At 33.0% G+C, this 55,657-nt stretch overlaps 1 protein-coding gene across 6 annotated transcripts; it reads right to left on the minus strand.

Annotated features, from left to right (window-relative positions):
- Positions 1-1,046: 1,046 nt before the first annotated feature.
- Positions 1,047-44,918, minus strand: LOC143255378 (UTP--glucose-1-phosphate uridylyltransferase-like). Of its 6 annotated transcripts, none has more exons than XM_076510979.1 (14): positions 44,432-44,599; positions 42,347-42,475; positions 36,053-36,160; positions 30,933-31,115; positions 30,709-30,842; positions 30,453-30,521; positions 28,497-28,630; positions 15,949-16,037; positions 14,243-14,311; positions 12,938-12,969; positions 11,022-11,118; positions 10,454-10,699; positions 8,984-9,088; positions 1,047-1,209 (listed from the first exon to the last, which is right to left on the minus strand). In XM_076510979.1, exons 1-14 carry the CDS (start codon positions 44,456-44,458, stop codon positions 1,117-1,119), a joined length of 1,515 nt encoding a protein of 504 aa, XP_076367094.1. In that variant the 5' UTR covers positions 44,459-44,599; the 3' UTR covers positions 1,047-1,116. The 6 variants fall into 6 exon arrangements, with proteins under 6 accessions (XP_076367094.1, XP_076367074.1, XP_076367066.1 ...); XM_076510959.1 differs by lacking the exon at positions 44,432-44,599 and adding an exon at positions 44,154-44,292; XM_076510951.1 differs by lacking the exons at positions 1,047-1,209; positions 44,432-44,599 and adding exons at positions 3,414-5,137; positions 44,859-44,918.
- Between the last annotated feature and the right edge of the window lie 10,739 nt (positions 44,919-55,657).

The following is a 55,657-nucleotide window of genomic DNA, read 5'->3' on the forward strand; positions in this document are numbered from 1 at the left end:
ACAAAACGAGAACGTTCACAGTAGATTTTAATAGGGGTGTGGACTGAGCGACAGGTGAGGGTAAAATGTTTTGGGAAAGCTTGGCGTGGGCCGAAAGTGGTCGAAGGGTCGTTCGGGAACCGAATTTATGTTCGACAACCGAGACATTTTTTCTCAAACAATATGTTCGAAAACCGAATTGTTCGAGAAGGGAGTCATTCAAGAACACACACACATCATAATTTCACATATTTTCTTGTTTGCCACGACCATATATATTTAGTTGCAATATCTATTTGTTAAAATTGTAAGTTATAAAAACATTTTGTAAATGTAAAACGATGTAGAGGGCAGTGCCAAAATAGATACAAACAAGAACATTGAAAGTCGTGTAGAGATTATCTATATATAGCTGTATAATTTCAATGTATTAAATTTTAATATTACACTGCATACGAGTATAAAATGGTTGTAAGGTCAGTCAATTTGAGATTTTTCACTCAACTTGATTTCATTGCACGCCAGTCCTGGGCTCTTATTTACAGTACATTGATGCCTTCTTTAAAATTACCATGAATTATGATAAAAACGGCATATCAACAATCAGTAATATAAAACTTCCAATTGCAATAATATTATACTCAAGTATGTGTTTTATAATGGAACATTAAATTTTAATAGTGAAAGTTACGTAGGGACGATCTATGTATTACTTATCATTCCAATGTTTGTTCTTGTTTGCATTCTTTAGTGAACTGCCATCTCTACACTATTTTACAAGTTCTTGTTTGTTTTGCGACGCGTTTCCCCATGATTGAAAGATAGTGTATTTTATGAAAGTGTGTAACAAAGTTCAACATTGTGATTATTTTCTCCTACCGTTCCTACTTAATATAAATGTTAGTTCCCTAAAGAAAGCGTATGCATAGCGTACAAAGCACTATACATTCTACATGTTACAGTCATCACTCATTGGCTGGTAATACTAGTTTACCCGGTATTTAAGCTTTTAAAAGAAAAATCATATGTTTGTTCGAAAGATAACTCCAGGGGGTTATGAAACATCGTTTACACAAGTATTACTATTTAATTACTACTCATTATTACGGCTAAGTGTTAAAGTAGTTGTAGAGTTAGTTATCTGGACTGGAACAAGAAGAAGAAATATGAACAACTTGGTAGAGTGGCCACTTTCTGGTTTTGGCATCTCAGCGATGGTTTCTTGCCATGCTGGGTAGAGAAGAAAATGAAAGTGAGTGGTAATCATCTTTTAAAGTAAAGAATATTTGTCATTGTTAATTATTTTAGCGTGCACATTTGCATTATGCTTACAGAGTACCTTGACCATCCCTACATATATAATGCAATGATTTTATTTTAATCTATTACTTTTTTAGTAATGTAATTGCAACAACAAAGAATTTGTCAAACCTGAATGGTAGCATGACACATCTTTACAAATATAAGGTTAAGATGAAACGTGTATCCCACCGTTTCTTAGTAATACCACCTGACCAAAGCTGGAAGTAAACAATGAAAGAACTTTTTTTTTTTTTTTTTTTTAGTAGCCAAGCTCAAAGTTACACGATTGGCTATACATACACGAGTATCGAAAATCGGTTTTAGCGTTTTAAGTCTTCAGACTTATCGTTGAGCCATTGGGAGGTGAGCCTCAACCTAATTCATAGTTTCTTAATATTTGACTAATATAAACATTCCCAGGACAGAAAGCAGCATCAGACTTAAAAATAATTTATTTAAGCTCTGTAAGTAACAAAACAATTCACTATTTATTTTATTAGAGATGGTGCTGTGTTTCATAACTGCATAAGCAGCGTGTATGCCAGTAACAAGAGTGAGCTGGTAAGCATAAACTTTATACGAAAAGAAGCACGTTATACCGCGACTTAGCTGTGACAACTAAGCCAGGGACATGTGTGCTGGACTATGTAGATGTAGGGTAAGTGATAACAATAAACACATTTTATAACTTATTCTTATTCCGAAAGAAACTACTGAATTAAAACACTCGTTTTGATTATATTTTACTTTAACGTTTTTTGTTTTTTACAATTTCTCCTTCATATACCTTATTACTAACAAAACTTCTCACGAACTTACAAAACAAAGATAAAACTGTGATTACAAATAGTATTGGGTTGTCCAGGAATAAATGTTTCTGAACTGCGAAGTTTGGAAGAGTGTTGTAAAACATGCTTTAATCAAAGCAAGCACCATTTGCTTCAAAATACTTTTGCCAACGTGGAACGATGCTGTTTATGCTCCTGCTGTAGTAATCAGAGTTTCTTTTGTCAATGAGCTCTGAAAGCTTCTTCTGAAGCTGCTCGGTTTTGAAAGCATTTATTGTTCAAAAAGTTGTCAAAGTGCTTGAAAAATAATCTGTAGAGGAAAGGCCTGGGGTAAGGTGGATGAGGCAGAACCTCGATTCCCAATTCATTCAATTTTTGGAGCGTCATCCTTGACAGGTCTCATAACGATGATTTTGTTGATCTTCAGTCAGCTCATGCAGAATCCAACTTTTTCGTCTTTCCAACCGCACTCGTATGATTTGTTTTTTGTTGTTTTTTTAATCTCGTGCAAAGCTACTCAAGGGCTATCTGCACTAACCCACCTTAATTTAGCAGTGTAAAACTAGAGGGAACTTGGGCTACTCTTTTTTTACTAACGAATAGTGGGATGATTGACCATCACATTATAACGCCCCCACGGCTGAAAGGGCAGGCATGTTTGGAGCACCGGGATTCAAAGGTCATTTATTCATTAACCATTTATTGTTACATTTTAACACTTAAATGACAATAACGTTTTGTTATTAACATATTTGGACTTAGATGTTAACATTTTAAATCACAATATCTTGGTATATAATCAGATTTAAAACAATCTTATACAAGCGGTTTATAGGCATTTGACATTTGAGCTAGCTTTTACACCAAATAAGATTAATTACTATTGATTTCCAGAAAACACGTTATAAAGTGCCATACACAATGTAAACTAATCTTTTTCTTGTAGTTTTTCTATGAGGACTAATGGAGGTAATATGCTCTACATTTCTCCAAAAGCTGGTATTGTTGGACAGTTATTTTGTAACTGGATTGGAAGAGAAGTAAGCAACAAAATGGTCATATTATACAGTGAGATCTGCTGCAAAAAACATTCAAACACGAGTTTCAAAATGATGCAAAACTTGTACTGTGTATTAGGGAATTTTCTTAATTGTAAATGAATGCCTACTAAATGTTTCGACGGAATCATTAATATTCACGTGTTCATAAGTTATTTAATGAAAACTTTTATTGTAACTTAAAGTCTAAATAAACCACGTTTTCAATAATTCAGGACTAATGTACGTCTTAATATAAAATTTGAGGTATGACAATACACGCAAAATAAATCATTACACAAGAGCAGCAAAAGCACCAGCTAGTTTTTAATAAAGTTCTAGAAATTCACAAATAAAATTCCAGTTTGTTCAGGTTTACAGCAAAATGTTTGGTCTTATATCCAAATACATGCAATTCATAATTATCTTAAGTATTAATGGCTATCCTGTGTCATTTTTATATGAACACTTTTCCTAGTTATGATCAAATGTAAAAAAGATATGAAATTATGAAAAGTTGAACATTTTCAATATAAATTTGCACTGCTATGGTATTAAGTTCATGTATATCTCTATACACCCAAGTTTATGCTTTGGATTCTTATGCTCAAATGTTTGCTCATGAAATTGTATTAATTTTCTAAGAGCAAGAAGCTACCCTGTATTACTCTGAGAAATGATTATATTTTATGGTCTTAAACTACAAGTATCTAATTTATACAGTTTTGTTTTATCCACTCAGTTTCAAGATCATGGCACCAAACTTAATGCAATATACTGACTAGATCTTAATTGTACGTATTTAAAGAAGTTTTAGTTCAAGCAAATTGCCTCAAAACATTTATAATAACCTTATTATCTGATTTTAAAGTATTCTTACAAATTAGTTCTTGAAATCAAAGCAATCCATAAGAAAGATCAAATACAGAAAACTTGCTCATTAATACTTTACTGCAATTTATAGTATTGTGATTCCTAACCTATTTGTGACAGAAGCTTTACCAGTATAATACAGAAATTGAATGTGATAAAAGAAACTGGCAGAATTCTATTTAAATATTTATGGTGAAAGTATTTTATTACTTAAAAAATCTCAAAGGTTTAATTTTTTTAAAAATCAAATATGTTGAAACTTTCAGCACAATTTACAAAATTTAGGAAAATGAGAAGTAAAATTAACTGTTAAAGCAGATGTTTCAAAATTTGTGTGGAATCTCCTGTTATGAAATATTTCTCAATAATTCTACATTATTTTAAAACTAATAATGTCAGATTCATTGTAAAAAGCTGACTACCAATCACAAAAATAGTTGATCAATTACTCTGCAGCATTACTGATTATTCAACCTATTCCACATTAATATTTCAAAATGCAAATTTTGTTCTTGCTTTTCATTTCAATATTAGGTTATTCAAATTTTTTTTTCAGTTGAAACACCAACTAAAACTGATTGTGGCATAATATTAAGTAGTTGACTCAAATATTATCTTAGAATTTTGAAAATGGCTAACAGTATTATAGAAAGAAACACACAATTAACTGATGTTTCAAATTCACTTTGAATTCTGAAGATATTCAAGTTAACTCAACTTGCATATCAGTTACTTTTGTATGCAACTTTCAAGTTTCATTTTAGCTAATTATAAAGTATTTTTGTGTATATTTTTTAATACTGGAAACAAAACATAAATCGCTATTAAAATTATTTCTTGTTGTGTAACAGAAAATATTACAAATTACTTCAGTTATCATTAAAAGTAAGAGAGTAAATATTTAAGTAAAAATTACCAAGTACATAATTTATATTAAATTTAGAAAGTTTAACCTATTAAACCAACAAATATCTCAGATATTAGGTAACCAGCAAGTTAAACAATCATATCTGGCTGGTTTTTATAGTTTAAAGCTGCTTTTCTTTTTGTCTAATGATCCAAGATTCGAAGGTTACCAGACACTATTTTGTTTTCTAGCACAGCACCAGGAGGTATATCAATTCTGTCCCCATGGTTGGCAATGATGATAACAGTTCCCTTATCAAAAATGTTACTGTTATTATCAAAAGGCACAAGTATCCGACTTAATCTGACATTGACAAATAATATTAATTTACTTCAAGCCAGAAACATTACAATTACATCTAGCATTAACAATGATTTTAAATCATAACAGATTTTAAACATTTTTTGATGTATTTATGCATCAAAATTGCTTGTGTCTATCTTTGTAGGTTATATTGTTCCTGATAGTATAAATTAACAAATAAATTAAAAAAAAAATCACCACTATTGCAATTACTCATTAAATAGTGCTGGGATTCCATGTGCTTTTTCAAGAAAATTAGTAATCCACCCAATTGTTTTCTTAGTTCTTTAAACAAGTGTTGTAATATTCAAAAGTAAAATTACTAAACGCAATGCAATATGTGGACCCCACCAGATGCAAATGGTACAAAAGTAATTTAGTAATTTGATATTTAAACTGTACAATATTTATAGAAGAATTAAATTAAATTTAAATATCAATTTGCTATTTTATTAAAATAAAGGACTAAATTAACAATAACAGAAAAATAACAATAATAAAGCTAGCAAATATATCTGAATATAACACAGTCTAAAAACAAGACTACAGCATAAAACAACTGCAAATAAGTAAAAAAGTGATGAACAGTAAATTTTAAAAGAAATTGTGCAGTTAAACAAACAAAATATTCTGGTTACAGAACACTATAAAAAGGTACAATTTCACAAAAAAAATAACTACACTGGAGATATCTGAGCTCTCTAATCATGATATCTATCAAACAAGTGGGAAACTAGTTATGATTGGATTATATGATGTTTCACATATAGAATTATATAATGAAATAATGTGTGAGTAGTAAATGAGCACCAATTAAAAACACATTATTACTGAATGTAATATAGTTACTGAAATAAAAAAAAAAGACTTATTTTTAGTAAAATAATACTTTGATGATTTAATAACATATTTCAAGAACTGGTTTATTAATAAATTAAAAACTAACCAAACCAGTTAGTTCAACCCTTTTGCTATGGACTCTGTATAAGCTAAATATTTACACTATAACTTATGATACAGCATATGTATCTTTTCAAACTTTGGTAGACTTTTAGTAAAGATTACAGGTAGTTTGTGTACACACAAAAAAAACAACAACAAAAAACACAGAACCTTTGATGAAATACTTTTACTGAAGATATGTTTGTGAAAATAGTCTTTCATTATTAGTTTGAGTGCAAAGTGATTTCATGTTATGATTAAAAACCTATTCTTTGCCCCAAAAATCTCATTATTTGCATAATCTCCAGAATCTCCCAAGCACATTTCAAATGTTTGTTTTCAGTAAAATTTTAATTTTATTTTCTAGATTAACTATGTGGGATCTGTCATTTTACCTATTCCAAAATCATAAAAAAAAGAAAAAAAGGAAATAGATATATAATTATTGCATGTTATAGCACAAAAATACAAATTTTTATTCTAAGTAGCTTCTCTCTGTGTGTACATGTGCCTGTGTGTGCGTGTGCACGTGCATGCATATAATTACTATTTAGAAGTCAATTAAAGTTATTTTTCTTAGAATATACAAAAATAAATCAAGTAAAGCAAAGAATTCTTTTCTTGATATGACTTTTGCACTCTCTTGCTGCTGGACATAGGTTGTTAAGCCTTTTAAATTTTCACACATGCAGAATAAAAACACTTAGGTTTGTTTACACACACACAGAGTTGAATAACCAAAAGATCATAAATAATTATTGTAATACTATAGAATTCCATCATAACTTAAGCTTAGTAACGAAGATGTATTTAGACTTTAAAAAATATGAAACTTCAAGCAGACTAAAGACAGAACCTATTTTCTTGAAATTTTGGATTGAAAGAACAGTTGCCTTTTTGCAGATTATATGGCTAAGAAAACCTATTCTGGGGGACATTCTAAGCTGTTGATTGGTTACCCATATGCCATATACTGTAAGAATATAAGGGACTGTTTCAAAAAATGGAAAAGTTAAATAAGGCCACTGAATTTGATATAAGCCATATTTCAGCAAAATAAAAAGATACAAGGTTATTTAATTTTCTAGCTTGTCAATATTAGTTATTTGAGTTCCTAATTTGTACAATATTACAGACTCAGTATTTTGACATCACAAACATCATTCAACACATCAAAAAAAAAAAAAAGATCAATATCCTTCGCATGTAAAATTTTAAAAGGCTTAACAACTTATGTCCAGCAGCAACCAAGTTCAAGGGTCGTAGTTAGAAGAGAATTGTTTGCTCTACCTTTTTATTTATTGTTGTATATTTTAAGAAAAACAAGTTTCATAACTTATTTATAATAAGTGATAGTCTGTATACAACTAATCTTAAATAATTAAAATGCAACTGTATAATACAAAATACTAGTCTGCTAAAACAGGAAAGACTAAAGCTCAGTTTCATACTACTGGATGCGTAACAAGTCCACGTGAATTATGTCAATGCAAGTTATGTAATGTTAGCTAGGTACATCTGGAAGGTAAATATAGTAGAAAATAAATATATATATATAAAATATATAATGTTATGAGACTTAAGCTACTTAAACATTTGCATTTTTGTTATAATATGCAGTCATTCTAACGTGTTTGTGTGTTTGCTTTCTTGTAGCAGAGCCACATCAGGCTATCTGCTGAGCCCACCAAGGGGAATAGACCCACTGATTTTAGCATTGAAAATCCATAGACATACTACTGTACTAGCAGAGGGGCCATTCTAACATGAAAAACAAGCAATTTATATCTATTTCCTCTTTTTTTTTTTATATATATATATGATGGTTACATGGTTGGTGAATTTACATCCCACTTAGGGTACAGGAAACAAAATATGGTCTTACTGAAAACAAACATTAGAAATGTATTTAACAGTGTCAGAAATAACACTCAAATAATATTTGAGATTTTTCTGGCAAAGAATAGTTTTTTTAATCATAACATGAAATCATTTTGCACTCAGACTATTAACAAAACAAATCCCATATTTAACAAACAAATCTTTAGCAAAAATATTTCATTAAAAAATCTGATTTTTTATTTTCAGCTTTACCTGTCATATTTCTAGAATACATTATTTGAAGTTTAAAATTTTTTTTATTCAGTTGGTTTTGCTTAAAATTTCAGTAACTGAGTTTTTGACTTGCTCTATAAGAACAAAATTTTCTTTGAAAATATGATATTCATCTCTTTCAATTAATGTACTAGAAACCACATTAATTTTCAGGAAAAAATGTACATGAAAATTTATCTCAAATGAATGTAAACTTTTTTTTTTATTTAGACTATGAAGAAAAGTTATCTTTAGTTATCTATTTCACATATTGCCAAGTCAGAAATCACATGGTGAAAAGAAACAAAAAAACTGAACTATTCATAATTTGTGTCTTCTGTTTAACTTTATCTTGCAACTTGAACTAAATAATCATGTTTTAGTGGTGGTGGTTGATAATTATATTGCATTTCCTTGTATTACATAGCTGGATAATATTGTACTATTTCTCTCAATTTTTGTTATGTTATGTAAATAATAATTATAAAATCTTTATTAGAGATAGCAGATGGGTGTACTTATTGCATTTCAATATACTCCATAACAGAGAATATCAGGCAAAAAAAACACAATGAGAGTCAAAACTTGGGACAATTTTGGTTTAGGCATGTAGACTTTAACCCTTATACAGTTGATGTTTTTGGTCATTTTTTGAAGAAACTTAGTAAGTATTCAGGTATTTTGCAACAAGTAAAATTTCCCTTCACTACTACTATTTTATTGCATAATTTCAAATTTTACATGATATTTATACATACCTTTAGGGATACTCCTTTTCCAAAAGTCACATCTCCAGACACTGTGAGGTGATCCAATTCTAGCATGTCTGGTATGCTGGCAAATCTACGCAAGAATTCTCGTACCTTACAAGGACAAAATTTATTTTAATATCTTGCATTTGTAACACAGTAATTTTGTTTGAATAATGATACACCACAACTAGTTTTTCTAAGTTAATCTGTAGTGTTTTAGCTTATGCTAAAAACAGTTGCACTCATCTTCTGAAATTGCTATATGAAAACTGTACTTCATACAATATAAATATAATTTTTAAGAGTATGATGTGTGGTGTTACTGCAGTGTTATGTTTCACTGGTTTTTATAATAAGTTGTACAGATTGAGTATTATCCCAAGAAATGTTTCAGTATATTTTTAAAACTTTAAAAACAAAGGCTATATGTTAACTGCTTGGGTCTAGACCCACAAGCAACATAAGCAGTATAGCCATTCAAATAAAAGAAGCACTGGCTGATTATGGCTTACCCTAAAAATAGCACTTTGCACATCTTAATTGGAACAAAACATGGAATGTGTCAAGTGTGGGGCCAGAAAATTCATAATCATGGGCATGTTTTTTTTGTGTTTTTTTTAACAGAAGTGGTGAAAGGATGATTTTAAGATTGTTATGATGTTTGCTGACCAAGTCACTCACTGAAACCACTCGTACAACAATTTATAAAAACCACCATAAGTAATCTTGGAATCCAGCAAGTTAAAAAAACAAACACACAAACTAGACTGAAAAAAATGACAGTTACCTAAAATCAAGAAGTAATATCCCAATTCCACTTATTATAAGACAACTTGGCAGCACTATTTTGAAATAGAAAAATAAGACAGAACATGGAACTGAAAACTTTGAAAAGGTGTTATTAAGGATGAAAAAAAATTCAAATAAGAATAATAGAAGTTGTTTCAAAATGCATTTCTTTCTAGTAAATAATACTGTGTACTTAAAATTGTTGGTTGACATGAATATTAAGCAGAAATTAGTTTAGTTAACATGGAACTTGAGTTAAAAACTTCATAAACCTTATTAATTTAAGTAATCAATTTTGTTTGAATATGATAGGATGCAACTTAATTTTAGTTATTTATCATGCATGACACCCATATAATTTAAAAAATATATTTTTGAAAATCTTAGTATCTTGCATAATGAAAGATTAAAATTGCTATTAAACAACACCAGGATACATAGAAAACACAGAGTAAAAATATTTTTACATGAATTAACTATTGTAATTTTCAGATTTTTATTAAGTTGTACCTCGCAATATAAATGTTTGTATTTTTTTTTTTTTTTGTGTGTGAAAATGATCAACTAGAAATTTCTTATGTGATTATACCAATAATAATTTGAAAGTTGATAATAGTTAGATATACATTAACCCATATAGGAGAATTTCTGTACTTTTATTCTAACTGAAAGAATACAAGCACCAACCTTAGCAAAATGATTATCTCCAAGTTTAACAAGAGGCACAGTAGGAAAAGCTCTACGAGGGCTCATCATCAATGTTCCATTCTTCATAAGATACAAGTTGCTCATGACAGCTAACAAGTCTGACGTTTTTTTCACAGGAAGGAAACGCTGACGAGGTACATTGATTCCCATAACATTTGTAAAGTCCTTCATAGCTGCACCTGCAGCCGTTTCCAGTTGAATAACATTCAGCCCAGAGTCCAAGTGCTAAGTTAGTACAATCATTAAGATAACATAGTAACATGTTAGTTTCTATATTAATCAAATCAAAATTTGTTGGTGCAGAGACTTAAAATTATAAACCCAAAGGTTAGAAATTAATAATGTTGTTGTTGTGTTACCCAAAGTCTGAATTATTATGATGTATTTCAAAATAAATTAATTTTAATGCCTTTACCTAGACATAGTTTTGAAATTGTACATTATTTATTGTTACACAGTTCCATCAAGTATATCATAAGATATATGTTAGGGGGAGTTACACTACAATACAAGCACATAAATAAATTGTTAGCATTACATTTTTTACCTTGTCATTCACAATAACTTCCATATCTAGCCCACCTTCTTCCACTAGATTTTGAATACTCTGTAACCTCATCCATAGGTTATTAGTGTTGAAAATCCTAAAATACATATAAAACTAATACATGAACTTGAAGTTATCTAATAAAAAAAAAAAATAAAATAAAAAACCACATAGAGTGAAGGATAACAAAGGGCTGCAACCAAAATTTAGAGGTTAAAAGAATCTTTTTTATTTTGAACTAGGAATATCAACAAGAATGTTCAGGCAGAGTATGCAGAGGACAATGTTTTAAAAAGTTGCCTGCCTTTCATTTTCAGGTCCAGAAGACATCTTTTCATTGAAGCAAAATCTTTGACTAGTCAAATGTGAAGAATATGAGGAAGAAATGCACTCAAAATTTACATTTTCTGTTATTGGTACTTTTATATTATACACTGGTGATGTTATACTTGGTTTTTAAATAGCTGGTACCAAGTACATACTCAACTGATTATACTAGTAGTTTATAATATTCAATTGTCATGATTTATTTACATCAGAAATATAGATCTGATATGCTCATGAATAGAAGATTTTAGTAATGGTGAAAGAAATTATACACAAAGATGTTAAAGATTTGTGGTATGAACATACCATGCATTTTAAACTTTTTTTAAATTAACTATAAGTATATGCAGTTTCCACACAAGGTGGCCAAGAAAGTCATTATGCTGATTTCATACCAGCTGTTTTTGTTCTTTTATCATTCTATAGAGAAAATGCCTGTTCTGCAAATGAGCATTGCAGCTGCAAGAATTTAAATAGCAGTATCTTTCAACAGTAGGTCAAGTGATACACCTTGAGGTACAACTGTCTTATGTTTGAATGAGAGTGACCAGTCATACAAGTGATGTCAGTTGCTCTAGGTAAACAACATTATCTGTCAACTGAAATAGGTTTAGACAACCTGATAAACAATTTCAAAGAAGTTAGAGAACTTAAAATTCAGCTTCATTAAAAGTGAAAGTCCAGTACATGCTGTATTTGTGTCTTATTTAATAAAAATTATTTGCTATGTTTATATTGTGTCCTGTCCTTATTTTGTTCAATAACTCAGTTATTCAGAGATATTTAGTTACCTGTAATATATATCTTGCCAAATCTCCTGATAAAAATTCAAAACCCTAAAAACCAACTAAACTTCTGTGCATTTTTTGGCCAGATGACAAAAAGAACTCTTTGTACTAAACACTTATCTTGCAGTAAAAATTTATAATACAGTATTTCAAATACAGTACTATTCATTCACTTTTCCTGCTGGAACTTCACAGAGATAGTTGATATGAAATTATTTAATTTTCCTACTGAGAAACCTAAATAGATGCAAGTTAAAAATGAAGAAAAAAAATTAACACTTTCATGAGAATGTTTCTTACATTATTCTTCAGTCCAATAACTATTATTCTTTCTTTTAATACAGATATAAAATTTCACCCAATTTTTCAAACTGTTCCAGTTACAGAGTAGTACACTGGGTTTCTTAATGTCTTACTAAATTCATGCTGTTAATGAAATAAGTATTTCCATGTGATACAGAAAAATATACATAATATGCATTTCTTTCAATATTGCACTTCTAACTGGCCTTTTGGATGCTTTTCATATCAAGTATTAAATTATAAACACTAATTTAAAACCTCATTAAACAAAAACTCAAACACGTATCATATGTAGTTTACAAACAAAACCTAGACCCATAGCTAGAATCTGAAGAATGAATTTCTACAAAATTCTGAATGAGAAATGTATTTCAAAACAAATTTTAGTAAGTTTAAATTTTACCAAAAACAAACTGATTAACTCCAATAATATTTTGTTTTATCAACACAAATTTACAACAAAATTTTGATCTCATAAGAACAAAAGAAAGAGCTTACTTGAATTTCTTGACACTCTTGAATTCATCTACCTACAACATTTTAATGTACTCCACATTAACATTGTGCACCCTTAAAATTAATCATTTTAACTATCATTACACAACATATAATTCTTTACCTTCTATATTTCTAGTTTTGTAACTTACTTTCTTGAAAAGTTTCAAAAAGTAAATGCTCAAGGTTTTTTTATGCATCTTAAAACAGATTATTATATGAAATTAATGGATAAATTATTTTAAATTGCAATAGCAATCAATAAAACCTTAATGACATAAAATGTAAAAATTGTTTTAGAGCAAGGCCACAATGGGCTAACTGTGTCCCCTTGTAGGCAATCAAACCTGGTATTGTAGCACTGAGTCTGTAAACTTACTGCTGTCCCACCAGGGAAAAAAAAAAAATGCATACTAATAATTATGACAAAAACAAAATAAAAAAGCAAGCATCAGAAGGGTGTGTAGAATAATGTAAGCCCTGTATTTCCTTTAATATATTTAAGTTTGCTTATTGACTTGCCCCTTTTCAGAGCTTTTACATATTTCTTAAATTTCTGAAACAAGTTTGGACTAATGATATTTAGAGAGAACTAATTTGGCACTTAAGTCAATAGAGTTTGATGCTTTTATTTACCAAAGACCTGTGTTGTCTTGGACACTATCACAAGACTTGATATTTTCAGTAATAAAATAAAAAATAGGAGTGACCACTTTCAGAAATATTACATAAACAGCATTAAAAATAAAATTTAATAATGTTTATTTTCTAATTTACAGTTTCGTTAACAGTTTAAAATGTACTTTAAAAGGTGTTAATGTACAATTACATTTGTGTTTTTAACTTAGCCAGGCATTAGTTAATTTTCTGGAAAGTTTTGACCATTGTGTTTGCAAGAACTACAAAATATTGTTTTGTAGAAATTTAAATTAGCTAGAAAATGAATGTATTTTTTAAACAGTTAGCTAATCTAGTTTGAGATATTATTTAATAATAATAATAATAATAATAATAATGGTGCAAATGAAGTGCTTCCTTCTTTTATATGTATGAAAAATGATTTAGAAAATGATTTCTAAACAAAAGACATTTCACTGCTGTCTGCTGTAAAACTTTTCAATGTAAATATAATACCTAATGTAACAAAGAGACAAAAAACACCATAAAAACTAAGGAAAATTAATAGTTCCAACAAAATACTTGAATGTCTTTCATAAGATCAGAAATTATTATATCCTTTTCCAATTACTTCACACAGTACTTAAATAAATACTACAAAATAAGTAGTCTTGAAACCTGCAAGCTTACTTTTTCTTTTGGAACTTGAGCAATTTCCAGTAATCTGAGTTTCCCTTCATATTGTGTCAGTGTACCACCCTGTAACAAAATTGTGTACAAGTTGTACTGGTTAAAACAGAAAAGCATACACTAATACACTTCAAACATTAAAATAACATTCTGTAAATCAGGTGCTCCTATAAGTAACACCATCAGATGTCACATCTAAAGATTTTTAAAATTAGACTTAATGCAATTTTCCAGAATGTGTATTTAAGTAGCCAAAATACTGCAGACAGATTATACTGCATTTACATCTCCAAAATAAACAATTAATGTTTCTAATCTCCTTATCTTATCAATAAGTAATCTGTTAAAACCAAAAAATTGAATCATGTTATAATCATATACATTAATCATTTAGAAAATCTTGAACAAAAAAGAAACAAAAAAAGCAGTTGCACAGTCCTTTCAAATTTAATGAATTATATAAAATTATACAATTGTTTCAGTTAATATTTTTAATTTCCAACATCACTGCAACTGTTACAACTTGCTATACTTGCACATTATCTATAGAAACATTACTTTACTCATCCATTAAGCATGACTAATTTGTGACATTTTCTTTTCTGTACACAAAATATGTAACAAATGTTAAAAAAGGTCATTATTTATTCCTTTTAATGTATTACAACATAATTTATATAAAGAATTTTTGTCTTCCTAACTCACACCTCAATACAGTTTCCTGAACGCTTTTTTTTACTGATGATACCCTAAACAATTTACCTTGATGTGAGTGATATCCCTACTGTAACATGCAATATTTATCGTTTATATTCTTAATTATTCTTCATTTGGGGAAACTTGCAACACTCCTAGCAACTTGCTCCATCATACAGTATGAAAACTAGTGCCTTAATATGCCACTCTTATATACACACACACACGATAAATTCTTATGTTATTAATAGCTGGATAATACTTATTTACACTTAAACAATATCTTGTCAATCATGCATTTAGAGTATGTTTTTGTTGGTTTCCTAGAATTGTAAAAATCCTATAAAAAGTAGCTAAATATGAATGACTAACAAATGTAAATTAATAAAATCTACAAGTTGGTACAATTACCCACTAGTTACATGTGCTCAGAAAAAAAATGTCCTTCACTAACAATATCAAGTTACAACACAAAAATATTTTAATTTTGAAAATATTAGGAGTCACATGACACTTCAACATACAAGCCTTGATTATCTCCTCCACAATTTCATAAACTGCATCATACCAGTTTCATAATGCAGTCGTATTGTGTTACAAACACATCTGTGCATAAGAACATTAATTATTTCATACATTATCATCCACACTGTTGTTCTCAAGAATTAAAAAGAAAGAAAAAAAAGAAGGAAGGTGCTGAGTTAGAACTATACACTGGATGAAAGACTTTTAACAGTTACACAATAAATAATATAACACTCGGTACTATCACATTAGAAAAACCATTTTCTCATAGCAGAGAAATGATGTAATTAAACAATTTACTTAGTTCTAATACATATATGGGAAGAAAAATTTTTCCTTCTGAGCAATTCATGTAATTGTAATTAATCTACTTTACCTATTAATGCAGTTTATAGACCATCATAAAACCTGTTTTAATAGTATAAAATAATGCCTTTATATGAAAATCTTTCTAAAACCCACAACACATTATGAACATAACTCACCTTTACATCAGCTATAGTTTTGTCTGTTACTTCCATTACAAACTCTGGTTTTGGTCCATCAGTATCTGTAATCATGGTGCTTAATATATCTGTTTTATTAAGGTTAAATGAGAACTGTAAAATACTTTTCAATAATATTTTCCAGGAAAGTCTAAAATAAAACATATCAAAAACAGATCAAAGGAGAATAATGTTTTATTGTAATTTGCTAAGATGTACTTACCTGGGCCTTTTTTGTTGTTGTTGATGATGACACTTGAACCTATGTTTTTTATCCTAATCATGGTATTGCTCAAAATATTTTTATTTATTTAAATAAAAAACAGAATAATATGTAAAGAGCAGACAATTTCCTCTGACTATCACAATTTTTCTTGTTTTTTGAACATATAACAAGAGCCATTACAAATTCATCCAAGGTGGTCATCATCTTTCCTGTAGGAATGAAGCTTGTACAAAAAGAGAAATTGACAATTCTCCATTAAAAAACAACAACAACATTAAACATCCTTTCCAATGAAAACTTCAGCTTTCTAGCGGTTATACATAATAAAGAATTAAGTGTAATATGGAACTATTAATATTACAAATCCTGAAAGAACATATGACACAAGTGGGTGTGGCAAGAAGGGTAAAACTTTATTTGATAACTTTGTATCCAAACAAAATTGAAGTTTTAAAAATTGTTTGTCTGAGCAATGATAATTTTATAGTGAGTAATTTATGTTAAATTTTGTAAATTGGAGGGGCAATGAATTAAATGAAGAAAATGAATGCCAAGAGAAAATGACATTTCTCACACTAAGGAAAATTCAAGAATTTTAAAATACTGTCTTCTAAAATTAAGAACTTAAAACTTGTATACTATTTAAATATGCATTATTAGACAATTTTATGCCATACTAATTAATATAAAATAAACAAAAAGTTGTTCAATAACATTTTGAGCAAAAGTCATAAAAACCCTGGACAAATAGTAAATAATGTTCAAGCATAAGGTTAATGCTCTCTTTTACATAAAATCTTGGATATTCACAGAAATGACTGTTGATCTTCAGTTATGGAATTATGTATACAACAGCCACTTCTGTTGAGTACAATAAGTCACACCTTTTGAACTCTTCTCCAATTTGGAGTCAAAATCCAAAATTGTTTTAACTGATCTAGGTAAAAAAAAACAATTAGAAAAAAAATCATATTTTTCACAGTTTGCTTCACTGAATGAATTGGAATCTTTGATTTGCAGAAAATTATGGCTCTCTTTCAACACAATGGGCCACTGATAGTGATTTCCACGAAGTTGTCAAATTTGTTTATCATGTCAAAATAGTAAATAATTTTTCTGAGTGAACAGTCAAGTTCAAACTTTTCAAACATCATTACAACAGATGAAGTGCAAGGCAATTTATGCTGCAAGTAGTCAAAAAACACCATCACAATAGCTCAGATTAATACTTTGCAAAGGACCAAAAACAGTGAAATAATAAAAGGAACATAGAATTATGAACAGACAAAATAAAGTATAAACTTTCTAGAAACTCTAGGGTAAAACTATTACCATAAAAAATTAATGCAATTGTGTTTGTAAACAAATGATTGAAATGTGGTAGTGTAACAGCAATGGTGTGGGAAATTCTTTTTCAAGTGCAAAATCTACAACTAAATTTGATATGAAGGGTTGGTTGGTTTGGTGTTTTATGGTGCAAAGCAACTAGGTTATTTATGCCAAACATCTGTTGGCAGATAAAACTTTTTAGTTAAAATTAAAGTAAAATTATTATAATTCATAAAAGAAAATAAAGGTAAAACAAAAAGTTTAATTTTTGAATTAAAAACAAATAGCATTAAATCCAATTTTTACATCTACTCTACACTGGAAAGAGAAAAACTACAATAATACAAGTTGTAAATTACTTTTTGTAGCATAACTGTAATTATCATAACTTGCCAGGATTACTAACAGGCAAGTTCAATTGATTGAATGATTGATTTAGTGTTTTATGGCACAAAGCAGCGAGGCTATCTGAGCCAGACATTTGGTAAAAATGTAAAATAAATAAATAAATGTAGTAATAGACATAAATGGAAATGAAGGTAAAACAAAAAAGAATAAAACCAATGTTGACACCTAGTCTACAATGTTAAGATAGAAGGCAGAGTATAAGAAGTTGTAAGGTATTTACTCTAGCAAAATGGTAATGATCATAACCTGCCAGGAAGACTAATAGGTAAGTTCAAGAACCACCATCAATCACCTGAAGTTGGCCTTTCCAGTCCTGGTTCTGGTTATGTATCATAGCAACCAGTATCAAAATGTAAAATAATAGAAGTTTTAAAAGATACATAGTAAAATTGTAACAATGAGTAGCCAAATGTCCAGTAAAAAGATAAAGTCAAGTAAATGGAGTAAAATTTGTAAAAGTAATTGAAGGTAAAAGCAAAACGGCAAATAAAACAGAAAATGGCGTAAAAACCAATGTTGACATCCAGTCAACAAAGTTGTAAAGGACTACCTGTAGCAGAATGGTAATGATCATAACCCGCCAGGAAGACTAACAGGTAAGTATAAAAACCACCGTCAGTCACCTGAAGTTGGTCTTTCCAGTCCTGGTTCCGAGTTATCAGTCAATATGGCCAGTACTAAAAAGTTAAGAAGTAAAAGTGTGAAATGATATGCAGCAAAAGTATAATAACAACTCGCCAGTACGACTAACGAGTAGTTCAAACGGATAGTTCAAACAGTAGCGTTAGTCACCTGAAGTTGGCCTTTACAGTCTTGGTGTCGAGTTATTTAATGTTCTGGCCATTGTCCAATGTCAAATTGAATGAGAGAGATTAAAACTGTAAAAAAGGAACCACAATTAAAAAGGTGTAATGAATAAATATGCAACACTTAAATGAGATTAAAAATATTAATGGCCATTAAAAAATTAAACATTATCAAGGTGGACAGAGTCACCATCACCAATAACTCTGTCCAATGTAACAGACTGACCCTGGGAAAAAATATGTTTAAAATATTGCCGTCTTTGAGAATTGTAAAGATGGCAAGAAAGTAAAACGGATAGTGATTTGAGTGTTACACAAACTACACATTGGTGCATCAGTTCCAGATAAAAGAAAATGATGAGTTAAAAAACTGTGGCCAATAAGTACACAACTTCCTCCTTCGAACTTTACGGAGCTAGATGGCCAAAGTCTAATTTTGGGTTTGATTTGAAAAAGTTTGTTGTCGTTGCTCAATGGCAGGCAAGCCTAACACCATGTCCATGTATGGAATAGGCATAGAGTGATGGTGCTGAAGCAGACATATTTAGCTGCCATGTCTGCAAGCTTGTTCCCGCGAATACCAACATGGCCTGGTATCCAGAAAACCTGGATTGAAGTAGCTGCTAATGAGAAATGGGCCAGTCGGTTTCCAATATCAGCGAGAATAGGATGCGAGTTAACGTGTAGCCATTTCAAGGCAAGTATAGAACTAAGCGAATCAGTATAAATAGTGCAGTTGGAGTACTGCTCAGCTGCAATATGATCCAGGGCAAGAGATATGGCATACAGTTCAGCAGCTGTAGAAGGGATTCTGCGTGCAACTACTGACCCATAGCAAACCATAGCAGAGCCCACTGAATTACCCGATTTGGAACCATCTGTATAAATGGGACCTGAATGATTGTTTGAAAGATATTCATTGAATAAAAGACGGTACTTCCAATCTGGAGTATCTGCCTTTTTTAGGTGACTGAAAGAAAGGTCACATTTGGGGGGCTGTAATAAGCCATGGTGGGATGAGCCGACCTGTGGAATCTGCAATGTTATCTAAGGACAGACCCAATTCATCCAATTGCGCCTGGATGCGAAGGCCAAACGGAGCAATGACAGATCGTCTGTTCTGAAAAAGTACTGCCCACTGAGAAAGGAAAACACATTTCCAGGTGGGATGCTTTGGTAAGGAATGAAGTTTCGAAGTATATTGTAAAGATAGTTGCAAACGGCAAAGGTGTAGAGAAGGTCATGAGATTCAATGTATATACTTTGAACTGGAGAGGTACGGAAAGCCTCAGTGCAGAGTCGAAGTCCTTGGTGATGAATGGGGTCCAGCATCTTTAAGGCCGAGGGTCTGGCAGAGCCATAGACCCATAAATCGAGTTTCGATCTAATAAGAGCACGATATACCTTTAACATAGAACATCGATCTGCTCCCCAACTGGTAGTGGAGAGGACATGGAGGATGTTCAGTGTTCTTGTGCATTTGACCCAAAGCTGCTTTAAGTGTGATATAAAGGTCAGTTTATGATCAAAGATAAGCCCCAAGAACTTGGTCTCCAGGACCACTGGCAGCAAAACTTCACCGATATGAAGTTCAGGATCAGGGTGAATACCCCGTTGATGGCAAAAGTGCATGTATACAGTTTTGGAGAGAGAGAAATTAAAGCCATTCGCCAGAGTCCACTTCCGTACACAATTGAGGGCAGTTTGTAGTTACAGCTCAATATATTTCATGTTTGACGACTGACATGAGATGCGAAAGTCGTCGACATACAGCCCATTCGCAAGAGTGAGAGGGAGTTGTTCAGTGATGGCATTTATCTTTATACTGAAGAGTGTAACACTCAATACACAACCTTGAGGGACTCCAAGTTCCTGTACAAAAGAACAGGAAAGTGTCGAACCCACACGAACTTGGAATCTCCTGTCCATTAAAAAAATTTTTAATAAACATGGGTAGATGGCCACGTAACCCATATGTATGGAGGTCTCGCAAAACGCCATACCTCCATGTTGTGTCGTAAGCCTTCTCTATGTCAAAGAATATTGATACAAGATGTTGGCGGTTGAAAAAGGCTTCTCTGATAGATGTTTCAAGATGAATTAGGTGGTCTGTGGTGGAGTGCTGTCAACAGAACCCACACTGGGTGGGCGAGAGGAGGTTGTGTGATACAAGGAACCAAACAAGACGAGCATTAACCATCCTTTCTAATGTCTTACAGAGACAGCTTGTCAAAGCAATTGGACGGTAGTTTGAAGGAATCTTCGGATCTTTCCCTGGCTTAGAGAAAGGTAAAATAATATCCTGGAGCCAGGCATCAGGAATCAATAAGAGCACTTCCCCAGAGGGGATGATGTCCATTAAAATCTCCTAGGATTAGAAATGGAGATGGCATCTGTTCAACGAGAGCATGAAGATCTGATTGATCATATGTCTCTCCAGGGTACAGGTAGAGAGAACAAACAGTGATGGTATGACCCAAGGAAACACGGATGGCTACAGACTCCAAGGGTGTGTTGAGTGACAAAGACAGGGTGGGCACGTGTTGATCAACCAACAGTGCCACCCCCTCCATGTACTCGACCATCACACAACCTGTCATTTCTGTACAGAGAAAACTGCTGAATGGAGACAGTATCAGCAGTTTTGAGAAATGTTTCTTGTAAAGAAAGACAAACAGGATGGTAGGAAGCAATCAGCGTTTTGATGTCATCCAGATTAGAACGTAAACCTCGACAGTTCCATTGTATCAAGGTGGCCATTTTTAAGAACGGGTAAGTGAAGTGGCTGGAGAACCCTTCGGTTTACGACCACGTCTTTTTTTCCTTACTGTCTTTAGTCAAAGGAGGTCTATCAACCTCCATGGATCCTGTTCTGGGTCGGGTGGGCAGGTTTTTGTTATTGGAAGGGGAATCCAGTGACTGAGGACGCGAACGAATAATTGTTTTGTCTCTTGTGGTGGGAGAAAAAGATGTATCAGAAGAAATGCCTGTATTTGAAACTGAAGGACGTGGATCTTGAGGTTTGTTGGAAGGTATGGGAGGAACAGAGATGGGTGTGGAAGTCGATTCAACCTTTTTAACCACGGAGGTCAAAAGGCTTTTCATTTGTTTTGAAAACGATTCTCTTGGAGGCACAGAAAGATCTGTTTGCACTCCCACTGTAGTTGCGGAATGAAGTGCAGCAGCATATGTCTGAGATGTCAGGGAACCACGACAAGATGTCTTTGAGTGGCCGAATCTCTGACATTGGAAACATCGAAGAGGGTTTGGTATGTATGCCGAACCCTGCAAATGAGATAACCTGCCTTGATGGTGGCAGGTACAAGTGGTGAAGCAAATGTTAAAACGAGGGTATTTGTTGGCAGTGTAACTCCATCTTTGCGAGTGGAGATGCGCCTCACTGCAGAAACTCCTTGAGTGGAGAGACCAGCGAGAATCTCCGACTTGGGGACTTTCTTCAAATCCCCTCTCAACAATAACTTCTCATGATGAATTCAAGGTAGCATGGGGTGTAACCTCAATAGGTATATCCCTAATTGCCTTTGAATTCAAGAGGAGTTCACTGTGTTGGGATGTGGATGTTTCAACCAATATGTCACCAGATCGAAGTTTCTTTACTGACTTTGGAGAGCCAGCAAGTCCCTCTAGTCCCTTTTGAATAAAAAAAAGGGGACATTTGCCCTAAAGGTTTTTCGAAGAGAATGTAATATAAGAAAATGAGGTACGTGTGTTACTGATGTTGAAGATTCCTGTTCTGAGTATACAAGACGTGGTCGCTCACCCATTGACTGTTTTTTTACAATTTTATTTAAAATTTTTGGAGGATCCATAGGAAAAAGAAAAAATTTCGGAACCCACTGACCCCACCTACCATGAAGCCCTACAAGGGGATGCACTACAAAGTCATGCAAGGACAATGCAGCAACGCCAGGGTTTCGTGAGCACTATACCCAAACACCAGCATCAGGCACAATGTCCACAACACCCGTTGAGAACTTCCAAACACTGGTACTTGGTTGACCCTAGCCCAAGTGGACCAGCCGATTGACCCAAGGGGGGTCATCCAAAGGCTGTCTGTCTAAAAAAATTTGAGGCCAAAGTGGTGTGTTAGGGTTGGACCCCTCAACCACCAGGATGCTCTCCTCCCCTTCACGGGTTGCCATGCACGGCAAAGACGTGGGTGGATGTTTAGATCCCAGAGAAGGTAACCAGATAGAACAGAACCTTCCCTGGGAGGTCCCCTCACCATGTACAGGAATCCACACCGAGGGGGGCAAGTTCAAACATTAGTGTTAATCACCTTAAGTTACCCTTTCCAGTCCTGGTTTAGAGTTATTTGATATTATGGCCATTTTCTAATTTCAAATCAAACTATCTTTGAATCATAAAAGGGAATCACAATAAAAAATGTCTAATGTATAAATTAAAAACTTAAATAGCATCAAAAAGATTAACGGCCTTTAAAAAACTAAAAACATTACTATGGTTGACAGTGTAAACATTGCCAATAACACTGTCTAGTGTAATGGATAAACGTTGGGATAAAACATGTTTAAAATGGTGTTGTCGTTGAAAGTTGTAACGACAGCAAGAAAGTAAAATGTGGCTTTTTGTGACCTGAGTGTTATACAAACAACACAGTGTTGCATCAGTCCCAGATAAAAGAAAACGATGAGTTAAAAAACTGACCAATGTGTAGTCCAGTTAGAACAACTTCCTCTTTCTGATCCTTATGGAAGCAAGATGGTCAAAGTCCAATAGATGGTTTAATTTGGAAAAGCTTGTTTTCATGTTGCTTACTCCAAGTTGACTGCCAACTGGCACAGAGCTGAGCCTTGAATACGGGATCATAGTGAATGTATGGAACAGGCACAGCAGTGATAGTGCCAAGACACATAGATTTAACTGCAGTGTCGGCGAGCCCATTCCAGCAAATACCAACGTGGCTTGGTGTCCAGAAAAACTGGGTAGTAGTAGATGTTATAAAGAAATGTGCCAGTGGGTTTTGAATGTCAATGAGAACAGGGCGAGAATTTACGTGAAGAGATTCCAGGGCCAATAAAAGAACTAAGCAGGTCAGTATAAATAGTGCAATTTGAGTACTGCTTAGCTTCTATGTGATCTAGGGCTAAAGAAATTGCATACAGTTCAGCAGTGAACTCAGAAGCTATAGAGGGGATTCTGCATGCAACCACTGAACCACAATAAACCACAGCAGAGCCCACAGTCTTAGTATTTTCAATCAAGAGTGTCTGCTTTTCTGTCTGTTATTATGCTGAACATCTTTCAAACCATTCTTCCATTGCTATTTATACAGATGCTTTGAAAGATGTTCAGCAAATAACAGACAGTATTTCCAATCGAGAGTATCTGCTTTTCTCAGATCACTTAAATGTAGGTCACATTTGGGGATTGTAATAAGCCATGGTGAGATGGACTGACCAGTGGATACAGCAATGTTATTCAAGGACAGACCCAATTCATTTAACTACATCTAGATATAAAGGCCAAAAGGAACAATGGCAGATTGTCTGTACTGAAAAAGCATGGACCACCAAGGAAGGAAAACACAACCCCATGCGAGATATTTTGGTAAGGAACAAAGTTTTGAAGCATACAGTGAAGACAGTGCAAATGGCAGAAGTGGAGAGGAGGTTCATGAGACTGTGTATAATCTCTGAACGGGGAAGCATGGAAAGCCTTGGTGCAGAGCCAAAGTCCCTGATGACAAATGCAGTCCAGCATCTTTAAGGCCAAGGTCCTGGCAGAGCCATAGACCTGTGATTCATGGCCTAGTTTTGATCAAATAAGAATGCAATACATCTTTAGCAGAGAACATCAATCTGTTCCCCAACTGTTGGAAGAGAGGATACAAAGGATGTTCATTGCTCTTGTACATTTGACTCATAGCTGCTTCATGTGTGATATAATGCTCAACTTATAGTCAAAGATAAGCCCCAAGAACTTTGTCAAGGATTACAGGCATAACAACTTCACAGATAAGGAGTTCAGGATCAGGGTGAATACCCCATTGGCAGCAAAAGTGCATGCAAACAGTTTGAGAGAGAGAAGTTAAAACCATTTGCTGTGGTCCATTTCAGTGCATGACTGAGGGTAGTCTAGAGCTGCTGCTCAATATATCTCATGTTCGACAACTGACATAAGATGTAAAAAAGTCATGGACATAGAGCCCGTTTGCAATGGTAAGAGGGAGTTGTTCAGTTATGGCATTAATCTTTACAGTGAAAAGGGTGACACTCAAAACACAGTCCTGAGGGACCCCAAGTTCCTGTAGAAAAGAACAGGAAAGTGTTGAAACCACACAAACATACAACTGCTTGTCCATTAAAAAATTAATAAAAATGGGCAAATGGCCACATAATCCACATAAATGGATGTCTAACAAAATGCCATACCACCTTGTTGTATCATAAGCCTTTTCAATATCGAAGAACATCGATACAAGATGTTGTCGTTTGAGAAAGGGTTCTCCGATTGAAGTTTCAAGTCGAATCAGGTGGACCATGGTGAAGTGCTGTTGTTGGAACCCACACTGAGTAGGAAGAGGAGTTTGTTTAATTCAAGGAACCAAACAAGAAGAACATTAACCATCTTATCTAAGGGCTTACAGAGACACCTCATCAAAGCAATTGCACAGTAGTTTGAAGGAATCTTGGGATCCATCACAAACATAGAAAAAGGAAGGACAATAGCCTGGTGCCAGGCATCAGGAAAAATATTCTCCTGCCAGATCCAGTTAAAAACAATCAGAAGAATAGCAAGAGAAGCAGGAGATAGATGGCTCAGCATTTCGTAGCATACATTATCAGGTCTGACTGATGTATTGTCACACCAATAAAAGACAAGTTGGAGTTCCAACAGTGTAAAGAGACGATTATAGTCAGAGACATTTTGCTTGAAATGAAAAAGGTGATTGCTCTACCCAAGTCTTGATGACTAAGAAGGTGGAGGAAGAAGCAGAAGTGCCAGATACCTGGCAAAAGCTTTCACCTACAGTTTCGGTGATGCTCCAGGTATCAGCAGCTTCCTGGCCATCAGAGAGCAAGATCTAGAGGCAAACTGAATTATATTGCCAACTGAACTTTTGAATCTTGTCTCTTATGACTTTGGAATTAGTGGTAGAAGATATGCTGGTTGTGAACTTAATTTAAGAATCCTTCTGGCTTTGACATTTTACCCACTGAGCATGTGTACTGGCCTGCTGGAAAGCAATATGGTGCAAGAGTGTGGGATACCTATGAAAAGTATCCCAGGCCCACTTTTGATCCTTCTGTGCCATGGGGCAAGCAGGATTCCACCACGAACAAGGATATTGTGTAAAATGTGTTGAGATTTTAGGAATACATTGAGCAATACCACTCATCCATTACACAGCCTGTTATTTCTGTACAAAGTAAACTGCTAAAAGACATAGGATGGTTGGAAGCAATCTGTGCTTTGATGTCATCCAGATTAGAAGGTAAACATCAACAGTTCCACTGTATCAAGGTGGCCATTTTTATTTATGTGTGGGTAAATTGGGTGGAGAGCCTTCTGTTTACGACCACATCTCATTTTCTTTATTGTCTTTATTCATGGGAGTCTATTGACCTACATGGATCCTACCCTGTGTCAGTTGGCCAGGTCTTTGTTGGTGGAAGAGGTTTCCAGCAAATGAGGATGTGAACGATTGATCGTTTTGAAACTTGGGGTGAGAGAAGATGTACCCATGGAAATACCCATACCAAGAACCAATGAAAGTGGATCTTGCAGTTTGCTAGAATGCATGTTAAGGACAGAGATGGGTGTTGAAGTTGATTCATCTACTTTAACCATGAAGATCAAAAGAATTTTTATTTGGTTTGAAAAGGAATCTTTTTGGAGGCACAGAAATCCATCTGCAATCCCAGTGTAGTAGTGGAATGAAGTGCAGCAGCATACATCCAAGATAAAGTGGTGAACAGCAACTTTCAAGCCTCAGGGTAAGTAATGTGTTCAATCATTTTCAAATGCTGCACCTTTTTTATTTCCAACCATTTAGGACAAGAATGAAAGTAGTACGTACGAGAGCTATTGCAACTGATGCAAAGAGGATCCGTTTCACACTTATGCATCACAGTCCTTGCCACTGCAATGAGCACACATCAAGAAACCATGACAATGGAAACATCCGAGAAGGGTTGGAATGTATGGCCGTACCCTGCAATTAAGTTAATATGCCTTGATGGTGGCAGGTGGACGTGGTGATGTAAATGTCAGAATGAAGATACTGGTCAGCATCATAACTCCATCTTTGCGAGTGAAAATATGCCTCACTGCAGATACTCCTTGGGTGGAGAAACCAGGAAGAATCTCTGACTCGGTAATATTCTTCAAATCCTTCTCAACAATAACTTCTCATGATGAATTGAAAGTAGCATGAGGTGTAACCCCAATAGGTATATCCCTAATTGCCTTTGAATGCAAGAGTTCACTGTGTTGAGATGTAGATGTTTCCACCAATTTGTCACCACAATAAAGCTTTTTTACTGATGTTGGAGAGCCAGCAAGTCCCTCTTGTCCATTCTTAATGAAAAAAGGGAGACATTTGCCCTAAAGGTTTGTCTGAAAGAGAATGTAGGATAAGAAAATGAGATACAACAGGTGTTACAGATGTTGAAGATTGCTGCTCAGAATCTTCAAGACCTGGTCGTTTACCTATGGACTGTTTTTTCACTATTTGTTTCTATTTGGAAGATCCATAATAGAAAAAAGGATATTTTGGTGCCCACTGACCCCATTCACCATGAAACCTTATGAGGAGATGCATTTCAATGCCAAACAAGGACACTGTAGCAATGCCAGGGTTTCATGAGCACTATACCCACACACCAGCATCAAATACAATGTCCACAACACCTGTTGAGAACATCCAACATTGGTACTTGGTTGACCCTAGCCCATATGAACCAGCTGATGAAATGTTGGGGGGGCTACTCCAAGGCTGCCCATCTACAGAAATTCAAGGCCAAAGTGGTGCGTTAGATTTGGGTCCCTCAACGACCAGAATCTTTTCCTCCCCTTTACAGGTCATCATGCACAGCAAACACATGAGTGGATGTTTAGATCCCAGAGGAGATAAACTGAAAAAACAGAACCTTCCATGAGAGATCCCCTCACCACCTACAGGAATTCACACCGAGAGGTTATGAAGGGAAAAAGGAGCAGTACTAGGTCCTAATTTGTTATGTCATGCCACATCCAACAGATAACTTAATTGGTTCTAGATTTGAAATGCTCAAGATTAAGTACCCAAAACATACTATGTGAATGTGAAGTATTTGGAAAACAAGGAAGAGACTGGGTATATAAAAATTGTCAAATGCCCAACTAGTCCTAGTAAACCAATTGCAAATTTGTGTCACCAGATGAAATATAATATTTAAAACAGAGGATGCATATAACTAATCATCACAACTCTGAGAAACTGTACAGTAAAATTGGGAAGAAGTCTCAAATAATTAGTAGCATCCTTACCTGATTGATGTTGTCAGCGTTATGGTTACAGAAAGTCTTGCTAAATATTTATTACAATTTAAAACACTTCTTTTCCTACCATTCATGACAACTTAAGTTACCTTATACTTTGTCCCAGAACTGAATTAATAATTAACTCTTGTCAACTATAACAGAAATACATTGGATAATGTTGCCAATAGTTTCTCAGTAATTGGATTAATAATATCAAGACTAAACAAATATTTTAGTGCTTAAAAACTTGGAAGTTAAAGTAAGGATACTGAGATCAACTGTAGCTCCAAGATTGTCAATATTAGAAACAAAACAAACTTCTTTTCCTCGCTGGAGAAACTCTTCAAGTAATCCAGAATTCTGAAAAGATTCGTAAAAGTCTCCATGGCCTGGTGGATACCATCTGTAATGAGACAAATATTCAACTTAAACGATTTGTGAAATACAATTACCTGCCGAGGTATTACCTGAAACTGCTTAATTAACTCTTGCTCTTTCTACAGACTCAGTTGATTCAAGAAAAATATTGACCCCAAATTAACCTTTAGAGTTTCTATATAATGACTTAATGTTTGAACTTCATGAAACTTTGCTAGCCATCAACAGGTTTTACAAATCATTTGTAACAAAAAGTTTTTAATAAAAGTACTTTCACTGAAAATTACATCAAATATATGAGGTCAAAGTATTGAGTGCTGTAAGCTAAAACTTACTTTCATGTTAAGATTAGAAATAATTATCTTTATCCTAAAACTTTAATTTACCTAATCTTTAAAACTTCATAAATTTCAAATGTTTTCAGTAAGACTGTATATTTTACCAATTATTTTCTCTACCTTAACCCTATACATGTTCAGTCAATTTAACCAATCTCATAACCACCATGAAAAAATATTAAAATAAATTTAAATTACCTTCTTTTTTCTAGAATGATTTCAATTTACAACACAAAATTTGTTAATCCTAAATAAGTCAAAGCTAGTAACAGTATAGATGTTTTACCTAAATTTTATTGTTTTATTGCCTCTTGGACCACATCTAACATAATCCTGCCACTCAGATCACAAGTAACTTGTGCTATCCTATCAAATTATGTAATGCACAAGTTACCGTTGTATAATTTATTTTTTAATTTAACTTTCTATAAGTTAAGTTTTATTTTTTATTTTATTTTTTCCAAATTGTACTTATGTTTATAATAACAAAAGAATATACATGTAAAATTAGAAATACTATTTTCCCAGGTTTTACTTTCAATGAAACTTAATACTTTTTTAAAGGATATTCTGACATTACCCCACTAAATGATTTTTAAATTAAATATTGCACCTAAAACACAGACTAACATCTAAAAAGCAAATAATTTTCTATAACTATCATAATTTTACTGGTTTTATAACTGTAAAAAAAAGTTGTATTGTAATCAACTAAGCTCACCAGTTTGAAATGGAAATGAAATGGGCAATTCTCTGCATAAAAAACATGTAATATACTAATATCTACCTTGGTAGATTGAAACTTTAGCTTTTTTCTTTTTTCTTACTATTATTATTATAAATAATATGGTATAAACAGAGAGAACCATTTGCAATTATGAAAGAAAGGAGGTGACAGTTGAGCAGGGCTCTGACCAAATAAGATTAAAAACTACAAGTATTATGATTTGCCTGAGTAAGAACAATTTCCATACATCTTGGAAAAAAGGTAAATAAATTAGAGAAAAGACAATACCTAGAGAACAAATGTCATTTCTTGTAACAGAATGAATTGAATATTTTAAATATTTACTTATTAAATTAAGAAGTTAAAACTTAGTTAATAAATCAAATTTTAGTACTATATATGTTTTTATGTCAGTTCATTTGTGTACAATGATTACAAATTAGTTTAAGTTTTGAATGCAATTCTAAGTCATAAATAAATGTATAAATGCACAATTTCAATAGTTCCTGTGGTTTTTAAGTTTTTATAAATTTTATCTTTAGGATTAGCATAAGTTCTAGTAGTATTTTGTAACAACATTACAAACTTTTACTCATTTGTTTTTCTATTGCTAAGTAAAAAAGACTTCATTATTACACATTTGTAGTACTGATGAGAAAGCTTTTTTTCTGACAACTACACACTTAAGATATCAATAAATTTAATTTCTTTTTAAAAATACACAAAAATATATAAAAATGTAATTAATCAAACAATACATGAACAATACAATTATTACTTACGCCTCAGAATCACCATTTTCAATAGATGTAGGAACAGGTAACATGCTTTCTCGGTTAATGCGTGGATACCTGGTATAATAAAAAATTAAGCAACAAAAGAAAACTTTTCAAATCCATATCAAATAATGGCCTTCGAAAAACATGGTAGGAATCACAAGTTCAAAATTAAACATTCAAATACTGTGGAAAGGAACAAAACAGAATAGTTTACTATTGACATTGCTAAATTTAAACTTATTTACACTTTTGACCTTACCTGCTCTGCATGAATGTATAAATCTTTATTTTAAATCCTCGATATTTCTTCAAGACTTTCTGAGTATCTTCATCTGTATTAAAAGAGTTCATCAGGACTAAAGGTATATCAACATGATAGGTTTTATTCAAATGCTAGAAGAAATAAAAGGATATTTATAAAAATTCCTTTGAGATTCATAAGTGTAAAATATGAGAGACTAAGGAAGCTATACCAAAACTCACCTCTATCTGCTGAACAGTGAGGTCCAAAAATGTGAGGTCACTGCGAACAGGAATAACAGATTTTGGTCCTGTACAACCCATGCTTGTTCCCAAACCTCCATTAAGTTTCACAACCACCAACTTGTCCAGTAGTGGCTTGATTTTCTCATGTGATGGTTTAGAAAGGCTGTCATATTCCCTGACCTACATTAAATATGAAATAACAAAACTACTACACACTTTACCAAGTTGCAACCTTCATACATAATAATGACTAACTGAGACAGATTTTAGTGCTAGACATTCACTTATTTCTGATCTTAAAAACAATATCAAATACAATTGAGATAAAATTAACTGCTTCATAATATTTTTTATTTTGTCATAATAAGTACACAAGTCTAAAACTGCAAACAAATTTATTGCAACAGTTCCAATTCTTATTGTGTATTAACACAATTGTATTTTAACACACTGTACTTCAAAAGGTGAATTTGTGTGATATTTGGATTTGAAAGGCTCAAAAACGTAGATTAAATGACAAATGTGAACATTATTGAAACTATAAACAAGTCACAGTGTATGAAAGCATTTCATTGATAGCACTTGAAAATTATAAAATTAGTTGATTTTCATAAAATGTAACTATAATTCTAGATTACAGGTATTTGGTTAATAAAAAAATGACAGCTCAAATGTAGTTTATAACCTTGAATTATTCTTAGGAAATAATCTTATTTTGAGATAAAGGTGTTTTTAATTAAAAAAGTTTCAGTACTTGGAACTACAAATAATTAGATTTTAAATTAACATAGCATTAGGAAGTCCTGAAAAAGTTGTGTCAAAAAAGAAAACCAGAAAAGTATAACACTTCATATTGCTTTAAACATTTTTAACCTTAACAACCAGTTCATGAGGAAAAGCAGCAGCCATACTTGTCTGATTTTCTCCACTCAGTAACAGGAGTATTATATTCTTTCCAAGTATAAGTAATTTATACATCAAAAGCTAGTTGCACTATTGCCATTTGAAACAAACGAAAAAAAAAAAAAAAGTCAACTCCCTTTCATATCATTACGTGCATGCACTTTTCTCAAAAGTGTATTAGTGGCTTTAAGGAAGGGATACAAGATGTGTATAAGAAAATATGAACTGTATGAAAATCACAGGGCTAGTAGCTTACAAGTTCACGCTTCCAGCTCCTTTGGTGTCACAGCAAATAGGAAGATTAACTTGGCAAGAGAATTTGAAGATACAAGCAAGTTCACATTAAGATGGGACAGACATCCAAATGTATGGCACAAAAACTTCTTGAAGAAGAAATCAAAGCATTTTTGAAAGTTTTAACCCTGTAAATACAGGCTGGGTGGAATCAACCCTAGCTCATGATTGTAAAGAATCCATGAATTTTGATAATGTACATCTTCAAAAATGTTTGCAGGCTATTGGTAAACATTATGAGGCTTTCTTACACAAAATATCAGGTTTTCAAATTACATATTAAGATTTTTTTTAAAGATTTTTTCATAACATTTTGTAACAATTTTAACTATCCAAAATGCAAAGTATAATAAAGAAAACAAATGAAAAATAACCTTATAATTAAATGAAACTCTTTTCCTTAAAACTTATTGTTTTGTTATTTTGTCTACTGTAATATTATACTTGATTCTGCAGGTTGTATAACCAGAATACTGGTTACAATGTGCAAAACAATGTACAGTATTGTTATACAGGCTGCAAAGGTTCAAGAAGTTTATGCTTCTCCCCTTTTCACACTTCTTTTATGTAGTAATTTGATGTTAGAAGCTGACTTAGAAACCAGAGGAAACAAAATGAATAGCACTATCATTTATTCATGTGGATCACTAGGTTTCAAAGTAAAATTCTTGAAGGTTTTTTCTAATCTTTTCAAACCCATTTCCCATGTTTAACTATTGTTAGCAGCTGAAGTAGAAAACTGCTGAATATAAAGCAATGAATCACTGGTCTTTCCTTACTTTGACACTGTCAATATCAAACAAGGTCATACTGTGTAATTCTAAGAACCTTCCCTTCTTTAAAAACGCAGTGGTATAGCACAAAGAAAGAGAGAAGTAACTGACTGGAAGCTGACCACATGTTTGAAAGGGGTTGTGTAATGAGTGTTGGAATGTAGAGGGCAGGCTCAGATGTTGAATATACAATTTTATATTATTTATTTTTTATTATATTATATTTTAATATAGATATAAAGGTGTTCCTTTGTATTAGTTTATTTGGGCTTAACTTGTTGTATAAGTAAGGCTTCTTTACTTTTGCATTTGTTTGTTTCTTTATTTAGGTATTTGAGTATTTTCTATGGTTATGTTGTGTTTATTTGACTTACAGTGTTCGAAAACGTGTAAAGGCGACCTTTTATGTTCTTTGAATCTGGTTTCCATCTTTCTACTTGTTTCTCTGATATACAAGTCGTGGCAGTTATCACATTGTATTTTATAATAATGTTGGTGTGGTCTTCGTCAGTGTAGTTTTTACATAGTATAGACCTCAGTTTTGTGCCTGGTTTTTGAATAAATTTGGTATTAACTGGAATGTCATATTTTGTGACTAATTTTTGCCAAATGTTGGTTATTTGTTTGCTGATGTCAGGAATATATGGTATACACCAGTATATGGTTTCGTGGTTTTTTGATTCGTGAGCTGTATTTACTTTAGTTGGTTGATTTTGCTTTCTCTCTGGGTGTGTGCGTATAATATTTTCTACAGTTTGTGGAGGAAACTTATTGATGTTGATGAAGTATTGTTCTGTTGCCTCACATCTATAGAACACACACTTACTTTTTTTCAATCACATTAACTCTATACATCCCAACATTAACTTCACAAGTGAACAGGAAGAAAGCAATCAAATATCCTTTCTTAACCTCAAAATTACAAGAACCGATACACAATTTTAAACAGATATCCATTGAAAAATATCACCTATACTGGACTATACATTCCTTGGGACTCAGCACATGAAACAAAAACGCAACATGCTAAGAAACCAAATAAACACAGCCATAAAACCATGCTCACCAGATAAAATTAACAATGAATTAAACAAAATAAAACAATACTTCATCAACATCAATAAGTTTTCCCACAAACCGTAGAAAACATTATACGCACACACCTAGACAGAAAGCAAAATCAACCAACTAAAGTAAATACAGCTCATGAATAAAAAAACCACGAAACCATATATTTCCTACATCAACAGAAAAATAACCAACATTTGGCAAAAACTGGTAACAAAAATATGAAATTCCAATTAATACTAAATGTATTAAAAAACCAGGCACAAAACTAATGTCTATACTATGTAAAAACTACATTGATGAACATCAACATTATTTATAAAATACAATGTGATAACTACCACAACTTCTATATTGGAAAAACAAGTAAAAAAAAATGGAAACCAGATTCAAAGAACAGAAACAGTCACGTTTACATGTTTTTGAACACTGCAAAATCGAACAAATGCAACATAACCATAGAAAAACACCCAAATACTAAATAAAGAAACAAATGCAAAATTAAAGAAGCCTTACTTATACAACAACAAGCTTAAAATAAACCAATACAAATGAACACCTTTATACCAATATTAATAAATATAATCAAACATTTAAGCATGCCCTCGACATTGCTACACTCAGTTACACAACCCCCTTCAAACATGTTGTCAGTTATTGGTCAGTACCTCTTTCTTTGTGAACCTCACGATGACTGAAGGTCAAAACATTGTTTGCTCCTCTACATAAAAATTTTCTCAACCCAAACCAGCCGTTTTTACAAATATATATTTTTTCTACACGTGGGTTTTCTCATCATCACTGATTAAATTTTCCATCATGATTCACAGTACTTATACATAGAGAATAAAAACACAAATGTGCTTCCAAACCTTTAAACTATCAAGTAAGTTGCAAGCTTAAAAGCTATCAGGAAAAAGCCCAAAACATCACACACTCAAACAACCAAGAGAAGAAAAACAAATCAAAATTCCTCATTACAAAGCAACCTCCTTTGTTTTCATAGAACATTTAACTCTTTCATTATATATTTAAAATGGCTGGAATTGGTAGAGAAGGTGCTCTGTCACAAAACAATAAAGTGATAAAATTATTTGAATGAAGTGCTTATATACAATATCTAGATACAGAACGCATTATCACAGATGGATAGTATCACAAGACAATTATCACCAAAAGCAATTGAGTGAGATTTTTATATAAAAAGACTGCAGTAAGCGAGGAAAACCAAAAAATCAAACTAATGATTAAATGGGCAAAGAACAAATACTAGCATACATCTAAAAAATAAGCTTAAATGTTAAATTTAAGTCTACAAATAGGATGACATATCCTCTGACTCTTATCCATCTTGTTAGGATTAAAGCACATACATTTTTCCACCAATGAACTATTCCCTATGAACTTGCAAGTTTTACCAAATGTTTTATTGCTTTTCAGCATGTGTAACATGACCATCAGACTTCTTACTGTAGAGGTTTATGGCATATCTCTTTATTTATCAGTACAATTTCTCTGTGATAGGGTCCCAGTAGCTAAAGATATCTCCCATGCATTATTTTGCTAAACACAAGTTTTATTGTTTTGCTTATATTAGAATAACTTAGCATAACTTAAACTCAAAAAACAATGCCTTATTGCATTCAAATATACTTTTAATCTACATTTACTTTTCCACTACCTTATAATCATGCAGTGACGATAATATTGACAGAAAGTCCATGTGTGGAAAACATCAACTTTTCTAAATGAACTTTACATATTTCATACCAATATATAATCAACAAAAATGTCCGAAATGAAATACATCAATTAATCAATTTTCAAAAACTCTGAAGTGTATAAAAATTATCTTGCAACTTAGCTGTTGAAATTATTTAAACAATGAGTACATAAACAATCTTTACTACATTTCATTGTCTCATCCTTATACTTCATAGCAAGATTAACTCCTACTGCTTGTATCTTAGATATAAATTATTTTACATAAACTGCATATATTTAGAAAAAACTTCTATCAAAGTACAGTTGACACTTACTTAGATAGACACACACAATATAAGGCTAATTTCCACTTACAGAATCACCTGGTGGTTTCTCAAGTTTCTCCCATTCAACAGAAGATCCCACTCCTTGCAGATACTTCAGGAAAAGCTTCTGAAAACCTCTGAACTCCACTTCAACTTTCTAGTCAAGAAAAATAATTTTGAACTTTAATAAGGATAGCTTTTTTTTTCAACTTTTACAATATCCTTTACTAAGTTTTCCTGACAAAATAGAACATATTCAAATTTCACATGCATTAGCATATTTATAATTCCCCATTTAAAACCACAAATTTTTATAATCATTTGAAATATTTCACATTAGAGTAAACTATCATAATAAGAATTGTGCAATTAATGTAAGTTGCTAATCAATTACATTCAACAAACTAGCCTCAAGTCTGATAAAGTTGGAATAATCTAAAACATTAATAATCAAGAAACACTAATTTTAATTAGTTGATTATTTTCATGAGTTATGACACTAACCAATTAAGCTAAAACTATTTTTAATTAATACAAAATAATAATGATAATTAAAAATGGTAATATTTTGATCACTTGGATTGTTGAAATAACTGGAGACATTACTTCTGTGACAGCAGCCACTTTTAATTGGAATTTTATTGCACATTGGTAAGTTTGATATAATGGATTACATCAATTAATTACATATATTTGATGAAATTTGGTAGAGGTCAGGTGTAATTCCAGATAAATTAATTTTTCATTATAACTAGTCTATATGGTAATGGTTATCTCATGAGGCTTAAGCTGAATATTAAGAACTTTGAAAATTAGTTAAATGATCTCAATAGCCCTTGAAATATATTATTATTTTAATTACACAGGTTTTGGGGAAAGCAGTGTACGTTGGTTAGTTGGTACTATAAAACACAAGAAATGTTTAATTTGTGTAATACAAGTTTTCTTACTTCTTTTTTTCACGATTACAATGTAAAAGTTAATTTTACATCACAGTTAAATGTTGCAATAAAAAAAATTTATATATATTCTACAATAACTGTCATATTATAGGTTAAAAGTTGAAAAAGTGGATTTTTGATTGTCTATGCCCAAAGACAGGGCCAGATTAAAAGCAAATGATGCCCAAAGCATAGTCCAACATAACCTCTCCATTGCTTAACTAACAAGACATTAAGACTCAATAAGTGCTGAAAGTTAAATAAAAGTTTGAAAATTTATAACACTTCTTCAGGTTTCTTCCAGGTCAGATTCCACAACTTTATGAAATAAAAACTTATTTTATTTATTTAACAGATTACGCATAGATCAAAATCAAACAATGACTGAGACCTTTTATTTAGAAATGATGAGGGAAATCACTTCTTTGATTAATGATAATTAAAAAGAATTATTTTTAGTGTATATTTATTTTCACTTTGATATTCACAAAAATAAAAAATTTACTCAAAACCCTTTATTAAAAAAAAAATCTCATTTTGATGCTAACAATTTTTCAATTTGAACTTAAAACCCTGTAAACAAATTATTTACTTACACCTTAATATTTATTTAAATTTTAAAAAGTTTTCTTCTAGATTTTTTAAGCTGTAAAGTCTTTGATCAAGTCCTCAAAACTAATTTGGCATAACAAATTTCCTCCTATACTTAGCAGAGACAAGGTATCCTGCCTGCCTTGTCGCATAGTTGTTCTGCTGGGATTTTTAATATGATCGAGTTAAGAAAATGAACACTCGACCATGCAATTTGTGATCATTTCTGTTAAAAATATATGCAATGCACTATGTATATTTTAAAATGCACAATCAATTTTGTCTTCTGAAGTTGTTTTATAAAGTACAACATGACTGAATCTGATTTTTACAGTTTTTGGTGCACTGAACTTATGGTGCACGTACGAGTGAAACTATTGAAGCTCATCATAGAGATTAGTGTCAAAGTCCCCTGAATAAGCATCAATTAGTTTTTGGGAACACAGAGTACCTTTCAGTTTCAGCAGATAAAGTGACATCATTTGGTACATCACTTAGGAAAGAAAACCTGTTTGTTATTTCTTTGTTCACCTCTCCTCTTCTCCTCATCTGGGTTTCTAGTTTGTCGACAATTGTGTAGGAGGTGGTGATATGAAATTTATCTCTGGCAATCTAGCTATATTTCTTGTGCATTTCCATCATTCAGTACCTTCTTTTTGACACGTTTGCAAGTTTGAGCTACATTGTAATCAATATCTAGTAGCATTTCCTTTGCAACTGCTTCAAATCTTTCAAATTGCATAGTCAGTCAGCTAATGGCTCATACACATCTGCATGTTTTTTACTTCACACCCTCATTTTGCAGAACTTGACTTGCTTTATGAAACTTTTGCAAAATCTCATCCCACATGAAACATAAAAAATTCTAGCCCTTGCATCTTATTTGCAATATTGTCTGCTTCTCTTCTAGTGTCTCCCTTTTGTGACTGGTCTTTAGCTATACATTCTATAGCTTCCAAAATCTTAAAGAAAGACTTCAAAATTGCTCTTGTTGCTATAGCATGTGCCTCCTCATTTGGTATCAGAGGGATTTTTTTTATACACTTTCATTTCCAAGACAAGCTTTTAAGAATTTTCCACTTACTGGTTGAGGCAAAAAAAAATGTATAGAGCAAATGCATTATAGAGAAAAAATTAACTGCCACTTCAGCAGTCAATAGCACTTTGGCCTACCAGATTTGGTGAATGGGCTACACAGGGCACATAAACAGCATTCTAATTTCTTCTAAAATCTTTTGCAGCATCTTCTTATAATGCCCAAACATTTTAGCAGCATTGTTATAAGACTGACCTCTAAATTTTGAAAAATTAAGTTTGCAAAATTTGTGCAAGTACTGCAATACCTGATTGCCATTTCCTCACAGGTATGCCTTTTCCATTCCAGAAAAGTTAAAAAGTGCTCAACAGGCTGCTCATCTTTTAAGTATCAAAGCACAACACTTAAATGATCTATATGTAATAGATATGGCATCAAGTTAACTGACAAGGTAAAATAACCAGAAGTTACTTCATCAACAATGAATGCGTGGACCTTCTGAACAACTCTGAGTAGTGCTTCTTTCATGATGATCAATTACAATAGTATTTAACCAGTCATTGAACCCTTCTCTTTAAACAAAACACAAGAAAAATTTAGGGGCAAAACATTTACAAACAAAGCAGTAAATTGACCTGGTTGATGGTAAATACAATAACCACTCTTGTATTGCTCACCATTGGCTTTTACCCCAAAGAAATGTTTTTGTGAACAGTATCCCATTGGCTTGCCACTACTGAAAGTCTGGCAAGATTTGTCAACTGGCCTATTGTGGTGTTGACAATCAGCAAGTCCACAAGCAATCCAATAAGCCACATCATCAGCAGAGAAATTGAGCCACCACCCTGGATCTTTTGCTTTAATTTCTTCATCTTTTGTAGACTGAAGCATTTTACTACAGTCCAGTAGATTTTCATTTTCAGCAATTTATTTCAACTTCAGACTGTCTTGTAGAGCAACTTGCATCAACATTAACACCAGAGATATCAGGAAAATTTATAGGCAAAGTGAAATCAGTTGTGAGACGTGTACCAGTTGAGCCAACCTGTAACCCTTCATCATTATGATGTTCTGACTTTGAAGTGGACAAAGTGGTACTTCTAGGTGTGGAGCTTGGTTCAACTTCAATCTTTCAGAGTCAGATGCAGTACAAATGACTTCTGATGGTAGAGATGAATTTTGATTTGGATGATCATGTTGTGCAAGTTAAGTGAAAAAATAAAGCAGCTTTCCGGTCTTGGCCACTAAATCCAAAGCCTTTTATTGGTTATTTTTTGGCAGGTTTCTCTTTTATGCACCACTTAATTGAACATGTTTCAACTTGCAGTCAGAAAAATACAAAAATAAAAATAAACAAAAGAATATGGATAATATATAGTTATAATGACTAGAAAAACACTGAAATTCATAAAGAAAAAATGTTAGTAAGATAGCCAAACATACTAAACTTTAGGTCAACATTAGACAAAGATTGTCAAAAAGTTATCCTAGGATCAAGGTTCATCAGCACAAACATGAATTCATAATTTCCTTTATTGATTTGTTGTATTCTGATTGGTTGAAAACCATTCAAGACTGGCTTCAATCCATTTTAGGAGAATTAGTTCACCGTCATTCAAAGTTTCATTAAGGTTGTTGCTGTGGTAGCTGTATGCAAGAAGCAATGTCAGTGGTAATATGCAAGTCCATTGAGGGCCAAAAAGTGTTCCAAAACAATTTGTGATGAAAAACACATACTGTAGTAGCCTATATACACAATGATCATTCTGTACCGACCTTGTATGACCAGGTGGATAAGGCACTCAACTCATAATCTGAGGGCCATGGGTTCAAATCCCCATCACACTAAACATGTTTGCCCTTTCAGCTGCAAAGGCATTACAATGTTACGGTCAATCCCACTATTCGTTGGTAAAAGGGTAGCCCAAGAGTTGGCAGTGGGTGGTGATGACTAACTACCTCCCCTTTTGTCTAACACTGTTAAATTAGGTATGGCTAATGCAGATAGCCCTCAAGTAGCTTTGCACGAAATTTGAAACAAACCAAGCCTTTCTGTACTGGTACACATACATAACATATAACCAACTGTATTGCACATTGAACTACTAAATACTAGGCCCATTAAGCTTAGGCTAGGGTACCTTAATCCTAATCAAATATCTGAGGAATGAGTTGTAACCTCAACTCTGAGCTCAGTTTTCACCCGAGGGCTTTAGATGAGCCAACAAACCATACATCAACAAAATGAGCATATCTGAAATTATCTTTATGCCTGGATGTGAAGGTAAATTCAAAACAAAAGGCCTCAAATTGGGAATAGTCCACTTCATTACTCCAAGCTACAGTAGGATTTCTAATGTACTTACACTAAACTAGTTACAGTATTTAAGCCTAATGTTATGTCAGTTCTCAGATAACAACACTAATGTTAGGCCTAATACTAATACACTGCAACTGAGGCCACTAATGTTAAGCCTAACACTCAGTACTAACCTTGCTCATATGAACTTTATCAGATAATCCTAAATCGATTTTGTTGATTTGTCAGTTCTTTATATGACCACAGTGCTACAGTTGTATAGCGTATACATAACATGTTGTATATGTCAAAATCTTGTACAATTTGACCTTTTAAGTCAAAATATCACTTTTAGACTGCTTCAATCAGTCAAATGTTTTCCCAGCTTTTCATAAATGTAATAAAACACATACTTATTTGAATTTATAGTCACAAAATAATTGAATTCACCTAAAATTTTGTTGTTGTTGTCTCTGCATTTGTCTCACAATCCTTGTTTGTTTAAAAAAATATCACCAGAGGGCCAGGTCAGGTCGGGCGTTATAACGTCAGGATAGGATCAAGGAAGAAGAAAGGAAAATATAATTGTGATCACCATTTCTGGGTCTAAAAATGACATATTTCACAAAATTTTGTTGACTATTTATCCCCTAAATAAATATCAGCTTCAGATCTGTTTATATTATTAGATAATCACAAGGAAATACATGCATGCCCAAATACTCTTAAGTTATATGCAATTGTGAACGGTGGCATTGTTACAGTGGCATTACTTTCTAAATTTTTTCTTGGTATGAAATTTAGAAACATGTACTTGCACACAAAATTAGATTTTTACAACAAATTGTTTGAAGCCAAAAAAAATTTTGGCAAAGAAAAGCTTCAGTGAGAAACACTTATAATAATATTACAAAAAACACATGAATAATGCAATGCTAAAGCAAATAAAACTAAAACAAAGGAGACAACAATCCAAGTACAGAGTGTGAAAACAGAAGCCAAAAAAAAACGAAAACAAAACTAGCCATGTCTCTGTACACATCTGTCACTATTTTGTTTGAGTTATGTTTATGTGGTATTATACTTTCATTTTTCTGTAAATGTGACTGAATGAAGCAGTAAAAGGTAAAACAAAACAGAGCCACTACCTATAATTTCTTATAAACAGCCACTACAGAAAAAATGATTAAGAAAAATATTTCATATTCAAGCTCAGACATCATAACATACAATTATTTTTACCTGAAGTTTTATCAACCTTTTGTATCATTCTTTCCAGTAATATCTCACAAATCAATGACGTCTTACTTCAGATAGATAGTTTAGTAGTTTCTCAAAACTTTAGTCACTCACCAACCCAAAGAAAACTTTTTTTTAACAAAGCAGAGTAAAGTCAAACAAGGCAGATAAGGACTATTGCAAAAAAACCAAACAAAAAAAAAAACTCAGTATAGATCTTATACTTTTAAATGGTACCTCTCTCTGAATGCTTGGCATAGTAAACAATAGCTTGTCCAGTTCTTGAGCCAGCTGAACTTGAGCATCCCTCTTTGTTAGAGCTTTGAATTCCGTCGAGTCACTAGGTGTTCTTCTGTGCCCTAACATCTGGTTTTCATATACAATAAAATCAACATTGAAACTAAACACAATGATTATTGTCTAATTCAGTGGTTCCCAACCTTTTTATGCCCTGAACCCCTAAAAAATTTTAATATGGTCTCCCACCCCTCACAATAATTATTTATTTAAGAATAAAGGTGAAGGTGGCCAAAACAAATGTTATCTCACACCCCTTGGAACGCTATCTCACACCCACAAGGGGTGCAAGCACCCTTGGTTGGGAACCACTGGTCTAATTTATACTATCAATAAAAGCAAAGCTATATATTTTTATACATATATAAAATTATTGATTAATATATATCAATATTTTACTTACAAACTCAAAATGCTTGAATAGTAGGACATTTTGTAGGTTAATGTATATTTTACTGCAAGATTTAACTGTATGCATATTTTCAAATAATTTCTATATCTAATAAAATAATTAAAATTAAATTATCTACTTCCTATGCAATATGCACATATATGGAGTATTAACATAAAAATTATAACAAACAAATAAAAGTTTTAATGAAGCTTCTTTATATTGCATCTTTATGTCACATTTAACTGTTTATGGTAGTGCTACTATAGTTATCTGCCATTATTCCTAATTTTCATTTACTAACCAGATACAAGGCAACTAGTTAATAGTACCTTACCATCTATAAATGCTAAGAGATTAGCTGTCATTCTCACAATCCACACATCTTAAAATACACAGAATACTCTACAGTATCACATAGAAGTTAACCAAGTGCCAGCCTTCAAAACTTAAAACAAACAGCCAACTCGCTCATTCAAATGTAACTAATAATCTTAAAATCTGAATTAATACAACTGTTCTTTTCAATTTAACAAAACAAAATCACCACAAAATAAAGGTATTTGATCAACTAAGTCCATGACAAAAATTCATAAAATAAACCATGATTTTCATACGAAATAAATGCCACTTGTGGGACTTGAAACTGTGATAATGAGGAAATTACCTTTTAACTCATTAATTTTTTTCTGTGATAAAATCTCAGAACAAAATATTGGTAGTCTGATAAAAATTGATTGTCCATGTTCACATTTTGTTCAAGTGATATCATTAGACTGCATAACCTAACCTCTATGCAGATTCTACTTTTGAAAATGTTTCCAAAAACAAAATACTTCACATAATTTCTGTCATTGTAAGTTGTCTCTTGGTGTTACTCGTTTAATCTTTGCTTTCGTTACTGTGCTGGCCAACTTTTTCTAGACATGTATACATTATGCTAAATATTAACAACACACATTTTTCACAGCTTTCACCTCTTATATACATTCTTTTTAACAACTTTCACTCACCAGTTATCTGTGCACTAATAGTTATAAGATCAAAGCTAAATTTAATAAACTCAGTATTATATTACTTTCTCCCTAAAATTCTACTAACTACATTTTCACACACACACACACAAAGTGGATTTAAATCTTAATAATTATGCATGTTCAAATTTAAAGACTTGTATTGGTAAAAGTAGTTAAACATGTTGAGGCGAGTTCCTACTGCAATGACACTGATCTCAATTTCGCTGCCTCTATTCTAACCTAGTAATACCTCGTATTTGTAATGACTATCGGATTTACTAAGAACTACGCTATCATTATCAACTACCGATTAAGAAATTGAGCACGCAGGATCACATACAAAATTTACGTTTGGAATGGTTTTGAAACCATACCCAAAACTCGAGCTCATTTTTGGATTTCGTTTCTAAATCATTACCAACTTATCACTAGCAATTCAAAACACGTGACAAAGAGTTAAGGTAATAGTAGTACTGAACTACATAACCAGTAAAACGTAATGATAAGAAGTTTTATCTCTTCAATGAAATTTCAAAGACCCACGCTATCCTATCAGTTTTGAAGAATTATCACAGATTTAGTCAGCCAATATATGAACTACAGGCAAAATATACATACGACTCTTCTTTCTTGATAAGTACCCATTGCCTAATTTTTTTCCACACCAACACAATTAACCCACAAATTCAAACACTACCTTCGTACAAGTTACTGAGCTAGATTAAGTACTCAGAAAGCCTTGCACTTGATTAAAAATGTCACCGCCAATAAGTGCTACATACAGCAAGGTCACGAATAAAGATAAACAAAATATTAGGAATAATAATAATTAAAATATATATATATACAAGTTTTCATTTTCTTATGACACTTTCCAAACATGAGAGAAGTAATGTGAAATACATATTAAAATTTATTCACTTATCAAAAGGGAACACCACTGCAACATTTATTAACATAGTGTATATAAATGACTAATCTCTTAGTAACAGTTATATAGAAAAATGAAAAGCACAAATTACAATGCTTTCACATGTTTACTTACCTTTTGATACAATATGTGATTATAACTAGTCGTTTTGGATCTCATTGTTTTGTTTTTCGAGTAAGAAGTCTTCACACAAATCCAATTATTATTCTAACAAATGGCTTATGTGAATAGTATTCCGGAAACTGATGTATTTATTGTATAACAATCGGCCTGATGAGCTCTATTATTGAACGAAACGTGCTGTTGGCGATATTTATTTGTAGTTAAGCACAAGTCTACACAACAATATGTTTGTTTGTGTTTGAATTTCGTACAAAGCTACAGGAGGGCTATCTGCGCTAGCCGTCCCTAATTTAGCAGTGTAAGACCAGAGGGAAGGCAACTAGTCATCACCATCCACCGCCAACTCATGGGCTACTCTTTTACCAACGAATAGTGGGATTGACCGTTACTTTGTAACACCCAGACGGCTGAAAGAGCGAGTATGTTGGGTGCGACGGGGATTCGAACCCGCGACCCTCAAATTATGAGTCGAACGCCTTAACCCAACTGGCCATGCCGGGCCAACTAAACAATAGTCATTCATGTTGTGTCATGTCCGGTTACTAGCGTTATAAAGCGCATACATGCCGCTGTGCTACTGAGTTGAGTCGGGGATAGATGTGGGGGACATGGTGTAATTAAAATGCTATTATACAATTTTCCCGGTAAAATCCTAAAAAAGTAGATGAAGAATTTAGTGTTAAAATAAGCCTAAAATATTGCTTTATTATAAACATAATTGATTACAACAACAAATTAATTCTTAATATATGGTGTGAAAAACGAAACCGTGATATTATTACAAATACGTAAATTTATTTGGAACGGCAAGTAAGATATTGTAATAGCACAGCATTAAATACCAGAATCTAGAACAGCCTTATCACGTGTCAAGACAGGATTTCAAGTGATATCACACCATCACAACAAATATTAAAATTGTAAGATAAGTGGATGTATCATCCCTAACTGTCTCATACAAAATACCCATTAACTATTATATTAGATGAAATATTTTAAAGGTTTAATCATATTATATCTCCTGTCTCAATGTTTGTTTTATTACATTATTCGTGCAACTCATTACAAATCTTATATCATTTTGGTTTTTCTTCGGAAATATCTAAATGAGAAATATGGTTTATATTATAGCTCAGCTAGTTACTCTACGTAGATGTCATCAACTGAATATAAAGACATAGAGTTATAAATAGAGAAATAACTCTGGTCACGTCGCTGCCATTGTCAAAACGGTAATAGACGTCTGATTGTTACTGACGGATAACTGCCAACTTCTCAAAAAATACCCGAAAGCTGTGCTTGTTTTAATTGCACAAATCTCTTTCCATAAGTAAGTATTCACATTTATGAAATTTTCTTTCAAAATGAAGCAGGGGCGTAGGCAAGGGGTTGGGGGCTAAAAACCCCCCATAGACCCAAACTTTTCAGACAAGTTCAGTTGCCACCTGTGAAGTTTCATGAAGATCCGTGATTGCATGGCAGATAATTTCACACACAACAAATGGTCAAATGCAAATTTCTGATTGAACACTCTTTTAAAAGAGCAAGTTTTGTCAGAACTAGAAAAATGCAATCAAATATCTATGAAAGGCTTAAACGCCTGTTCATTCTTACCAGAACATCTACAACACAGTTTGGTTCAACTTTAATATCACGGTGAATGTATAATGAGGCCAGGCCATTAAATCGATCTTCAGTGGTGGTATTATTCAAATACGTTTAAGTCTTCTGAGAGTTGAAAACAAACGCTCCACTGAGCTCGTTGACACAAGCAGCGTGGCAAATAATTTCAATAGTCTAGAAATGACTAGGAACATTTCTGCATTTCACTTTGCATATGCATCTAAGACATTTTTTAGTCTGTTGTTTGCAAGTGATTTGTACCAAACCCTAAGTTCACCTACTGCAGCTAGTGAAGTACTGTCAATATCAGCCTTGTATTTATTGACCAACTCTTTAATTTGGTCACATTGTTGTACTGTAGGTTCTGACCATTCTGTGGTAAATCCTGATGGTAGTAGACACATGAAATTTGTAAGGAGAGTTTTTTGACTGGACAGACGGTCACATATTTGTGAAAGAAAGTGACCAACAAATGGTACAAATAGAACAATACGAAAGTACTCCTCAAGGCTAGTGGTTTGTGGGTTAGCATGGTACATCTGTCTTTTAGCCTGCCTTGGCATTACGATGTCAATTTGAAACACACTACACAGAGTTTGAGCCTCACAGAAAATGTTGTTAAATTCATTCACAGTATTATTTCTGAATGAACGGATTAAATCTTCCACTAATTTCTGCGTGATGCATTGCAGCACCTAAATCAATGTTCTGTTGCTGCAGTAAGTTGCACAGAGATAAACTAAAGGAAAACAATTTAGCAATGGTAAGTAGAGTGATGATTAATTCTGACTGTGTTATAAAATACAACAATTGATTGGCTTGCGTGGCAGAATCTCTGTCTTGCCAACCTGATATGGTCTCAAGGGCATCTGCAACTGCATGGATTAATTCCAGAAAGACTATGATTGAGTCATGCCTCTCAACCCACCGGGTGGGGCAAAGACCTTTCAAACTTTTTTTCGATTCAAGTGCTTTATTCTCCACCGAAAGAGCCAAAACTTGCCTTTGTTTGGGTGTATTGAGAAAGTTTTCAATGCTAGAAATTACTCCCATGCAATTTCGCACAGGAACTTCTTTACAAGCATTAGAAATTGCCAAGTTTAGGGGATGGGCACTGCAGTGTGCATGGGTTGCAAGTGGGAATTTATCAGTTATATGTCTCTGTACACCATTGAATTTCCCACTCATAGAGGTAGCACCGTCGTACCCTTGTCCTCGCAGGTAAGCCATGTCAATACCATATTTTGTCAGATTGGTTATGATAACATCAGCCAAGTTTCTGCCTGTCACATCATAAACAGGTATAAGTTGCAAAAAATCTTCTCTCATTGCAACGGTGATGACTCTGACAATTCAGTTGACAATTCTGATTTAACCTGACTAGCTGCAGCAGATTGATCAGGTTCAGCCTCATGAATGGGTTTAAAGAACCCATGCAGTGTCTTTTGCTTTTTTCAGGCTTGACATAGTGAATGATTGTTTATCGCAACTTCTGTTTGTGAACGTCACATTCTTTTCGTCAACGTTACATTCACAGTACTATTGGCGCCATCTATAATGGATGATTCACTATAGATGACGCCAATGGTACTAGGTTAGTGCCATAGTGCTGCCAGCCTGCCACGGTGCCACCCACTGTTTATTTGTAAAGTTAATTCTTGAAATCCAGGGAATCTGAACATACACTGTCCATGATATTTGAGAACAAATTATAGACACTATACATATATTTTGCACTCTCCTGAGTGACTCTATATTTTATATGTTGATGACAGGACTGTAGGCCTACTTTGCTGGGCCTGATAACTTTAAATTATATGTTATATATATAAACCTATATATTTATTTATGATTTAAAAAATAAGACAAATACCTCAGTGTGCCATTCTGAAATTTGCCAAAAAGGTGGTTTCAGAATGCATAATTCAGGCTTTTCTTTTATGTTTTTATTAAAAAATTTCCCAGGGAGACATGCCCCCGGCCCCCCCTAGCATGGCTTCGCGCCTGCGGCGCTTGCATCAAGCACTCAAACTAAAAACAACAACAAAACCCAATGGCTATTTCTGGCTACGCTTCTGAAATGAAGGCTTCAAAGCTCAAGCAATTGCAAACTGTCGTCTGCTTTGCGTCACTCAAGTCCGGAAGGGCCAAACTGTGTTGTAATGTATTAATTTCTACTAGATCTACTAGGCTATACACCGTAGGCCTGATTAAGATATTGGACATCATAATTAAGTTTGATATGGTACTGACTTAGACCAAGGTATTAATTATACCAGTTTTTAGGTATGAATAAGCGATCAGGCAGCCAAATCATGAATAGCAATGACAGCTGGTGAAAATTAGGTGCAGACTAAACACGTTTTTGGTCCCAATACTATTTTTTTCTGGTTTGATTTTAAAATTTGAAAATACTTTAAATAGATGTAGCGGAGAGATGTCGGAAAGTGTATCCTCAAAATCAGTTACAGTACAATTTCATTTTTAGGTTTTCTTCTGATGAAGCAGTTCGTCAATAATGGTTGAAGAATGAAGGTCGTGAAGAATTTCAGGCATCACAGGGTGTGTAGTGAACACTTTCTGGCAAAATATTATATGAGAGGTATAAAACCACTGGGACAACACTGTCAATATTTAATAATATTTTTGAAAAGAAAACTCATGTTTATATTTTTGAAAAATACAATCAATGACTTTATAACAATGTAAAATACATAATAATGGCTACCTATGTTTGTTATTGCTTAGAGGACATTATCTTTGATTTCAGGTGTATTTAAAAAATGAGATAACAACAAACTACCAGTGGCCTTCTTTGTGAAAACTTGCTGTAATCACAAAACTTTAAAAAATAGTTTTCTTTATTCCCAGGAGTGCACCCAAGAGACATAAAAGAAGATGACATCTTGAAGTATGAACTGAAATCTCTTGCAGTACCTGCCATCTTTCCAGGTCATTCCTGACATAAGCAAATTGTACAACCACAAAGTAGACAACCTCCAAGAAAACGAGCTCCTGAAATTAAGGAAATATGCCCAGTACCTGCCAAGAAGAATGAGAAAGACATCAGGTATCGAGCATTTATATTTTTCAATTGTTCCAGTGGAAGATCAACTTGAAGAGCTAAGGACAAGCTGAAAATAGTCTAAAACGATTTGAATGTATGCAAGCAAAAAATGAAAATGAAAACTGAATTTATCGCAAAACTACTGCAAATTCTGAAAGAAAAGAATCTTCACACCAAAGCGCAAGATGATTTGATGTCACTAAATTCAGTGATAAAACTTTGGATCTTATTGAGAATGAATTGAAGACATATGAAACTGATCCGAAGGGAATGCGTTACTCAGATCATCTTAAACAATTTGCAGTTTTTATAGCCCACAAGCATATGAATTTCTACGAGACTACCTCACACTATTGCATGTGACAACAATTAGACAGTGTTGTTCCAGTGTATGCCTATCCTGAAATTAACATGGTAAAATTTAATACATCTTTGACATTGTATACATATAATGTACCTAATGCTGGTTAGCATACCTTTCGAATAACAGTGCGTACTATGACTTATTATTCAGTAATATACATGTAGGTATGATTATGTATTCTTCACTGTTATCTCGCGAAGTGTACGACATGTAATAAATTGAATATATAACTCAAAAGAATGATTAATGATTTAAAAAGCTAGAACTATTATACGCTAAATATCCCGACTGACCACAAGTGGAAATTACCTCTTTCATAGTTTTACGATATATCAGACATGACAGGTTTCCAGTCCGGGCAAGATTTCCGGGTCATAACAGCATTGGCAGCGTATTAGTTTTTATCATTTTTTATCTTCGTGCCCATTTAATATTGGCTTCTACAAGATAAACGGGAATCAGCGCGCAATGAACAGAAATAGCGCACAATCACACGTTTTGAAGTTTACGAGTCATAGGGCCTAAATTCGCCACTGGGCTTATAAAAGTCTGCAGATGGCAGCTTTTAATGTGGAGTTTGAACATTTTTATGTTCCAGGCTGCTTACAGTGCTTTTCAGTCACAAAAGTAAGGGGAAATTTATTTGTTGAAATACATGTAAAACTCAAGTGTTTGAACGAGTTTTTATTAAGAAGCTATTTTGTGTTCGTGAAGATACTTTTGAAGAGCCAAAGATATAAGAATACGTTTTAGATAAATTAATAATTTGTTGTCACCCTTTTAATGGATAGGTAGCTGACTATCTGTAATAAATCTGATACGTGTAAAAATCTTCCTAGGCCTAATACAAATTAATCGGCGTTATCGTCGTGTGCAAGCATTTCAATACAGAACGATGCAAGAAGTACCGAAACAAGAAAGAAAAGAAAGTATAATGAAAGTTGTGCCCGGCATGGCAAAGCGTGTTAAGACGTGCGACTCGTAATCTGAGGGTCGCGGGCTTGCATCCCCGTCGCGCCAAACATGCTCGCCTTTCAACCGTGGGGACGTTATAATGTGACGGTCAATCCCACTATTCGTTGGTAAAAGAGTAGCCCAAGAGTTGGTGGTGGATGGTGATGACTAGCTGCCTTCCCTCTAGTCTTACACTACTAAATTAGGGATGGCTAGCACAGATAGCTCTCGAGTAGCTTTGTGCACAATTCAAAAACAAAGAAAAACAATGATGAAAGTTTTATTGAGTATGGTTTTACATGGGCAGACAATGAAGATGGACCTAATGGGATGTGTATTGAATGTGGAACAGTATTGAGTAACAGTAGTTTGCATCCAGCGAAGTTAAAACGGCATCTAGAAACCAAACACTCCCAATTAAAAAATCAAACTTCCGAGTATTTCAAAAGAAAGTGTTTGCAATTAACTGCAAGGAAAGCTACATTTCGTTTGTTTGTCCAGTAGGACAACAAAGGTTCTCTTATTGCTTCATATCATGTTAGTTATCGTATTGCAAGAGCAGGTGAAGCTCATACAACTGCAGAAGATTGATGAGAAATTTCTTAAAAACATTAATTCTGTGCTCCTTTCTGACAACAACTCTGCTTCTCAAAGAATCAAGGATATGTCAGCAAATTGCTTAGCAGAATTAATAAGGCGAGTAAAAGTGAATCTCACTTTCTTGCATCAGATGTATGAATCAACAGATGTTGCAGGTTATGAGATGTTGCTCGTGTTTGTTCGCTGTATTCAAGAAGCTAGTTTTGAAGAAGACATGCTTATTTGCAAACCTTTGCCAACTCAAACAACAGGCGAAAAATATTTAAACTGATTGATTTATGTATGGAAGAACATGAGAGCAAATGGCAGCTTTGCTCAAGCTAGGATTGGAAAATTTTCAGGTGTAGTGGTATGCAGAAAAAGAAAAACTTGGACATTGAGAGTATCTGTTGCTGTTTTAATCATCATGAGCTTACAATGAAATGAATGCCAGAAGACTTTAAAAGAGGTATTGAGTGACATCATAAAAATAGTTAATTGTATAAAATCAAGACCACTCACTGCAAGAATCTTCAGTTTACTCTGTGAGAATATGGGAAGTTTGCATAAAAATTTGCCACTTAATACTGAAATCTGATGACTTTCAGTGTAGATAGCCCTCATGTAGCTTTGCACAAAATTCAAAACAAACCAAACCAATGACTTTCTTGGGGAAAAGTGCTTGCTCAGATTTACGAATTACGTGAGGAGATAGGTTTCTTTTTATCAGAATGCCATTTTGAACTTGCATACAAATTAAGGAACAAATGCTGGATGCAGAAGGTGGCTTACCTTTTGGACGTATATGCCTATCTAGATGAAGTGAATACTACAATGCAGGGTACCAGAGTAATGTACTTCAAAGCTTAGAGTAAAATGGAAGTACTTCAACATAAGCTAAAACTTTGGAATTAATGTACACTTATGGAAGATTGCTTTGAGAAATCTCAGTGGTTTTTTTGCTTATGAATGAAATTTCCTTCAGTGAAGATGCAAAAGATTCAGCCTTGCAGCACATATCTGATTTGTGTACAACTGTTGGGGAGTACTTCCCTCCTCATTTAGAAAAATTACTGTGGATTCAAAAACCCTTGGTTGACTCTACAAATACCAATGATTTGGCTTTGAAAGAGAAAGAACAGTTTAGCTTATAAAAAAATTCAAGTGATTACACCCTAAAAACAAATTTCACAAGGAAGAAATTACACAATTTTGGATTCAAATAGCCATGGAATATCCTGAAATAAGTAACAGAGCTTTGAAAATTTTGATACGTTTTCCAGCAACATATCTTTGTGAGCAAACATTTTCACTGTATACAGCTACAAATACCAAATTTAGATACAGGCTAAATATTGAAGATGATTTGTGCTTACAGGTAACAACCATAACTCTAAATATTGAACTACTTTGTGAACAAATGCAAGCCCAGCTGAGCCACTAACAAATAAATAAGTACACTGTACTTTTACTGATATAAATTTTGCAAGGAGAAAGTTTTGAAGAAATAAGTAGAAGTAATTTTTTTTCTTTAAATATTGATATTTTTAATAAATTTATATTCTAAAAGCTTGAACTTTATCTGGTGCTGGTGACTGATTGTTTCTATTTTGAGTGTATTTTTTTATTAAGTCTCAAGAATGTTTTTTCCTTCTGATGTGAAGCTCTGCAGGTCTAAAACATTTGGGAACCCTTGCAATACACTGTCTACAAACTTTCAATGTATATTTTTATGCTCTTTAGCATGTGTGGATAAAGGCTTATGAAAGCCCACAAGAAATAGTCTATTTTTATGTTGATTAGGAGGGAACAGTTTTTGCAGTGATGAGTAAAAGTAAGGATTAGCATGTATTCTTTTTATACTACAGTGAGCATTTATCATACAGGAAACGTTTAACTATCAGACAGAATTTCAGTTTTGCATCATGTGCCAAAGTTTGTTGTGAAATGAAATAACTTAAAAATATTAAATCTAATAACTGATATACTGTACCATTTTCCTGAGCAAATCGATTGGCTATAAGAAAAGTAACCTCTTTATCACCTTTCATGTTTTTGTTTGTTTCCTACCAGAAAGATGACAATGTTAGGGCTAGCAAGAATTATGGCATCTGTCAACCAGTTTGTCAAGACATTATAGATTTCTCAGTTGGCAGATATGCCAAGTGTAAATTAAGATTAAGATTTACTGGTTTGAATTAATGTTTCAAAGTATATTATAGATATACAAGACTAATCATTTATGTCAAAGTTAATAAACATTTCTATTTTTTTTTAATTTTGTAGTAACCCCAGGTAACTATTACAAACAGTTTATAATAGGCTTGTTTCATGTTAAGAGTTATTCAATTACACATATTTAGTATTTCTATCTCAGAAGATAATGAACATTTTCACCTTATAACATTATTACATTACAGACTTTTTATCATTCCTTTATTATAGTTCTCTCAGGTAGCATCATTATGCCCACAACTAATCTCTATATGTTCTGTTAGTCATTCAAAACATGAAGTTTAGTTTGTTTTTTCTTTATTGTCAGTACTGAATGATTCACTTTGTGCATTATATTTAGTTCTAATATATATGCAAAATATATAAGTATGTATCATCCAAGATGTTTGGCTTCAAACATATGAATACTCCTAAATGTATTCATGGTTCATTACATAGCTGAACACTTTTTTTATGTCAGTAATTTTTCAATGCATTGTATTTCCAAGACAACCACAATGCTATAAAAATGTTTTGGGCTGACAAAAACATTTTGGAAATAATATTTTCATGAAAAAAACTATACACTGTTGCTTGAACATGACTACAATAATGTAATGAATCTATGCTTCATCCAAGCTAACAATAAATTTTCATTTATTAATTACTAGCTGATTTTTCTTTTTATAAACCTTTTTGCGTTTAGTTTTCCCTTCCGAAGCAAGTGGTAGTACCAAATTGTATATATCGTTCTTAAGTCTGTTATCTTGTAGAACAACCTTATAACATGTTTTTAATAGCATTATCATACAATCAAATATTTTGTGGTAAAAAAAAAAAAAGAATTATATATATATTTGAGAGTCAAAACAGGAATTTGAGAAAAATGAAGTCAGTATATAAGATTTTACAAAAGAAAAATTATTGTCATTGTCAAACTGTAATTTGTGTAATAACATAAATCAAAGTGCAAACAATTAGTTATGGTTGGCTGATTGGTGTTTTATTGCAAAAAGCACCTAGGCTATTCGCACCATACATCAGGTAAGAAGTTAAAATAAATTTAGTAGAATTCATAAAAGGAAATTAAGGTGAAAAAAACACACAACATAAATAGCATAAAACCAATGTTTACATCTAGTCTACAACGTTAAGAGAAAAATTACAATAATACAAGTTGTAAGGGACTTTCTGTAGCATAATTGTAATTATCATAACTCGCCAGGAAGACTAACAAGATAAGTACAAAAACCACCGTCAGTCACCTGAAGTTGGCCTTTCCATTTCTGGTTCCGAGTTATTTGATGTTATGGCCATTTTCAAAAAGTAAAGTAATAAAAGTTTTAAAAGACTCGTAGCAAAATTTAATAGTAACTCGCCAGGATGACTAACGGGTAGTTTAAACAGCAGCGTTAGTCACCTGAAGTTGGCCTTTCCAATCCTGGTTTCAAGCTATTAGACGTTATGGCCATTTTCTAATTTCAAATCGAACTAGATGGACTGTGATTCTTAAAATGGAATCACATTAAAATGTTAACTGTATAAATGAAAAAAACCCTAAATAACATTAAAAACATTAATGGCCTTTAAAAAACTAAAAACATTAAAAGGTGCACAGTGTCACCATCACCAATAACATTGTCTAATGCTATGGACAAACCTTGGGACAGAACATGTTTAAAATGGTGCTGTCATTGAGAGTCATAACGACGGCAAGACAGTAAAATGTGGCTTATTGTGACCTGAGTGTTACACAGATAACACATTGGTGCATCAGTCCCAGATAGAAGAAAACGATGAGTTAAAAAACTGTGAACAATGCGTAGTCTAGTTTGAACACCTTCCTCTTTCTGATCCTTATGGGAGCAAGACAGGCAACGTCTAATAGATAGTTTTATTTGGAAATGCTTGTTTTCATGTTGCTCACTCCAAATCGACTGCCAGCTGGCTCGGCGACAAGCCTTGAATATAGGGCCATAGTCCATGTAT

Source organism: Tachypleus tridentatus, chromosome 1, assembly GCF_004210375.1.
Source record: "Tachypleus tridentatus isolate NWPU-2018 chromosome 1, ASM421037v1, whole genome shotgun sequence".
NCBI lineage: Eukaryota > Metazoa > Arthropoda > Merostomata > Xiphosura > Limulidae > Tachypleus > Tachypleus tridentatus.

Excerpts from the sequence above, each read along its gene's own strand:
- LOC143255378 (XM_076510944.1), bottom strand. The coding sequence starts at position 44,204 with ATGAGCTCGAGTTTTGGGTATGGTTTCAAAACCATTCCAAACGTAAAT. Across the intron at positions 30,843-30,932 it reads TCACTGTTCAGCAGATAGAG|CATTTGAATAAAACCTATCA; the intron begins GTGAGTTTTGGT and ends TATTTCTTCTAG. Across the intron at positions 5,138-8,983 it reads GAAAAGGAGTATCCCTAAAG|GGAACTGTTATCATCATTGC; the intron begins GTATGTATAAAT and ends ATTTTTGATAAG.